The sequence below is a fragment of the Ursus americanus genome, chromosome 24 (assembly GCF_024610735.1).
Source record: "Ursus americanus isolate L20-20 chromosome 24, mUrsAme1.1.p, whole genome shotgun sequence".
In the NCBI taxonomy this organism is placed as follows: domain Eukaryota; kingdom Metazoa; phylum Chordata; class Mammalia; order Carnivora; family Ursidae; genus Ursus; species Ursus americanus.
In genome coordinates this window covers 34,986,968-35,059,056 of record NC_142150.1, presented here as the reverse complement: position 1 = coordinate 35,059,056, position 72,089 = coordinate 34,986,968, and the positions used below count along the sequence as shown (strand labels likewise).

Sequence of the window (72,089 nt, the reverse complement as noted above, 5' to 3'; positions counted from 1 at the left end):
AGGTCTTTAATCCAATTTGCATTCAGTTTTGTATATGGTATGAGGAAAGGGTTCAACCTCATTCCTCTGTGTGTGGATGTCCAAGTGTCTCAGCACCATTTGTTGTAGAGACTGTTCTCTTTTAAATAATCTTGGCATCCTTGTCAAAAATCTATTGGCCATAAATGTATGGGTTTATTTTTGGACTCTCAATTCTACTTCATTGGTCTATATGCCTATTCTTTGGCATTTCCCACACTGTTTTGATTACTGTAGCTTTAAAAAAAAGGATTTTTATTCATTTATTTGAGAGAGAGAGAGAGAAATCACGAGCAGGGGGGGAGGGTAGAGGAAGAAGCAGACTCCCCACCGAGTGGGGAGCCTGATGCAGGACTCCATCCCAGAACCCTAGGATCATGACCTGAGCTGAAGGCAGATGCTTAATCAACTGAGCCACCCAGGTGCCTGATTACTGTAGCTTTGTAGTAAGTTTTTAAATTAACAATCATGAATCCTCCAACTTTACTATTCTTTTTCAAGATTGTTTTAGCTATTCTTGGTCCCCTGAATTTCCATATGAATTTTAGGATCAGCTTCTCCATTTCTTCCCAGAAGTCAGCTTGGATTTTGATAAGGAATGGATTGAATCTGTAGACCAATTTGGAGAGCATCATCATTTTAAAAATATTAAACCTTCCTATTCATGAACATGGAGTCCTAGGATCAAGTCCCACATTGGACTCCTTGCCCAGCGGGGATCCTGCTTCTCCCTCTGCCTGCTGCTCCCCCAGCTTGTGCTTTCCCTATCACTGACAAATAAAATCTTTAAAAAAATAATTAATAGGGGCGCCTGGGTGGCACAGCGGTTAGGCGTCTGCCTTCGGCTCAGGGCGTGATCCCGGGGATATGGAATCGAGCCCCATATCAGGCTCCTCCACTGTGAGCCTGCTTCTTCCTCTCCCACTCCCCCTGCTTGTGTTCCCTCTCCTGCTGGCTGTCTCTATCTCTGTCGAATAAATAAATAAAATCTTAAAAAAATAATTAATAATGCTGCTATAAACATAGGGGTGCATGTATCCTTTTGAATCAGTGTTCTTGTGTTCTTTGGGTAAATACCCAGTAGTGCAATTGCTGGGTCATAGGGTAGCTCTATTTTTAACTTTCTGAGGAACTTCCATCCTGTTTTCCAGAGTGGCCGCCCCAGTTTACATTCCTGCCAACAGTGTAAGAGGGCTTCCCTTTCTACGCATCCTCACCAACATCTGTTGTTTCCTGCGTTGTTAATTTTAGCCATTCTGACAGCTATGAGGTGATATCTCATTGTATTTTTTATTTGTATTTCCCTGATGAGGGATGTTGAGCATCTTTTCATGTGTCTGTTAGCCCTCTGTATGTCTTCTTTGGAAAAATGTCTATTTATATTTTCTGCCCATTTTTAAATTAGATTATTTGTTTTTTGGGTGTTGAATTTGGTAAGTTCTTTATGTATTTTGGATACTAGCCCTTTATCAGATGTCATTTGCAAATATCTTTCCCCATTCCATAGGTTGCCTTTTAGTTTTGTTGATTGCTTCCTTTACTGTGCAGATTTTTATCTTGATGAAGTCCCAATAGTTTATTTTTGCTTTTGTTTCCCTTGCCTCAGGACACATATCTAGAAAAAGTTGCTATGGCCAAAGTCAAAGAGGTTACTGCCTACATTCTCTTCTGGATTTTTATGCTTCATGCCTCATGTTTAGGTCTTTAATCCATTTTGGATTGACTTTTGTGTATGGTGTAAGAAAGTGGTCCAGTTCCATTCTTTTGCATATTGCTGTGCAGTTTTCCCAACACCATTTGTTGAAGAGACTTTTTCCCATTGGTTATTCATTCCTGCTTTGTCAAAGATTAATCGACCATAGCATTGTGGGTTCATTTCTGGATTTTCTATTCTGTTCTATTGATCTATGCATGTATTTTGTGCAAGTACCATACTGTTTCGATTACTATAGCCTTTTAATATAACTTGAAGTCCAGAATAGTGAAGCCTCCAGCTTTGCTTTGCTTTTCAAGATTGCTTTGGCTATTCATGGTCTTTTGTGGTTCCATACAAATTTTAGGATTGTTTGTTCTAGCTCTGTGAAAAATGCTGGTGATATTTTGATAGGGATTCCATTAAATGTGTAGATTGCTTTGGGTAGTATAGACATTTTAACAATATTTGTTCTTCCAATCCATGAGCATGGGATGTCTTCCCGTTTCTTTGTATCATCTTGAATTTCTTTCATCAGTGTTTTCAGGGTACAGGTCTTCCACCTATTCCTAGGTATCAATCTCTCTTATTATTTTGGGTGCAATTATAAATGGGATTGTTTTCTTAATTTCTCTTTCTGCTGCTTTGTTATTGGTATATAGAAATGCAACATATTTCTGTACATTGATTTTTATATCCTACAACTCTACTGAATTCACTTATCAGTTCTAGCAGTTTTTGGTGGCGTCTTCAGGGTTTTCTATATATAATATCATGTCATCTGTACACAGTGAAAATTTTATTCCTTCCTTACCAATTTGAATTCATTTCTTTTTGTTGATTGCTGTGGCAAGGCCTATGATTTTAAAGTTTCCAAAATTTTGCATACCTATTATCTCTATAACTTCTCCACAAGTCTCTTACCACTGCTCTCAGCACATTGTCAGCTACCAAAGGCATCGGCATACAGCTCAATTCATGTTAATGATTTGGTCTGCAGCACAATAGTGGAGAAAAATGGATAAAAATATAGCAAGTGTCTGAGATTTACCTATGCATGCGGCATATTTCCACTTCAAGACCCCAAGCTATCTACCCTATAGTTAGCTCTAGCTCTGCATCCTCCAATACATGCTCATAATCTAAGGTAGTCATAGGGGATAGAAGTGGAAGCATGACCCCACAGAACTCATCACAACTCCTTGCCATTCCATTGACAAGATATAAGTAAGAAGCTTAAAAGAACAACTGAGTGACATTCATTCTAAGAGGCTAAAGGAGAGAGATGGCCAGGTAATAATAACTTCCCATCCCTCCTTAATTCATGAAAGGACTCCTTCTTCTCTAACTTTGGAGTAGGCTCAGGTTGCCAGAATATGGTTGAATGAGGATGAAAGTTGGAGAGAATAAGCCTAGTATTGTCACTACGCTTTTTCTGGTAAGCATCACAAATGCTTTAGATCACTGCCATATGATCCAAGCAGGACCAAAATCCAACATGATATGTAAAGGTATTTGCTTGATCAAATGACAATTTTAGAAACCTATACTACTGAGCTATTTTTACATATATACAAAGATGGTCAAAATGATATTCAGTGAAACATTTCTGCAAGAGCAAAAATTGGAAACAACCAAAGTGTCCATCAATAGGAAAAAGAGTAAATAAATTTAGTGGGGCCATATGATAGAATACTATGCATAAAGATTAATCTGGGCAGATGTCCAAAGTATATTGTTTAAAGTGTCTGAACAATACACATGAACTATCACTGTTTAAGGAAAGAAGGAAAGAAGGATGGAAGAGAGAGAGGGAGGGAAGAAGGAAGGAATGATGGGAGGCAGGGAAGGACGGAGGAAACTGCGAACCTAGAGGTACCTATCTTTAGGTACGCAAACATATAGGAAAGTTTCTGGATGAAACTTTTTTTTTAAAGATTTTATTTATTTGTCAGAGAGAGAGAGAGAGAGAGAGAGCCAAGCAGGGGGAGCTGCAGGCAGAGGGAGAAGCAGGCTCCCCTCTGAGCAAGGAGCCCAATGTGGGACTCGATCCCAGGACCCTGGGATCAAGACCTGAGCCGAAAGCAGACACTTAACTGAGCCACCCTGGCGTCCCTGAATGAAACTCCTAACAGTGGATGCTTCTCTGTGGAAAATGAAAATCGGAGTGGGGGTGGAGAGGCAAAAAGAAAAGCTTTGATATTTTATTAACTTCTATGTTGTTTGCATATCCTACACATTAAAAATAGGAAAGAGGGGCGCCTGGGTGGCTCAGTTGGTTGAGTGACCGACTGTTGGTTTCAGCTCAGGTCATGATCTCATGATCTCATGCGTCATGAAATAGAGCTCTGCATAGGGCTCTCTGCACTCAGGGGGGAGTCTGCTTGAGATTGTCTCTTTCCCTCTCTTTCTGCCCTTCCCCCTGCTCATGTGTGCTCTATCAAATAAATAAAATAAATCTTAAAAAATAATAATAGAAAAGAAAGAGCATGGCATCAGAGGTAACTCAGTTGGAAGTTCAGCTCTGCCACTCACTGTGTGACCTTGGATAAGTCTGTCCTTTCAGTCTTCATTTTATCATCTCTACAGTAAAGACAATGGTATCAACCTCCTTGAATGTCATGTCATTAGGTGAGACAAGGTATGAAAAGGCTTCTGTCACAGCCTCTGGCATGCAGCCGGTACTCAGTAAGTCTTGGTGAAATTTCCCTTCCCTTCTGGGTAGATCATTGTCCATGCACTAGGATCTGAAGAGCACCAGGATAACCTCCTGCTATCACTGACTCTACAACAAATCTACTACTAATAACAATAAAAACTAATATTTACTGGGCTTCCGGCATGTGTCAGTTGCTCTTCCAAGTGTCGTACAGGTACTGTCTCACTTAGACCTCACAACAACCCCACAAGATGGGCAGCATTGTTTTCCCAATATTAATGACAGAACAGAGTTGGGTTTATGATCAAGTTTTTACGACTCCAAAGTTTGCAATATTAACAACTATGCTTCATTATCAAAATCTTAAAAGACCTTGATTTATTAGCAAATTTAGACACATCAGCAATGTAGGAATACCTCTCAACACATATTGGACGTTAGCATTGGAAATTCCTTGGCTAATTGGGTCAGCCCCCAAAGTGGGAGAACCTTACCGTCATTTTCATTTGCATTTATTTTGTTACTAGCACGAGTCAACAGTTTCCCATATACTTATTAGTTCTATAACCTTTTTGATTTATTCATTCAAGCCTTCTGACTATCTATTACATAATTTTTTTTTATCATGAACACATTAACCATGTCATATTTGCTGCATTTTTGCCATTTGTCATGTCTCATTTTATTCTGGTTATTTATATAGAGAACTGTTAGATGTCTGAGTACTTTAACATATCTTTCCCTTTTTTGTTAATTCTATCCTTTAAAAGTTTATAAGTTAAAAAAATTTCAGACAGGCCACAGACCGAAAGAAAATATTTGCAAAACACTTAATCTGAAAAGGGACTGTTATCCAAAATATATGGGGAACTCTTTTAATTTTTTTTAAGATCTTATTTTTAAGTAATCTCTATACCCAACATGGGACTCAAACTCACAACCCTGAGATCAAGAGTCTCATGCTCTAGCGACTGAGCCAGCCAGGCACCCCAAAAATATATGGAGAACTCTTAAAACTCAACGATAAGAAAACAAACAACCCAATTTAAAAATTGGCAAAAGATCTGAAAGATGCCTCATTGAAGAAGACATAAAGCTGCTCAACATCATTAAGGAACTGCAACTTAAAACAAAAACAAAAAACAAGTTCCACTAGGCAGCCATTAACACGGCTAAAATCCAAAACACTGGTAACACCAAGTGCGGTTAAGGATACGCGGCAACACGAACTCTCGAACATTGCTGATGGTAATGCAGAGTGGTCCAGCCACTTTGGAAGGCAGTTTGGTCGTTTCTTACAAAACTAAATCATACTCTTACCGCATGATCCAATGAAAACACCCTTTAGTATTTACCCAAATGACTTGGAAACTTAGGTCCACACAAAATTTGCATGCATGTTTATAGAGGCTTTTTTCTGAACTGCTAAACCTTGAAAGCAATGAAGATGTCCTTCGAGGTGAATGGATAAACAAACTGGTATATCCATACAATGAAATATTATTTGGTAATATTTTTTTAAAAAAGAGCTATCAAGCCGTGAGAAGATGTGAAGAAAATTTAAATGCATATTGCTAAGTGAAAACTGTCAACTTCCAAAGGCTACATAATGTAAGATTCCAATTACGTGACATGCTGGAAAAGGTAAAACTATGGAAACAATAAAAATATCAGTTATTGCCAGGGGTTTAGAAGGAAGGGATGAATAGGGAGAGTAGAGAGAATTTTTAGAGCGGTGAAATCATTCTGTGTAACACTGAAATCTAAAAAGTCTTTTCCTCCTAATTGTTAACTCCATCATCCCAACATCATCCACTGACTTTTCCTCCTTCACTCGTGATGCTTTATCACACTCTTAGGTACAGTAGCACCTATTTCTGTTGGTCCAGTTAACATTTTCAATTACAATTGATCTACTCATCACCCCGTAAGTTTATCTTTATTCTTAGCCTTCTATGTCCCTGGTTTGTACAGTGAACTTCAAAAACAAGTCTATTCCTGGGGCACCTGGGTGGCTCAGTCAGTTGAACGTCTGACTCTTGGGTTTCGGCTCAGGTTATGATCTCAGGGTTGGGCTCTGCCCTCTGCACAGAGTCCGCTTAAGATTCTTTCCCTCGCCCCCTTCCTCCCCTTCTGCTCACCCCTCACACACACACACACACACACACACACACACACACACACACACTCTCTCTCTCTCTCTCTCTCAAATAAAAATCTTAAAAAAAAAAAAACAAGGGGCATCTGGGTGGCACAGTCGTTAAGCGTCTGCCTTCGGCTCAGGGCGTGATCCCAGCGTTATGGGTTCGAGCCCCACATCAGGCTCCTCTGCTAGGAGCCTGCTTCTTCCTCCCCCACTCCCCCTGCTTGTGCTCCCTCTCTCGCTGGCTGTCTCTGTCAAATAAATAAATTAAAAAAAAAAAAGTCTATTCCCTTTCAGATCACAGACTATCAGAGCTGACAGGAACCTAAATATTATAATTCCCAAAAGACTCATTTTATAGATGAGGAATTGGGGCACACAGAGTACACAGACTAAATTGTGGTCATGCAACTGGTTATAGGAAGAAAGAGGACAAGTTCGTAAGTGTTTTTCACCTAGGTCAGAACATAATCTAACTTTAATCTACCAATTTTTCAAAGAGCTTAGCCTTAGGAAATTTGAAGATGCATTCATTTATTAACTGGGGTGTAGTGGGCACAAGGGGGGGTCCTGATGTGCAAACGCTCCTCAGGGGCTCTAGGATAAGACAGGACCCTGGAGTTTTACTTGCATGAGACTCTTCCCCGGCTTATTCTCTGGGGAACGCATTCCAAGTTCTTGAATGGAGGAAACAGTAAGAAATTGAAAGAGTAAAGCCCCTTGGTCAGTAGAGCTGAGGATCCAGAGTTGGCCAACAAGGACTTCTCCAATTTCAATACAGGACCAGCGTGGGCACAAGACAATAGTAGTCTCAGGAGAGGGGCCAGAGGGGAAAGAACAGCAGCCACAGCAGAAAGAACACCGACAGAGGCAAGTCTCTAGAGAGTGTAGAATAACAATGGCAAACTAGGTTGGGGGTCATAGTCCAAAACTCGTCAGGATGTTTACTCAAGCTCCAAGCCTGAGAGACAGTGGTGTAGGACTGAAAAGTTATACTTCTAGTACTAACAAACTAGACCCCTCCTCCTCGGAAGACAAGGGGGTTGCTTCCAACTATCCTGGCCTCTCAACCCTAATTACCCACCCCTCACTGTAATATCTTGCTTGTGTGGAAGCCCTTTGACGTGTTTCCGTGGTGTAGTGCAACTTCCAAGTGTGGTAAGCCACTCCCATCGAGCTAACCTTTCTGGAAAATAGTTCAGCACCTTTAACTCAGAAATTCCTCTCCTAAGGAAATAATCCAGATGACAAAGATTTAGGCACAAAGATATTTATTATGGCATATTTATAATACTATACATAAGTATTACACCTAAGTACCCAACAACTGAGCAAAAGTTAAATAAATAATGGTATATCCATCTGATTAAATATCATGCAGCCATGAAAAAATATTATGGTCTTGAAGAATTAGCTGGGAAATGTTATAAAACAATGTTAGAGAAGCAGCTGTTTATATTATAGAAGCTCTATTAAGTTTTTTAAAAAATAGAAAAACACTTGATGGAAGGGTGACAAAATGTTAATGGTGGTTGCCTCAGAGTGGCAGGGCCTAAGATTACAATGCACTTACCCTCCGCCTTTTGTAAAAAAAACTTTTTGCACTTTCTAAATTGTTTTCAATGGTTGCATTTAAAGGGTTTTTTTAATAGCCAGCCAGTGAAAGGAATCAATTAAAAGGAAGCTACCCAATGACTTACCCTACTTTCGTCATCAGTTTCGAACTGGTAGGATATAGCTGGGCCGGCCAGCACTAGGTTTAACTCCGCAAATCTGTTTCCTGTATCCCTCCACCCCCCTCCCCAGGCCCTCTCACTCTGAACCACTGGCTACCCACAGGAATAACATGCCCGACATGCGGCAAACACGCAAAAGCACAGGACCTCTTGCTTTGGGTGGAAATGTGCATCTCCAGACAGGGGAGCTTGCACTCTGGATTGGGGAAGGTAAGCACAGAAAGAATTGATGGGAGATGGATACAAGGAAAGAAGGAAGTGTGGCTCTCTGGGACAGGTCACTGGGACAGGTCTCCAAATCAAGAGCTACGCCTGAAAATGAAAGAGACCCAGACTCAGTGTCAGGCTCCAGAGTTTCTCCTAGAAGGGGCTTCCCTGCAGCCCTGGAGGAGAGCATAGCTGACCCTTGAACACAGGTTTGAACTACATGGGTCCACTTAGACATGGTTTTTTTTTTTAATAAATACTGTAAATATATTTTCTCTTATTATGTGCTTAACATTTTTCTTTTCTCCGGCTTACTTTATTGTAAGAATACATATGCCATATAAAATATGTGTTAATTAACTGTGTATATTAGCAATACAGTTTCAACAGTAGGCTATTCGTAGTTAAGTTTTGGGGAGTCAGAAGTTATACCCAGCATTGTTCAAGGGTCAACTGTAGTTTTCTTTGAAGGAGGGCCCAGACTGCAGAGTTTGAATCCCTGTAGCCACTGTTAAGTGGTTGGCAGAGAAGATGAAATAGACATTTCTCAAACTGTAGCATACTTAAGAATCACCAGGGATATTGTTTGAATTGCTGGTTCCCAGGCTCTGCCTCCAGAAATTCTGAGTTAATATGTCTGGGGTAGATCCAACACTGTGTGTTTATCAAGCAGTCCTTACCACCACCACCAAAAGGCTTCCTGATCCACTGAGCACAGCTTTAAAAGTGTAGACTCTGAAATTGTAGGCAAAATGCTGTGTGCATACTTTTCTAGAGAAGGTCCGTAACTATCAGATTCTCAAGGCGTTCCATAATTGAAGAAGGCTAAGGACCATCCTGATGAGCACAAAAATAACTAAGGAGGCTTCATTCAAGCATCGAATCAGAGGGGCAGGGGCCAAGTTTAAAAACAAAAAACAGCCCACAAAGCCAAACCATCAGAAACAGTGAAAGCCAATGGCTGGAGGCCCCTGAGGGATGTAACTTAGCCACTTCCCCCTATAAGTCTGGAACACTGATAGCTTATTTTTATTAGCCATAGCATAGGCAACTTGGTGCGTGTGTGGGTGTGTGGCTTAAAGCCACAGGGATCAGGAAGATATTAGCCCCAGGGGAGAGCGATAGGAGGGAAGGTCAGTGGATAGTCCTAGGAAGAGAGATCCCTGGGTTGCAGAGATAAGGGAAGAAAAGTGAGTTCACTATTGGGTCTTACAGTCTGGAGTTAAAACTGCTATACTAAGCTAGAGTATGGTCAGGTAAATGTGGTGGAGGCACATCTGAAGCAGCTGTAGTTGAGACAGGGCCATCGATGACAGAAGCGGTCACCATGAGCCCAAACAACTGACATCATTCCCTTCCTCCCTACACTGTCAGTCACAGCACACAGGAGGACCAGGCTAGAGACTCTCATCAGTGAGGCTGGAACTGCAGCCAGGAGGATGCGAGCTCTCCCGGTGCTCGGCCAAAAATGGGCTAGGAGAGGGAGCTGGGGTGCAGCCCTTACTCACGTAGGTGCTCAGAGAGACTGACTTTGCTGTCGGAAGAGTGAGCGTTATTTCCTCACCCTCTTTGTTGTCCTTCTGAGGACTGCACATACGATCATAGAATATCTTTTACCTCCTGGACCAAATCTTCATTAGCCAAATTCCTCGCAAAGCAAATTTCTTATTTGTGATATCACAATAGTCTCATAGCTAATTTCGGTACCTCCAATCTTCTGCGCTACAGCTCAAGGGATAACCTTTAAAATATTCAATTGTTCCCCTGGTGGTTAGAGAAAGATTTTAACACCGCAGAATCTTGTTTTGAAATATTATCCAGAAGCCCGATTTAATAAAGCAGTTAGAAGCAAAGCTGTTCAAATGTGTGGGTGAACTGGGTATCTTCCGCTCAGCCCCTCTCCCGTCCCTGCGGCTGCTTGGGCGGCATCACCACAGAACCCTAGGTCTCCACGGTGATTTGAAACCTGTCTGCCTGCGTAAGGACAGGAAAACAACGTCATAACCCAAGCACCACTGCTGCAGCCGCCACCCCCTTGCTAGTCCTATTTCTTGCTGCTATCTACATGACCCCAAGCCTCTGCTACCTGGAACAATTAGCTCCCACACTGGTTATCACCATCAAAAAACAAAAAACAAAAACAAAAACATCATCTTATTATGGGGAGTGACAAAGAAACATAAAAATCAAATAGAATATTAAAATAAACCTCCATATACCCATAGCCCAGCTTTAGTGGTTATCAGCTCTCAGACAATTTTATTTCATTTATACCTCCCTCTCTACTCTTGCCTCATACTACTTAGAAACAAATTCCTCATAACATTTCGGCTGTTAAAATTTCATCACATTGATCGAAGTGACAAGAAATTAATTATAACCCACAATACTACTGTCACATCTAAAAAAATTATCACCATCCCTTAGTAATATCAAGTATCCAGTGTTCAAATTTCTAATTATCTCATAAAATATCATCTTTATATCAGAATCCAAGTAAGACTCACGTATTGAGATGAATCGATGACTTTCTTTTCATCTGTAGGTATCCTTTCATCTTTTTTCCTTATTAAATCATCTTATAAATTGGGTCACTTGTTTTATAATTCCCCCATCATTTCCTCCATCCTCTGTATTTCTTATAATAATTGGATCCAGAGATTTGATCAGATTCCGGATTTTTTTTTCAGAACCACTCTGCAGACGGTATCTGAGTGGCTCTCTGTGACATTAACAGCTGTTGATGCTCAATGCCTAAGATCTAGTTATTAAGGATTACGAAGTGATGATATTCTGCTTTGATCACTCTGCCATTTATTAGATGAAATGTTTCTATAAAGAGAAACTTCCCCTCAACTAGGATACCCGGTGAACCATATTCCTTTTACACTTCTGTACTTTTGCACATTATTCCACCTGACCTGCATGACTTCACATCTTCTCCAACTGGTGGAATCCTAGATATCCTTGGAAACCAACCCAAATTACCACCTCAGTGAAGCCTTGCCCTCCTTCCCAGCAGTTCACCCCTCTTACAATGCTAAAAAGATAATAATGCTTATCTCATTAACTCAAATTTAATCTCTCCATCCCTAGGATCAGAACTCCTCAAACACAGGAATGGCTTTTGGTTATAAAATAGTTACTGAACAAATATTTGCAGGATGAATGAAATACTGATGGAGTCAGGATTTGTTTAGAAAAGTAACATTTAAGTGAGATCATACAGAATGCAATTTAAAAAGCAACTGACTGGTGATGAGGTAACCATCACTGGAATGAGAATTACCAGAATCCAAGACACTCTACAAAAACTAAAGATAAAACCAGAGCTGAGTTACCAAGTGTCTGTAGTCAAACATTACTAACCAGACCAAGAGAGAAGAGCTCAAAGCCTGTCTTCTCAAAAGTACAGAGAAGACATAGTAAGAATCGAGTGGGCCCAGGGTCCTAGGAATTCCATCAGTAGCGAGTCAGAAGCAGGTTGCAGCCTTCATATGGCTGGCCAGCACTCAAAGCCAACTACATCCCACCTTCTGTCTCTCCACTCAAATCATGCCTGGAGATGGCAGGCAGAGCAACTCCTATCAAAGTAAAATATCAAAACCCTCCATGTGTTCTGAGGGATGGAGAGGGTATGATGCTTAGCATCTCTGCCCATGGGCACAGAGCAGTAGGAAGCTTATCTCCAAATCCTCTGGGGAGCTGGGGTGAGGAGGTTGACAGGTTGACCCACTGAGAGAGGGTCAGGCTGAGGGGAAGACTGCTCACCCTAACAGGATCATGGGCACCCAACCTCCTGAGGAATCGGGCTGTTGGGTTCCATGTTAGCCCAGAAGCGGGAATGTGCCAGGGTCTAAATAACCTTATGGCAGAAGCAAGCTGGCCAATCATGAGGAAACCAAGGGAGACTTAGATGTAGTAGAAAGATGTCCATGACGAAACACAAATTACAGAACAATGTTTAGCATGCATACATTAAATCCATTAGAAGTATATAAGCACATACAGAAAGACATCTGGAAGAATATGCAAGATTGCCAGTAGTTATCCCTGAGGAGTGACATAAAAGGGAATGAGAGTTTTAGCTCAATAATCTGCTATATTAAATTTTTTGGGGGGGGAAGCTATATAAGCTTTTATCATTTCAACCAAGATTTTAAAAAATCGATGTGGCAGGATGAAGTTAAGGTATACGCTGCTGAACGTCCATGCCCCCTTGCAGAGGTGGAGATGGCTGGTGGTGATGGGCTCTGCCAGCAGGGGGCACCTACTCATTATCTCTTCTATCACAGGTGGCTTCCATGTACTCCTATATTCAGCACCTACGCTCTGTGCTTGGTGTTTTACTTCTACTCATAGGTGGAGAACTGGTCCGCAAGGACAAGTCTCCAACCTGCACAGGTCCCATCTGACCTCTGAAAGCACGGAGTGATGTGGCAGAAAGTCCGCTGTAATCAGTGAGCCACAGGGTAAGGGCCCTGGATGGAAAGAGTAAAAATGGATGGATGTGCGTTCCCAGGTCAGTCCTGCCAGTCCTTGAGGATCCCTATCTGGAGTGAGCTGGGAATCTGCTCTGCAAGGAAGACTTTGCTACAAGGGCACCCTCCCATGAAGCGGCTTCCTTCTATTAGTCACAGGATAGAAGACGCTCTGCTCTATGGGCTGTGCTCACCACTCTTAATGCCAAAATTCTGAGCAGGGAGACATAGAACTAGAGATTCATGATTCTTCACAGGCTACGAGGTAGTGCAGGTCTAGAGCAGCAGCAACCAGAGACAGAGTGGAAGAGAAATGAAGAGGAAAGCAAAGAAAGAGAGGGACCAAGGGACCAGCAAGAGAGGAGCAGAGAGATAAGACAGGGACATGGATGAAAGTAGAAAAAATCTGAGCTATTGACCATTTTGTCCAACTGATACAGTGGTCCTTCAGGATACTGAACCTTAGTTTTACACCAGAGGGAGGAAGAGTTTAAAGACTGAATCCATGTCCTCTAGGGTTCCAAAACCCCAGACCCCAAACCTCAGACCAAGATCCACACACATACTAAAGGAAGATCAGAAGAAAAACATATCATCCAAAGATGAAACAGATCAAAGCAAACCCTACTGTTTGCTCCAAGTTACTTCTCTTGGCACTGGGCAGCCATGCAGGATTTGTGTGTGTGTGTGAGAGAGATTTGTTTATTTGAGAGAGGGAGAGAGAAAGAGAGCGCACGCGCAAGTGCACATGCAAGGGGGAGGGGCAGAGGGAGAGTCCTCAAACAGACTTCCCGCTGAGCGCAGCCACCCACCCCCCCACCCCATGAGGCTCTATCTCACAACCCTGAGACGAAATCAAGGGTCAGATACTCAACAGACTGGGCCACCCAGGCACCCCTGCAGCCTTCTTTTAAAAGAGAAAACGTGCTCCTAAGCCAAGCAGGTCTCTAGTTTCAAGCCCCTAGTGACATCGAACATTCTAAGAAACAGACTCTCCAGTCCTTTTAGTCTTTTTTTTCCCCCAGGATCTCCATTCCCTTCCTAGATATTGATGTCACACCAGAGTTGGAATCTAAACCCTCTGCTCGTCTCACATAAACACTCCTTGCCCCATCACTTAGATGCTCCCACAGCTTAAAGTCCGACCTACAGGTTAATCTATACTTTGATAACAATTCTGTATTGCATTATTTGAAAGTTGCTAAGAGGGTGGATCTTACAAGACCGCATCACAAGAAAAAAAACTTTGCAACTATGCATGGTGATGGATATTAACTAGACCTATTGTGATGATCACTTCACAATGTATACAAATATTGAATCATGATATTGTATACCTGAAACTAATGTTTTATGTGTCAATTATACCTCCAATAAAAAAAATAGACAAAAAACAAAAAACTGTGGAATTTAGAATCCAACACATCCGGTCAAAGTCTGACTTTTGCCAGAGTGTAACCAAAGGCAAGTTACTTAACTGCTGTAAGATTTCATTTCTTCATCTGTAAGATGGGGATAATCAGAGTTGTAGTAAATATTAAAGAATAATGCACATGAAGCCTTTATCACAAAGGTTGGTCCCAAATATTTGCTATTACTATATATGTGCATGTCATTCCCCTTCTTATAGGGTTGATATGAAGATTAAATGTTAATATACTCAAAGAATTCAATGTCTCAGAAATAGTAAGCACTAAATATTAGTTATTATTACTATCATTACCAAACAGACCTAAAATTGATAAACTTTTGTCTCTACATTATGGTCTAATCTAAGCCACCATCTCTCACCTAGAATCTTGCAGCTCCTTCTAACTGGTCATCATGTCCTTTACCTTCCATGCTATTCTCTACAGCTAGTGACCTGGTCACTTCACTGCTGAAAACTCGTTGCTCTCAGGGTCGTTCACCTCAAGTGTCTTGAGGACAAGGGTGTGTGGTCACTGCAACATCTCTATCACCAGCCTAAGACCTAGCATATAGCAAATATGGGTAGCTTTTCTTTTCTGATTAAGGTTATTCATTTTAATTTCAGAAAATCTTTGCCTTGAAAAGTAACAGTAAAATATATACCAAGATACCTAGATAAAAGCACTGACTTCCCATCTAGTTACTACACTCATTTTTCTCTGTTGAATTCCTACACTGCTTGAATTTTCTTTTAATTCCGGTCCGTTAACATACAGTGTCATATTAGTTTCAGGTGTACAACATAATGATTTCATACTTCCATCAACACCCAGTGTTCATCATGAGTCTGCTCCTTAATCCGCATCACCCAATCACCCCTCCCCACACACATGTAGCTTTTTACTCATTCTTTCCCTTGAATCCCTTCGTATCTCTCATGGGTTCTGTATGTAAAGTACGTCTCAAGGCTTCAGACATACACAACAACTGCAATATCTCTCGTTCAGAGAAGTCTATGTGTCACAAGCACTACCAGCTTTAAGGGACATGTCCACCTGGGCCTGTGGCACAGTAGTCTCCAAGCGCTTACTGTGAATTCTATAAGGTTCATTCCTAAAGGTCCTCACATCTAGAATGGGGCTGGGACAAAAGAGTCCTAAGTACCCAGTGAGCGACTACCACTAGCTTTTCCTCAACCAGAGGCTGGACATGTGCACCACTTGCTGGTTATTTGGGTTGCCCTTGAAATCATCCCTGAAGTAGCTGGGATACAATAACTGAGCAGAGCACTCACGTAGCTGAACACAGATCACATATTCATATCAGAAGACTGGTACCTGGTGACTGATAGAATAACAATACAGTAAAAGTCTATGTGCCCTCACTGTTTTAAGTGCAATTACATCATCTCATTTAATCTTCATAATGACCCTATTGGTAGTATTATTATTCTCATGTTACACATGATGAGAGACACCAAAAGCTTAAGAAATTTGCCCAAGGTCTCCCAGTTAAGTAGCAGAATAAGGACTTGAACTCAGGCAGTCTGGTTCCAGAGCCTGCATTTAGTGCTGAGTTCTTTTATATAGATTATCAGTCTGAATCATCTCAAAAACCTATCAGCTAGATTTCAGAGGTATTAACCCCAAAAAAGAGAAAATAGATAATGTATTAAAGCAACAGGCACTTGGATAAGACATTAGCACATCTTGGTCTCATCTAAAATCTACGCATTCCATTGCAGATGCACATGCTTTCAGTGGATCATAAAAGAGAAAGAAATGTATATTACACATATATGTCACAGAGATGTATCAACAACCCGAAATTTGAACCAACGTCCCTGAGTCCTACGCCCCTCTTAGAGCCCAGGAATGATCTAAGACCCAGAGATGAGCTAGAAGACGCCAGTGTAGGGCGCCTGGGTGGCTCAGTCAGTTAAGCATCTGCCTTCGGCTCAGGTCATTATCTCAGGGCCCTGGGATCAAGTCATGTATGGGCTCCCTGCTCAGTGGGGAGTCTGCTTCTCCCTCTGACCCTTTCACCCACTGGTACTCTCTCAAATAAATAAAATCTTCAAAAAAAAAAAGGGGGGGGGAGGGATTTGGAAGAGCCCAGTGCTCCCCCTTGACCTCTTCTAACCTAGAGCCAGTAGTGCCCCCCAAAAGGTACATCTCCCTCATGTCAGAGAGACAGCCTCCAGCCTTAGCCCAGCCCTACTCAGTCAAGCCCTATTAGGATAGGGTGAGGCCACTCAGGCAAATACGACTTTGTACTCAAGGGATCAGCAACTAAGTCAACAAAATATGAAAATACTGTCTTGATCTTCTGTCTTTAGGTCAGGCTGACCAAGTCACATACCAGCCAGCAAACAATCTTCATTTAAATTTTAACTTCACTTTAACGGAAACTGCTTGAATCTGTTCTCTTCACTGCTCTTTCCCTGCACACAGCTACTTCGTAGGCCACACAAAATGCCCCAGGGCTGTGAAAGAGAGGTAGGCTCTTTACCTCCTAAGAATGGTTTGGAACTTATATGCTGTCTATTCTTCAGCTATTTAGCTAATATGCATAGCTCCACACAAGTCTTTCCCCGTGAATGTAAGAACATGAAAGTTAGTGCTGGCATCACCCCAACTGACATGCTATTGTCCAGTATTTTATTCCAGGCCATATCCCCCTCTCAGAAATTACATACTGCTCTAAGTTAATGCTTTTTTTTTTTACCAACATTTACCAGTCTTTGTTTATAGTGTCCTTCCTTGAATCTGGTTTGCCATTTGAGATAATTTTCCTTCCACCTCAAGAACACCCTGTAGATTTTACCTTTTCTAAGAGGCAAAACTTGCCTTTATCAGAAAATGTTCTTAGACCCCTTTCTTTAAAAAGTTCCACAAAGTGTCAATTTCCATGATAACAGTTCTTTTGTTCTCAACAGAGTGAATGGTAAGAATTCCAGGTTTCTGGCTTCCATTGTTGATGTTGAGAAGTTACCCATCCGGGCTGTTTTCTACAGGTAGTTGGTGTTTTCGCTCTAGCTGCTCAAGATTTTAAGTTGTCTGCATTTCACCTTGTCTCTAGAAATGAGTTGCCTTTTTATCTTGCTTGAAATTCGTTGGGATTCCTAAATCTGAGGTCTGGTGCCTTTCACCAAATTTGAAAATTTATCAGCCATCCTATCTTTGGACATTGCCTCTTCCTACCTCAACATCGTTGCTATTGTCCATTCTTCCTTCTTCTCTTTCCTCTTGTGTGGAATTCATCTGGAGAATTTGTTGAGATCTTCCATTTCACTAGCAGCCCTTCAACTTCTCCAACCTATTTCATCTAAGTTTTTAGTTCAACTTTGTCTTTTTCCTCATTGAAAATGGCTTTTTTCAAATCTGGATTGCTGTCCTCTTATTTTCAAGCCTGTTTTAGTTTGTAATCAAAACGTTATTTCATTACCATCTGTGTGACAATGCCGACATCTGAAGTATTTCAGGATCAGCTTGTGTCTTTCTATCCGTCCCTTTCTCTCATGGGGCCTTATTTCTTTGTGCATCATTATTTTGGAGTAGGACTGCTCATTTGCCTTAGGAGTATCTGTTGGGAACTGAAGCATTACAGGGATTGCAATTGCTTCTGGAAATCACCTGGAGGCATGACCAACTAAGTACCACTTTAAATTGCCCACCTACAATTTTTTTGGACCACACAGGCAGTGCACAAGAATTTGTACTGACAACCCACAGAAGGCCATCTTGTGGCTATGAATTCTCAGGAAAGACACTGTACTTCTTTTCCTTCCATCTAGCACCATGGTTGAGACAAGTAAGTCCCCTGCTGCTGCCTTCTGCACAGTTCATTTCTTATTTACCTTGACACTGAGGGTATTCCAGCTTTACCTGGAGTCACTTGTAAAACTGGTTTCCAGTTTCCCATACCCTATAGAGTCATTAAAATAGATGCTTAAAGTCTGCTGAGTTTGGCAAACACTCGGGGTAAAAGCTAGCTTTTAGCAATTGCTTACTTCTTAGGATTCCAGTTTTCACTTCATTTTGAAGATCCGTAGATTCCTTATTTTTATGCTTGCTCATCAATGTGTTCATAAGTATTATTTATAAATACTTTTACCCAGCATCTTGTTTCTGCTGAAATGACATTTCAGATTATCTAACCCACCAAAATGCCAACAGAAGCCCGAACCAGTCCCAGCTATACACACTACAGTCCGCCCACCCTTGATTCTGGCAAGAGTAGGTTTAAAACCACCCAGAGAAAGTTCACGAAAGATCAAAGCTAACCTTGCCTTCTTGCCTTAAAGGTGGAGGAAAAAAAGCTTGAAGAGCAGAGTAAGTGCCTCGCACAACTTCACCACAGATAACCCGTATTTTCTTTTTCTCAGGCACAACCACCTTAGGGCATTCAGACTGTGCTCATTAACAGAGTACCTGCGGAAAGACAGCAAGATAGTATCCCCTTCTGCATCCTCACTGAAGAACCTGTCCTTTTCAATGATAGAGATGTATACGGAGAGAAATGTAGCACTTTTTCCTCAGCTAAAAATAAAGCACCATGCTTACAATTATGTTTACGGCTCTTACAATGTATACTAACAAGTGTAAAGCTCTTGACTCAGTCCACCTGTGGATAGCTGGTTCTGGTCACTTCAGACCACATGAAGAGAAAAACTAAGTCAGGATATGATAATGCAGACAAACCAAAATGATTATTTTCATGCTTTCCCTACCTCACTTCCTCCAGCTTTCTCTCCATGTCTGCCTGTAACTTCCAGATGGATCAGCTGAAGAACTAATACTTTGAGTGACACTGTCAGACAACAGGAAAGTCAGAAGTCAGAAGTTATGTGTAAAAGAAATTGCCTCCTACAATGTCTTGTCTTACTTTCTTTGTGCTTTCTTGCAGTAGCCTGTCTTTCAGGAGTGATTTAAGTTTCCAGACACACCTCCTTGGCTTTGGCCAATGGGGCCACAGACTCCCCAGTTCAGGTACACTTTGTAGCCACAAGTGACACGCTTGTCAAAGTCAGCAACTCCAAAGCTTTGATTCTTTCTGCACTAACAGGCCCCGTATCAAGGACTAGCTTCACCTCTCAGCAGCCTAAACATTATCTGTAGGGCACAATTTGTAAAGATAGTAACTCTTTCTACCTACACACCAGCCTATCACTATTATCCCAAATTCGACTGTAAGAAATTCATTACTCTGAGATCAAGTTTTCCCTATGAATTCTCCCTTACTGTGATTATCATCTCACCCACCATGGAACTAGTAACAGCACCACCGGAGTTGGAGCCAGCCTTCCCGGGTTCTAGTTTGAGGCTAGAACCTTAAGCACGTCATTAACTAGATCAGGGTCTTAAGTTGCAATTAACTGACCACAGGCATCAGAATAACCCAGGTGACTTATCAATATCTCAGATTCCTGAGTCGCTTTTATTCTATCAGTTTTTGGAAATGGAACATAGGGATCTGCATGTTTCAAGCTTCCCAGGTAATTCTTGTACACTTGTTCAGATCCAGAAGATGAGGTCTAGTTGGTCTATTAAGTCTATCCATAAAAATATCAACATGAATCTCTATTATCCTGTACTCCAGATAAAAAGACCAAATTGAGAAATAATGATCTAGAAAGGCTGGTTGGTCCTTAGTTCTTCCTGGGGGAGATATTTCCACTTTGTAACAAAATACTTGAAGTTCATCAAGAATGAACAAGTGGCCAAGTGAGGTCATAGCTTGGAGCTGTCAGAAAGTATGTCACAGCAGGACCCGTTACAGTGAGCTATTTCACAAACATGTTCACAACCCCTCCCCCCAAAAAAAGCCTCACTGAGAGTGAAGAGTGTGGAGCATCATCTATACCCACTTCCAGAAAACAAGCCAGGCTCTAAAGGATCAAGAAGTACATCAGCAAATCTTGATAAAATCCACTGGATTCCTCAAGTTGATGTTAGTAGGAGATACCAAAAGGCTTCAAAAGCATTAAATCAGTGTCAAGACACTTAAGAGGTAGAGGGGATTTACAGATCATTCTTTATAACACCTTATTTTAGGTAGAGACAGGAGAAATGTTTTTAAAAGACCACAAATTAGGGTGCCTGGCTGGCTCAGTAGGTGGAGAAAGCGACTCTTGATCTTGGGGTCATGAGTTTAAGCCCCATGTTGGGCGTAGAGCTTAAAAAAATAAATAGAAGACCACAGATCTTAATCACATAGGATTCTCATGGATTGTAGAGAGAAAGTATCCATCTGTTTCATTCTCTAACTCTAATATCCACAATGTGTAGCACACAGAAAATGCTCGGTAAATATTTCATGAGATGAAACAAATGGAGCAGCCCAGGGAGGAGGGAGAAGAGCAAGATTTGTTTATAGCTCAGTATCAGTGGATAATAAACACAACAGAAATAAAGGCTATTCACCTGCAGCCCGGGTTTTCCAGACACAGAAAACCATCTCAAGTGAAGCTACCAAACCTCTTTGGAAAGCAAACTCTGATAGCTTTTTGGCTCTGTGATTCACCCTTCTAGTCTAAAACTACAACTGTTACATACAAGCTTTAAAAAGGACCAGCTATGGGATGCCTAGGTGGCATAGCTAAGTGTCTGCCTTCGGCTCGGGTCGTGATCCCAGGACTCTGGGATCAAGTCCCATATCGGGGTCCTTATTCAGCGGGAAGGCTGCTTCTCCCTCTGCCTACCGTTCCCCCTGCTTGTGCTCTGACAAATAAAATCTTTGAAGAAAAAAGAAAAGGGACCAGTCACAGTACTTAGATTTCCTGGTCTCACTAGCCCAAAGAAAGTTTTCATACCCAAGACCTAGTTCAACAAAATTGAGACATGACCATCATCAGAAGCTAGATTTTTAATCTAAAGATTGGGCATACAGCAAGCATTTTACATAAATTCTCAATTTTTTTAATTATATAACAGGAAATAGGGGCCCCAGAAAAATAAGTCTCTTTCCATAGATCTTAATCCTTGGCCTCTGCAGTTAAGACAATCCCTAGCAACCCAACAAGTGTTCGCTACCCATCCACCTATTATTTGGTAGGACACAAGAACAGCTACAGGCCTGTCCCTTGTCTTCTTACTAAAGGATTACCTGAAAAGCAACATTGTGGCCCAGTATTCAGTACTTATATGAGCCTTTTAGTTATACATTTTCTTATTTATTAGGAAGGCAGTTGGAGTTGGTAGCTTCTAACCTTCTAGTCATAAATGTTAAATGTTCAAGAGGGCCATGTATTGCAATGGGCTTTGTTCAACATTCATCTTATCAAATGTTGCAAAAGAATTCCAGTGACTAAGAAAGTAATTAATTCCTTGTACTTCAGTTTCCTATCTCTAAGTTAGCAGTAAGTTTCCCGTGCTCTACTTAGCCACATTTAATTTTTAAGAATCTTAAGAGGAAAAACGTTTCACACGTAATTAAAAAGAACATTGCTTGGTAAGAGTTGGCATTGAGCCCACAATAAATCCATCCTGGTATGTAACCCCTTCTGGCTGCTCTGGAGAGAAGAAGGACATGGATACACATAAGGAAGTAACCAAGATGAAAAGGAGGGAAGAGATACAGCTTAAAGTGAAGAAATGACACAGACCCCCCACATACACACTTTAAAAACTTTATTTATATAAAAAACTCATTTGTTTTTAAAAGCATTAACAAGAGAGAAAGAAAAACAGGAAAGGTATGGAGCAGAAGACATGCCCCTTAGTAGTGTTCGGTGGGGAGGTGGGATTTTTGGTTCTCTGGAATTGAATGTTTAGTGTTTTTATAAACAAAAAAGAAAAAAAATAGTTAGAGGTCCCCAAAAGCCCATGGCTGTTCTATTACCCACACCCCACCGAGAAAAAGAGCACCAGGAAAAGAGCAGAAGAGGACAAGAGAAACCAAGAGTGGAGCCAGGTCCAGATGGGGGCAATTTCCCCTGTGCAGTATGTTCTTAGGGTCAAAGAGAGGAAAAGGCTCCTTTTTGCCAGAAAAGGAGTGGGAAGAAATGGGAGGGGGGAAAGGGTAAATAAGGGATTCTAATGCATAGGGGAAGGGAGGGTGGTGGTGGGTTGTGCACTTTTCTCCTACCCCATAGCCTCAATATATAAGGGGAGGGGGAGAGAGAAGGATAAAGACTTCCAGTTGCATTCAACAGAGCTTTTAGATTAAGGGGAGGAGTAAAGGGCAAAAAAGGAGAAGAGTTTAAAAAAAAAAAAAAAACCAGCATAGCAGCTGATTCCTCTAGCCCAACCCACTAATAAACACTAACTGAAAGGAGGAGGTATTGGGGTGGGGAGCGGGGAAGGCAGGGAGGGAGGGCACTGAAGTGACTTCCCTCCAGCCATTTCAGAGATGACAGTAAATCTGGGCAACTAAGGAGTAAGAGTCACACCACTCACTCCTCCCACATTTTGAGATTCATCAGAACAGGATTTTTGCAAAATCCCAACCATATACTATTGAGCAAAAGCTGAATGGCTGAAATCAGAGGCTCTACTAATTCCCAATGGAGAATCTGAGGTTCTCTAGGTCACCTCTCCTTTCTGCTATTTAGGGCCAATAGTGGGTAAGAAAGCAACAAAATATAATTGCAAAATCATGAAAATGAGACCGCAGAGGCAAAGAAAGGCACATGGAAGGGAAGGAGGAGATGCACCCCAGGCCAAAGGCACAAAGAAGAGGCAAATCCAGGGGCGATCCCCACCTTTTAAGGGTAAAGGGGGCAGGAGTATGTACATCAAGTCCTTTTGTCAGCCAACCAATCCAGGGAAGAGGCAGGGGAGGGCAGGGCTATCAGGGTAGGAAAGGGAGACACATAAGGGGGGGGGGGGGGGGAAGCCAGCTTCAAAGCTTCCTGCCAGTTTCAGACTAACTGATTCATGTACATTCCTACTAGCTTCTCCTAGAGGTTCTTCTCCTCCCCAGAAGACATCTTTCTGCTCCTTCTCACCCAAAAAATCTTCCTTGATACAGTCTCCTCTTTCTACAGCCTCTTGCAAATGGCCAGACCAAGTCAGCAGATATTATCACAGGATGGGAGAAGAAGATTAAGGACAGCCTCAGTGAGGGGCAACGGCAGAGCCCAGGGTTGGCAGAAGGCTTGGAGAAGAGATGGAGTCTGTAGGTCCGTGATGGTCCCTGCCCTGGAGATGAGGAGAGCAAGGTTTCTTAATCTCAGTTCTAGGAGACCTTCACTTACTCAAGGGCCCTTACCAGGTGGAATGTGCCAATGTTGCCAGCCTTCTTTGATTCAAAAATAGTCATCAGGGATAAGGGAAGAGCTCACACGTCCCATTCTCCAAAAAAATAAAAGTCCCTTCCCCACCAGCAAAAAAAAAATCTTGATAAGAATCATCAGTTTATCAGAATGCTGGACACTGCATATACAGCATGTAACTTCCAATTCTTCCCATGGCTTCCAGTGAGGACTCCCACTCGTTCCCTCCCTCCATACAAGGCCATGAGTTCCAGGGAGAACTGGTAAAAAGAACTAATCTGCAGCAGTTTCTTGAGATATGCATGTAACTGACAGGCTTCTTGGGAGCAACTGGAGGGGATCTGGAGGGGGGAGGAAGGACAATTAAGCTTCACTGGAAGAAGTTAGGAGTTGGTGGAAAGAAGGCGGCCACTTATAAGGGCTGTAAGGGCAGGAGGCAGCCTGGCAGTTGGCACAATAGTCCAGCGAAGAAAGGGAAAAATCATCAGTCCATTTCACCACCAAAAAATAAAAGTACATATATTATAAGCTCAGATGTAGCGGAGATAGTGGTGCTAAATCTTCTGCTGTAGGGAAAAAAGAGAAAGAGATGTTAATAGGGTTGGGAATGAGGAGAACCAAACAACAGGTGAGCAAATCTGGAGGGAGGAAAGTAGCACATAATGGAGAATCAGATCACCAGAGGCATGTCCCAGACTCTTAAGACGCAACAATCAGAGAAGCAGCACCCCCCAAGCTCCAAATGGCTGAGACTAGGGTCTCTGGCCTGATCAGATCAGCATGATTGGCAAACTGCTGGCACACAGGGGCCTCCTTCCTCAAGACGATCTTGGGGGTGGCTGGAGGACATACCATGGAGGGGTTAGACACTTGGTCCCCCTCATCATCCAAAACCAACACATCCAACTCTTCCTCCAGAGATTCCTGCCCCTCGTCCTGCTGTGAACACATGCAATTTGTTAGTATGAGGTTAGGAAATAGAAACCTCGTGAGTTTGTGCCAGATCTAAGGGAAAATCCCAAAACTGGTCAACTCAAACAAAACAAGAGAATAGTAAGAAAAGGGCAAGATGTTCAAGAAAAGACAGGCACAGGAAGAGAGTAACGTATGAGAATAGATAAATTAGCATTAGTCACATCAGTAACACATTTATTGTCTTCCTTCCCCTAACCTGACCATTGTAGAATTATGACCCAAGAAATCCCAAAGAGAGTCAAAACTCCTATTTTACCTGAAAATCCCTACCGGGAAAGGATACTTACTGTCTTTCACTAGGTACTCTTTTTCCTATTTCACAAAACGTGGAGGTTTCAAAACAGAACTAGTCTTAGAAGGACAATAGTATATAAAAGAGAAATTACCATCAGGGGTGTTCCCTTCAATGGCTCCATTTCACCTAGATCCCCAGATCGATCCAGTGTTCTGTTGTGGTCCCCTCTCTCGTTCAGTGTGGAATAGTTGTTATCTAGTGAAAAAAGTACAACAGGATATTCCCTCTGGTGTACAATATGTATTAAGCAAAGAAGTGTGAATGAGGCACCCCTGTTGGGAAGTAAACTTTGTCAAATGTTCCAGAAAGGCATTAAGGTCTGGTCCTTGACTTAAGGTCCCAGACTTAAAAAGAACTTGTAGGACATAGATAATAAAGCTAAACAAAAGTGAGCTGCCTATAAATGGTATTGGAATTAAGAGGAGAGAGAGTGAGGTGCGCGGCCAACAGTCAGGAAGGACCTAACAAAGGAGACAGGACTTAGTTAAGCCTTTGGGGATGAAGAAAATTTAGCAAAGCAAAAGGGAAGGGCATTCCAGTAGGAGGTATTACCTGAGCAAAATCAAAAAAGTATAAAGAGACAAAATAGCAAATTAGACCAGGGGGCTGAAACAGAATACATGGAAGGAAGATGGAGAGGGAGCCGGGGGCCAGCCGGTGAAAGGCTTTAACAGTTTAAGGACCCACACTTGATTCTGTACTAAGTGGGGGTGGGGTGGGGGTGGAGAATTTTTTTTTTTTAAACCTTTTAGTATGTGGGAATGTGGAATAAAGTAGATGGATCTAGTTTCACTAAATCTCCTCATATCCTTATAAATGGAAATGTCCAGCCAATGAATGCTCTCCCAGGATGGTAAATGGTGAAGGTGCTAGAAAAAAACTGCAAGGCCAGACAGTTCTCATCCCAGTGAAATATTACTCCATGTCCTCAGGCAGGAATTAATCACCTACCTAATGATTTTGTGTTTGATCCCATACTGCTCATCTGAATTTCTTCCCGATCAGGTTTCTTATCTATACAGAGTCAGAAAGTTATCCAGGTCAAAAACCAACTCTTCAAATTCTATACTCATAAAAATTGCTCTCTGGTTGGTCCTCCCTCCCTCTCATCAAATTTTTACTGAGCACTCACTATGTGCCAGACAACTGACAAAGCCCTCATGGGACATAAAGAGATCCCTTTCCAAAGGACTCCTAACATAAGAAACCATTCACTCTAAGCCAGCAATTGTCACATTAATGGTCTCCAGACCCCTTTACAGTCTTAAAAATTATGAAGATCCAAAAAGCATTCATTGGTGTAGGCCATATGTATTACTATTTTGCTGAACTGAGAAAAATCCAGCCTCCCACAGATAAAACAATGGAAAAAGGAGAATTTTAACAATCTTTTCAGATAATTGTGGATATTCTTCGATAGTATACTAACACTCAACAAGTACAGTTCCTCTAAAGTTAGCAACACTATGGAACCTGAATCCAAACGAATGATCTCTTCATACTTCACTAAATTAAAATGCACTGGTCTGTCTTGCACTTTGAACGGGTCAATTACCCATGCATGATTCTGAAACATCATGCATTGGTCACTTGGAAAACACTGGTTCATAGCGTAATACAGATCTTCTAAATGTTAACACATTTCATTATCCTACATCAAAAAAAAAAAAAAATCACATTCATTACCATCACCACTGATTTCAATAAAGTCTTAAGTATTGGGGTGTTACCAGGTTCATAATGGCAGGTACAAGTTTGCCAAAGTTATCATTTTCACTTGAAAATTCAGGCAACAAGTATGGTCACACTTAATTTTCCTCAAAGTAACAAGCTCACTGCATTCATTTCTGAGAAAATATCTAGCAAATATCCAAGTCTGAAGAGCTGTAGTTGGTCTTTCTTTTTTTCAAGGAAAAATGGCATTCCATAAAAAGAGTGGCTAGTCCACTTAGAAACTCCAGCTATAGCGCCAGTGCTTTCCCTCAGGTCAACCATCATGCTTTGTATGCAGCATAGGATCTTTCAAGAAGATGTATGCTCAAGGTTAGAAACAGCAAAATTAATTTTTACAGCTCCATCAAGTACATTCTTGGGTGAAACTGGCTCTTCTTTTAAGTTGTGAGTCCACGCAACAAAGACTGTGATGACTGCTTTGGTCTGGTGTCACTGCCAGGGCTGCCGTAGCAAGTACCACCAGTGTGTACCAGCAGTGCGTACCAGCAGGGCTTTCGCACAATCGGCACAAACGTCAACAGACACGGGGATCCTCACACCACATTTCAAGAGCCCTGAGGCAAAAGCCAAGTGTCATCAAGATAATAAGGGTTACAATATACACTTCCATGAAAAAGAAAACATTTCATAAAACAAAATATGTAATTCATCTTTTGGGAGAAAATGTATTTGCTCACATGGCAAGTGTGTAAAAGATAAAACCACAAAGAGCAGCGGTTATCTCTGGGTAATAGAAGTAAGTGGTTTTGTTGTTGTTTCTTTTCTGGTTGTCTGTATTTTCTAATTTTTAACAGTCCATATGTTACTTGGTATTATGTGGGAATTTAAAAAGCAAAAAATAATCATTAGGTGATATATACATATATCAAATCACTGTGTTGTACACCTTACATTTGTACAATGACAGATGTCCATTCTCTCTCAAAGAGAGAATATGGTGAGACAAGGGTTCACTGTCCTGTCACTCTAAGTACAAGCAAGGATAGAGGATCCCATCCAGGCTCCTGCCTCGTACAATTCCCAGGTGAAGTATTATTACCCTCTATTAAAAGACCAGCTTATTCACTATTAAATATATATTCTACTCCTTAGGTAGTCTGTCCACTAAAGAACAGCAGTGGTGGAATAAAAGCAGAGGGGTATGCCCCCTGGATACTGCACCTGTTTTCTGGTTCCGGTCAATGAGAGGGAGAGTGCTGTCATCATATGAATGACTGCTTTGGCTTCGAGAAGCATTGTTTAGATTCACCTGGAGGCAAACATAAAATGCAAAAATGTCACAGAATACTGAATTCACCCACATCTTATTCCCCAGTGGGCAGAGACCTTTAGGGCCCTTTCTCAAATACAACTCTGACCGAAAGATGACTCATACAGGTTAAACATACTCTGTAGTGAAGTAAACTAGAATGTTACAGCTTCTATTTATGTTCCTGATGGTGTTCAGGAGACAACAGAGGTACCAAACACTCATACTATCAGAAGGTGACACAGTCTCTGGCAAATTCCTTCAAAGGGCATGGCAGATTTGGGGAGAAGTCAAAAAGGCCACCATCCTTCGTCACGACAGCACTGACAGCATGCTGTGATGCAGAGGAAGACCACAGCTGTTTGGGCAGCAAATGAAGCAGAGGCACCACTCTTTTGGGGAGGAGGTTAAAGTAAGCCAAATGATTTCCTAACAGAGACTTGGGATAAAGTAGGACTTAATGTGACAGTGAAGCAGAAGAAGCCGAAGACAGAGTGGTACCTGAGACCCAGGACAAAAAGGTACACGCCTCAGGCCCCAGAGCTACTCTACCTGGAAGTCTGATTTCTTCCATCCTTCTTTTTCCAGTGGCTTCCGTAGTTCCTTATAGCCCCAGATTGTCTGTAATACAAGTGCTGCTGCTCGGACTTCTTTTTCTGAACGGTTCCTTTTGAGGAAAGTAATACCAGATGGAATTTGGACGTAAAGACCTGGGAAGAAGCTGAGAACCTGTATTCTCTAATACAATGTAACAACAGAAATGCCAAAATGGGCAAGATCAAGTATTCACCAAGTTCTATATTCTGTCCCCGACAGTGACACAAAAAAAAGTTTGATGGAAAATCAGGTTATCAATTGACAGCTCAACATTAAGACAAAAAACAGAGCAACATCTCTTCACACTTCACATGTAAATAAGGGAAAATAACTTTATAGAAAAAAGCAAAAGGGGAGCGCTCCATCCTGGCAGGTTCCCTCTCATACTCAAACTCTTCCAGCTGTCATTTTAAGCATTAAACTCTCACCCTGATTTGTTGATCAACACCAGCTTCTCAATGCCCTGTGTCTCCCGAAGCTTTTTGGCAGCCTCCAAGTTCTCAGCAATAACCTCGTTGATGGTGTTCAAGAGAGAGACCACGGTGTCCTCAGAGAAATTCTGGGAAGAGCTCTGCTGCCCTCCGGGCAGATTCTTCACCAAGTTGGGAATAGCATGTTTACCTATAGCGTTAAGACGAAAGGAATGTGTGCAGGGAAAACAAGCCAAGTCCAGCTATGAGGAACTAAGACTATACTTAACTACCCTGATCACAGAAAACGCAGGTACTGTCCACAGGAATCAACTTCATTCTGCTACAGGATTATCACGCCAGAAGAGCATGGACCTGGAATAGCCATGAATTTATGGTCCTTCTATTCCTTTATTCTCTCCTTTAGTCACATTGAAACAACATGGATACTTTGTATCAAATATGCTAGTCTTTTCAGATAGTCTAATGAAAATAGTATACATATTTAAATTGTAATAGTTCAATAAAATAGTCATAATGAATTTAAAAACTGAGCTATGCCAAAGCCCACCTATATTAACTCTGGGGAAATTACATAACTTCCCTGACCCTTGGTTTCCTTATTCTATAAAAAACTGGACTTCTGTAAAACGGTCATGATCAATGAGAACATGCGGAAGTGTTAACAATGCCTACTAACAAAGGACATGCTTAATAAATAAAGCTGTTTCTGTTCTGCTTTTGAAGAGATATCACTTCTTGTCTTTCTAAGAACGATTAAACTGGAACCCTCGGGGTTGCAAACTACAGAGGGCTAGCTGGGATCCCTCCTCTGTCCTTTCAGTAATAAACTAAATAGCACCAGCCAGATGGAGGCTCTGTTCTACATGCTGAACTAATGGTTCACATCCAACCCCTTACCAATGAGTTCTTTGTTGCGAGCGTCCACGGCCAGATTCCTCAGTGCTCCAGACGCAGCCTTCACTACCCGCTCATGTTCACTGGTCAGGAGGTCGGCGATGGCAGAAAGAGCCTTCTCTTGACGCAGGGCAGAGCGAATGTATCGACCATACTAGAAGTAACACACGGAAAGAGATGGAACAGATTACAAATGGCGGCAAACTCGTTAGCTGAGCTCTCCCACCTCTAAATCCATTTTCTAAAAGGTACTCACCGTCCAGCGCCCAGCACACAAGTTCTGGATAGCTCCAGCTGAGGCTTCTAGGATGGCAGGAGTCTTGCTCTCCTTGAGGAGTGAGATGTATATCCGAACCACCTCTGGTTGAAATAAAAGCTCATAGCCTGCACAAGAAAGGGCAGAAAAACAGAGGCCAGTCAGTACTTACATGCCAGGCTCTGGCTAGTTGAAGTCCAGCCTCAGTATTCTGGTTTGATGGATTTATGCTTCTATACCATCAGGCTCCCTACACTCTCCCACCCACCCAACAGCCAACTCAGAGGCTTAAGTCCATACCTTCTTAAGAATAATTCATCCATGATAAGAGGAGAAGAAGAGACATCAACCCATCATATGCAACTCCTCTCTCTCCTTCCTCCTTTCCTCTTTTCTTTCACAGTTTACTTTGGCCTTAGCACTCGGGGGATTCATTTGTCCACTGACAACACTAAGGGTAACAGATTCCTCACCTAAAATGAATTGTTTCTAACTTAACTGAGTCATTCTGCCCACCTTTACTACGACTAAGTGAAAGTCCTATCCTAGATTTAACAACATGTAAGGTTTTTATATCCATGAAGAGCTATGAATTTTAAACCCACTGTACTGATAAATGCGAACCCCCAAACTGTGAGAAAGAGGCTTCTTATAACAGGTAATGATTGAGTCCTAAGAACTGTAGCGGTTACTTAGCGCACCTGTGTTTCTGGCCTACACTGCCTTCAGGACCTTACCCATCCTCCAATAATCTGAAAATTGCCAAAGCAAGCCGTCCTTCATAAGTTACTGCTACAATACCAGTTTCCCAATGCTTCGCCATCACTCTGCATCCACAGCTGGAGGACAGAACAGTGATCACACTGCACAGTCGAATGTAAGCTACCCGACTCATCTGTAGACTATGTGTATGAGATTCCTGGAGACTAAAAAGAAAAAGATAACTTACCTCGAGCTGGACTAGTTCTTTTGGGGAAATCCACTGTATCGTTCGCTGGATCCTCTGTGGGTTTTTTCCCTTTGGAAATTAAAAAAAGGAGAGAGGAGTAAAAAGTTTGAGAAAGGAAAAAGTCCACTTGGTGCACTTTTTATTCTTCAGTCAAAATCTTTTTGGATCAGAGATGCATCAAGAGGGGGAAAAAAAAAACACCAAAAAGAAAAAACAAAAAACCAAGATCCCCTCCCCCGTCCCAGCAGGTGGCTGCACAGAAATAAGGACAGAAAACAGGCAGCAGACAGGTAAGATGAGGATAAGCACCATTGTTGCTGTTGTCCTGAGTTCTGGTAACTGGGACTGCTGCCCAGGAGTAGCATGCCATGAGCCATTGGCTCCAAAGAGCTGAACTTGTTTCAGTGGTCTTCCTCAACTGAATTTTCCTACATGCATCCACAGGGAAGGGTTAGGAAATACCAGGGAAGCTAAAACCAAAGCATGCAAATTAGAAGTAGGGAAGCGCCTTAAAAGATTCCACTCACCTCTGGAGAACCACTCATCTTCCAGTGCGTCACCCAAGGTGGAAAGCAGAAAGAAAGGAAGGAAGAAAAACGCAGGAAAGCGATGTCAACAGGATCATGGGCAAATAAGTAGGAAAGCAGAAAGGAAAAGAAAAACACAGGAAACACAAAGGAGGAACGGGGGAGAAGGCCCCAGATTAGTTGAGTTCTCGTCCTTCGCTGCCCCCATACTGATACTAGTACCACCACCACCACCATTATCACCGCCTTGAATGAAACACACGACACAGGGAAGCAGCTGCAGAGCAAGGAGACATCCTTGACTAGGCAGACTCACATACTGCTCAGCAAGTATTTTGTACCTAAAGCTAAAAGCGTTCCTTCCTCTTCCCATCCTACATTAAAGAGCAAGGAACAAAGAACGAAGACTCACCTTTGCCCTTCTTGGCCCCAAAGCAACTGGCAGCATGTGGCCCAGTATTGTTGGCAACATTGGGAGGTGCCTCTTGGTAACGCTCTGCCTGTGGGATCTCCCGGTGAACTTGATAGGACAAATTCCGAAGAAGGCAAACACAGTTCTCCACAAGCTTGGAAACACAAGATAAAGGGGTCGGTGAACGAGGAGAATGCCTAGTATGATTTCCCAGCAAGTACAGGTTTCCATGATTCAAGTATTGAAATACTGATCCCCAAAAGCACAGCCCCATCCGTCATCACTCACAAAGCCTCTTAAGTGCACCAAGCTTCTCGAAATCCTTGCAGCCTCAGGCTAATGGAAGGTTTTCGCCACCATTTGGTGTGTGACACAAAACCGAGGATCACCCTGACTTTTTCCTACTTAGGAAAATATATAACCTTGGAAATACAGCTAAACGGCTTTAAAATAGATGATATAGGTGAAGGAAATTCTGAAGAAAACTGTTTTCTTCTAAAGTGAACATCTACTTTAGGGAACGGGGGCTGGTAGATACCTAATGTCACTTCAAAGCCTTAGATGGTGAGGTCTGCACTACAGGTACCTTCACGGTTGCTGTGAATGGAGTTCACTCAGCCATTAACTTACCTTGCTGTCCGAATCCTTCTGCCCAATCTCAGCCTGAACAATGAAAATGAGGGCATCCACTAAACCATCACATTCCCGAAGTTTTCGGCGAGCTTCACTCCTCTCTGAGCTGACATTCCTGAGGGGGAAGGGAGAGGCTTCAAGATGACTCATACTTAGAAATCCTCCCCTTAGTATCTTCAACATCTACAGCCACCTCCATACCTTTTCTTTTTACTGTAACAGTTAGTGAGTACTTATTATAAGCAAGGCACTGCAGTTGAGAGAAAGCTGAGTAAGACAATTCCTGCTTTCAGGGCATTTATAACAAGGCCGGGGGGAGGGGGGAGGGGAATGACACACGACTACGGAGGGTCCAAGAACAATACTTTAAGATCAAATAGATTATTTCTTTCTTTTGTTTTTTTTAAAGATTTTATTTATTTATGTGACAGAGAGACAGCCAGAGAGAGAGGGAACACAGCAGGCGAGTGAGAGAGGAGGAAGCAGGCTCCCAGCAGAGGAGCCCGATGTGGGACTCGATCCCGGAACGCCGGGATCACGCCCTGAGCCGAAGGCAGACGCTTTAACGACTGCACTACCCAGGCGCCCCCAAATAGATTATTTCTTGCACGGAAGTACAAATAGAAGAATGGGACAGAGCACACAGGGGTATATTCCAAAAAGAGAAAGAATATACTGCAGCATTTATAGGCTATAAGAAGAAATCAGGAAAACTTTCATGTAATAAACGCACTTTTGAGTTTAGCCTCAAAAGATAAATAAGGAGGGGTGCCTCGCTGGCTCATTCGGTAGAGCATGCAATTCTTGATCTCTTTGAGCTCCATGTTGGGTGTAGAGATTACTTAACATCTTTTTAAAAAAGAAAAAAAGATAAAGAGACAAGGGCACTGAAGAAAGAACACATCTCTTCCTTACACCACCACCCTTCTAGTACTTCGTACTCCTTTTTTTTTTTTTTTAAAGATTTTATTTATTTATTTGACAGAGATAGAGACAGCCAGCGAGAGAGGGAACACAAGCAGGGGGAGTGGGAGAGGAAGAAGCAGGCTCATAGCGGAGGAGCCTGATGTGGGGCTCGATCCAGAACGCCGGGATCACGCCCTGAGCCGAAGGCAGACGCTTAACCGCTGTGCCACCCAGGCGCCCCGAGTACTTTGTACTCCTTATGTTGCATTTGTTGCAGCTTTACTTGAAATACAGGTCATTGAGGACAGAGGCACAGACACACTTAAGCTCTGGACTAGACAACTGCCTTCCATGTGGTAGATTTTGAACAAATGTTCACAAAATTAAATGAACAAAGTCAAAGAGGCACAGAAGTAAGGATGTGCAGGCGAACAAGTAAACCGACATAGACGTATGGGCACACGAGCGAGTAGTGACAAAGGTAGGACAGGCTGGAGTCACAGTATGCAATATGGATAGGAATGGAAGCTGAATGACAGGCTAAAGAATTAAAAAAGAATTTCTTTTTTAAATTTAAGTTAGTCCTCAAAAATTCAGTCTTCATTCTCTCGAAGCCCTATGTTACCTAAGACAGCCAGCTGTGTTGGTGAGCACCGACTCCCACTCAATATGGCGTGGCTTGCAATCTTCATTAGGTTCCCGCTCCCAACCAGAATGTGGGATGATCACTTCATCTGTCAATGCATGTAGTGCATGGTCCACAATCTCCATTTTGATTGAGTCATGGGATGAGAGATTCCACAGGGTTCCTGGCAGAGACAACTCATCAGATAGCTCTCCAACACCCAAGACAGGATGTTTGAAGAATGCCAAGGAGAATCCCTTATTCTATCATTTCTCAGTCTTCCCCAATGAGCAAATACCTTGTAATGATATTCAAGCTTTTGTTTGTGACCCATGATAAGAAATATACATTATGGCTCAACATATACATACATACATGTACATCACGAAATACAGTTTCATAAAGAAAGCTTTACTATATATAAACAAGGCTCTCTGGGTTATCTACATCAGAGTTCCTCAACCTCAGTACCATTGACCTCTTGGGCCAGGTATTTCTTTATTGTGGGAAGCTGACCTGTCCGTTGTTAGACGTTGAACAGTATCTATGGCCTTTACTCCTTAGATGCCAGTAGCACTTCTGCCCTCCCAAGCCAAGTTACGACAACCAAAACTGTCTCCAGACATTGCAAATGTCCTCTGGCAGGCAAGGTCAGTCCTAACTGAGAACTAATAATCTATCCCACTTCTTGTTCTTTCTTCCTTTTGAAATACTGACTGGGATCCACAAAACCGTGCTCAATACACACTAATGGATCACAAACCACAATATGAAAAACAACTCTTCTAAAAGCAAGGATCACAAGCTCAAATGTCTACACATGCCAGGCAGGTGAGTCAGGACAAGCAGATATTTAAAAGAAATTACAAGAGAGTGGAAAAGTAGCAAGACACTCAGCTTCAGTGCTGGGGAGACAACTTGCTATATGGCAGTAGTTGGCTAAAGACAACGGAGTATGTTCAGGATTATTGCAAATGGGAGAACACCTGTTACCAGTCAGCTCGGACCAACTACTGTCAGGTAGCACAACAGATCCATTGTTGCCAGTTCTCACACATTTTTAATAGAAGCCAAGCACCTGGAATTTTAGGTGAAATCTTCTGAATTTTAAATATCAGCAACCAATTCTTTAAAATTTTGAAAACCTTGTGTGATCCAAACAAATCAGTGAGATGGATCTGCCCCAAAGACCACTAGTCCACAACCTTGAGTCAAATATAAAGGGGCTGAAAGTCCTTCTAGCTCTCAACATCTCTACGGGTCATAGTAGCCCCAACCCAATAGTTGCCCCTGTGCCGGTAACTCACCGGTGATGACTTCAGTGAGGTCCATATCCCGAGCCTTTCGGAGCAATCGCACAAGGGCAGGAACACCATCACAGTTTTTTATGGCAATCTTGTTATCCTGGTCACGCCCAAAAGAGATATTCTTGAGAGCTCCACAGGCTCCAAGGTGCACTTCCTTTTTGGGGTGGTCTAACAATCCCACCAGTACTGGGATCCCCTTGAGCTTCCGAACGTCGGTCTTCACCTTGTCATTGCGATAGCACAAGTGCTGCAGGTATGCAGCTGCATTAGACTTGACGGCATCCAAGCGGAACCCTAACATGGCTATCACCTCCGGCAGCTCTGGCTGTCTCCAGTTGGGGGGTGGTGCCCCCCCCTTACGCAGGCTATCCAAGCTTGCTAAACTTCCCCGTTCATGCTGGGCCAGAGGAGCCCAATAGTACTGGTCCGACGGCACCTCCTCACCAATCATGTCTTCATAGCTCCTACAGTGTTGGAAGAACCAAGAGGGAAAGAATACATCAAATTGTCGAGTCTGGTTTCTTGGTGAGCTCCCGTGACCCCTCACCTCCAAGGCAGGAGGCAGGAGTAACTTCAGCTCTAGTACTCTAGGTCTTACCTCTCCTTTGCATAAATGATATACTGATCAATTTTTCTTAAGGCGATAAGGGAACAATTTTAAAGGCATCTGCAGTTAGATTAAAACTACCATTTTCCTGTCAAGTTTACTAGCTCAGAGGAGAGTTAACAAGCATTCAGAGATGTTAATCACAAAAACAGAACCAAATCCTGACTGCTTAGCACTTAAATGATACCTGACAGCTAAGCTCTCTGGATAGAGACTGAAATAAACCCTTAGACGACAGAGTTAAACCAAAGAAGTCAGCAAACAATGTCTGAGAACAACTCTTACAAGCCTTCAGCTAAACAGGAAATGAGGCACTTACACACAGGAAACAGCTGCTGGGATTAAACCCTTAAACACACTTCTTATTTAAGCCTCTCCTTATCTTATTTTGGAAATTATAAAAGAGGAGATGATAAGAGTAAAAACAGTATAGGCCTTCAAGCTACATCATAGGGGGACCTGGCTTTGGTAGAAGTTTGAACATTAATTTTCACAGTTCAACCCAACGTCATCTCTGCTACTCAACAAATGTGTTCCAGATATGATTGCTAGCCTCCAAATTTCTAAAGACAATACCTTGGATTCTGTCAAAACAGAGGCTACTGAACACCACGGCATTTGGGATACCCAATGACTAAGAAAAAGAAGAGACGAACCAACGGAAGGTTTAGAGAAAGTCTCACCGGAGAGAATTCTTCCTAATTTCAGTACTACCAGCAACCACTAGAGGGTGAATCAGTCACACCATTATTTATTCATAACCACCAGGAAGGAAGAGACCCATTATCTGAGAGCTCATCTCACTCTGGCTCCCATAGGAGAGAGGAGAATCTATTGTGTGGAACTCTCCAAATAAGCCTGTTGTTTGTTCCACAAAACCCCTCCCACTGTCACCAAACCCTCAAAGTTAGCTGGAGCAGAGGCCCTGCCTCATAGCTGTCAACATCAACCACTCAACAGCAACTCTGATGGACAAAGCATTTAGAAAAATCTCTATTTTTTAATATCATTGAAACAAAATGAACAGGTAATAAAGCTAAGTTTTTGTTTTCTTTTTTTTTAAGATTTTATTTATTTAGTTGACAGAGAGCACAAGTAAGCAGACAGGCTCCCCACTGAGCAGGGGGCCCGATGTGGGGCTAAAACCCAGGACCCTGGGATCATGACCTGAGCAGAAGGCAGATGCTCAACCAACTGAGCCACCCAGGTGCCACTAAAGCTAAGTTTTAAAAGGAGGCTACTGAACAGTAATGTTAAGGAAGATTCCATTTCAGTAGGGGAAAAATAAAGTCAGAGTATGTCGAGTATGTCTACCTGCAAAGGAAAAAAGAACCCAAAGCAAGTGTACCAAAACGTTAACCATAGTTCTTTCCAGATGGCTGGTGTGCCTTTCTGCGTTTTTCCAGTTTTGTAGTGAGCATGTTTTACTTTCATTATTATTTTAGTATAAGCAATTACAAAAACAATCGCCACAACCAAGAAGATTTCAGTCTCTCAGTAGTATTTCCCACTTTTACCAGCAGTGGATCATGACATTCTTTCCTTTGTTTTACAAATAACAAAGCTGTGCCCAGAAAGATTAAATGACTTGCTTGAGGCTACATAGCTAGTGGCAAAAGGCACAACTAGAACTAGAAGTCTTCTGGTTCAGTGCTTTTTCCACTAATCATTCTGCCTTACTGTTTCCGTTTGACCTTGTATTACTCTCCTAGGCCTGGAACAGGAAGCAGCTAATGTTCTTGCTAGTCAAGCAGGTTTCCAAGTCCAGTGCCACCCTGGAACAGACCCAAAAACCAGGCCCAAAATGCTCTTTTTTTCTATCAATTGACACAGCAGAGAATGACCTGGCCACCCACACCCACCTAGGTCCAATCACTCTAATGAGGAAGTCAGGAAAGCAGACTTGTTAACAAGCAGACAGGCCAACGCCCTGGGCAGACTCCTTTGGTGATAGCTGTTATCTACCACTGCTTCAAGTCGCACCAGCTGAAGTCTGGTGCCCACCCTGCTGCCCCCTGCCCCAATAAAAGGTGAGTCACATGGGAGTTGAGACTAGCTGTCCAAATGATACAATACCTAAAACGTGAATGACTCAGGCTTAGATAATGGGGCCTCTACCCTAGGCCCAGCCCAGTTCACTATTAACTAAAGCTACCTAATATGAGGAAAACGAGCACCAAGGCATTTGCTTTAGAAGGTTAGGACCCCATTCAGAAATTCAACAGCTGCTAGGATATCCTTACTACCAAGACATCTGTAGATCTTCTCCTTTATTTCTTATCATTTTTCCTTGCCTGGAAAACACCATGTCTCTGAGTTATTCTAAAGCAGGGTTGGCAGCCCGCGGGCCAAACCAGTTTTTATACAGTCCCAGAGCTAAAAAGGGGTTTTTATATTTTTAAAAGGTTGTAAAAGGAGAACAACAACGTTCAACAAAAATGATATATGGCCTGCAAAGCGTATTAAAATAGTTCGATCTGGTCCTTTACAGAAAAGGTTTGCCAACCCCCATTCCAAAGCATTCTTTCAAGGCAAACCTTCTACCAGCCCAAACATCAATCACTCCCTTTTTCACATCACCAAAGAATCCCCCCAGATGAGTAGCAAAGTCAGAATAGGCAGCTGCTTAGTGACCTTTCAGAATGTCACTAATATACCACCCTCAAAGGATGCCACCCCCATTTCACTTTATAATCAAACATAGGAACCAAAACACAAAGTGTCAGGGCTTTGATGAGATCAAGGTTTATTTTTAACTTGAGACTAAAATCACCACAGGAAGGGTTCTCACATACACCCTTAACTGTCTATTCTGGCCCTGAAAGCCTAAAACCCTCAATTCTGTCTTACTACCAAACCAGATGCTGAAGAAATTCACAGGAGCAAGGGAGTATCCCACAGCCCTAAAGCATCAAGCTCCTTTGTGCTGCTGCCTATCACTAAAAGGGAGCCAGATCATGGGCAGAAATAGCAGAAACTCTTGGCATGGAAGCAAAGGCCACTCTTCAGGATGTACACCAGTAACCACAAGTCATTATCTATAGATAATCTAGAATATAGGCCTTTGTCATGAAAAAGACAAAAAAGCAAGTCAATATTTGGTAAAGTCACAAAAGGGAAGACACAAGTGTCTCTGATTCAAAAAAACACGTAGAAGGAAAAGGAAGAGCTACCCCTTTTCACTGTCTTGGTTTAAGACCCTTACCTTCCCCTTTTCTTCCCTACCTGAGTCGTCGGCGAGGGTCAGAGGGTGTCCCAGTCCGACGGGCAGTGCCATAATCGGACATCATGCCGTAATCCAGATCATCATAGCCCATGCTACGCTGGTCATCCTCTAGCCCGTAAGGCTCTGGGTGAAATCGATGCAGATCCACACTGCTCCCACCTACCCGAACCTGGGGCTGGGGCCCATACACATCCTGTCTACTAGGCGCCCGATAACCTTCCATGCTGGGCCTGTACCGCTCCTCAATGCGGGTCACGCGGGACAGACTGCCATAGTTGTCACTGCTACTTGGATAACCATCTTCATAGTGGCGGCTATATCCATCAGGAGGGTAGTGGAAGTTCCTGGGAAGGGTAGCAGTGCCTGCTTGGCCCACATAGGGACCAGGTCCCCCATTGCCATTCTTGCGGAAGTCACGCCCCAGAGTCTGGATATAGTTGTTAGAAACTGATGAGGCATCCACAGGCAGCCCATCTGGTCCCACAGGGACTGGCTGTACTGTCCGTGTTGTCACAGTCTTCACTACTTTCTTGACCTTCACGTAAGAAAGAGAAAAGAGTGAACCATATAAGCCTAAATTTTAGACCTCTCTAAGAAATGAAACAAACCCCTACTGCCAGCTCACTTTATATAGAAATGCCTTCCATTTTACCATCTACCCTTCTCTCCACCTTATAGGAAGTGCCCAGGCAGGAAATCTATGCCTATTAGGGAAGCTACTATAGACCTTGTAGACTTCTCCCTTCCCCATTCCATTCAATTTTCCCACCTCTCTTCTATCTTCCCTGTCCAGCCAGAGATCACTTTCTTTATGCCTTCACTACGGATCAATACTTTTCATCCACCCTAAGTGCTTAATCTCTCCCCCTCACCAATAAAGACCAGAGGAGGACCTCCTCTATTATCCCAGACCTTACACAAGACTTAGCTTACTGTGGTCTCTGTGCGCCGAGTAGTTCCATCATCAGAGGTCTCCACAGAGACAACAGACATGGCTCCCTCAGGGTCCTCCTCCGTGTAGGTCCCCACAATCTGCCCTGGCTCCTGCATCCTGGGAATGGTGCTATACACAAGGTGACTGTGATCCTGTACGGAAAAGCGGAAAAGGAAGGAATGACTATTAAGCCATATATATCAACAGTCCAACCCAATGAGAAGCAGTCACCCTAGAGACAGACTCCTCATGCATCTTCCATGGGCCCCAGGAGTTTTAGTGGGGTAGCTGTCCCCACCTTTTGAACTTGTACAAAAGAGCAGAAGATTTAAGTCCCCAGGTCTAGTCATTTAACAAATATGAACTGAGTTAACTATAGCCACTTCCACACCCAAGTGACAGAGACAGCAGATTTAACTTCCCAGTTCTGGTCGTCGACGTGAATATGAACTGTGTTAACTGTGGCTACATTTACATCTGAGTGATCCTTCAAAAAAGTTCACCAGTAAAGAACTTTTAAGATGAACCAGAAAATCACCCAAAAAAACCATCTTCTGACTAGCTCCGTTACTCTTTAGAAACTGCCTAAGGCTCAAGACCAGCCAGATTTCAGGTAGAAATAGAAGCATGCCCATTCCAGAAAAGGGATGCCATAACTGAGGGATCAAATACAGGATCAATGGCCATTAAAACTCATTCCAAAATACAACTACGTGTATACATTTAAGCTCCACTATTTTATTTTCCTAAATGAATGAAGCTAATTAATGGGTGGGTCCTTACAATGTACCAGGCACTTTGCAAGGCACCAATATGCTCTTATAGGCTAGGGAAGTAGGAAGAGAAAAATGAAGAAACCCAGACCTTGAGCCAAAGACATTACCTGGGGTCCGTTGAGTTTCAGATCTGAAAATTTCTGTCGCTCAAGGTCAGCATCGCCCACAAACCGGCCGTTCTGAAACATAGCCCACAAGAAGACAATTCATTTTGTCGCCTTCCTTTGCTCTATCAAATACAAATGATCTTTTTTTCCAAACAGGAAAAGGGCTTTCAAAAAGATATTTGTGGCCTGGAGTCCTTCTGTCAAGTACTTATAAAAGAACCACATCACTCCTTAGTTCTAGCACTTTCCTCAAAAGTGGCACTGGGCCTGGAACTGGCAGACTGGGTCTCTGGAACATAAGAAGGTAAGCTCCATGAGGGCAGACTTCTTTTTGTATTTTTATTTTTTGGTCAGTTTTGTTCAATGATATATTTCCAGCACCTTGAATAATGCTTGGCACATAACAGGCACTCAAAAACTATTTACTGAGTAAATAGCAGAGACTCAGGTAAGTCCTTAAAAATATAAGGAGAGTTAGAAAACCTAGGTTGGGGAGTTTCCAAAGCCTTCCTTATTGCTCCGTGCATCTTCGTGTTCTGCCACCACTGGAAACCCCCACATCCGCCAGCTTTTGAAAGAGAGATGTGAGAGACAGGAGTCTCCATTTCCAAGCAGGAAGAAAATGAGTACCCCAATTTTTCCCCTCAAGGAAAAACAGTTGTCTCAACATCATCATCACCAATTTTTAGAGCCATAGAACATAAGCTGCTCTGTTTTGAGCAGCAGGAAATAATCTAACAACATTATACTATGTAAAAATATACTTGACTGCTTCTCTTCCAATAGCAGCAAACAGTGAGATGCAGCCACCTTGGGAGACTTCCCCCACCCTACTCCCATTACATAGGGAGTGTAATGCTGCAGGGAGAGGAAGTTAAACATTACTTTCAGGAAGAAGGAAGGGTGTGGCTTCACTGCTGAACAGAAGTTAAAAATAAAAAAAAAGAGAGAAAAACCGAGTACTAAATCCTGGAATTCCCCACCACCTCCAAGCCTCACCAGTCCCACTCTCCCCTTTCAATATATATACCTCTCATTCCTAACCCTCTATTCTGGTTCCTATAAAAATCCTAGGAATGTTGCAAACATACTGCCTCGAAGTCCCCTAAATGGACTTTTGTCCTCTCACACAATATGCTCCTCAGCATGAGGGATCTTCTCTGTCTTAAAAAAATAAATAAGTAATCAATAGAAAGGACTATTGAAGCATAAGCACTGTCATTAGTTCCCACCGGAGATCTCTTAAGATGGAGTCTACCAGGCAAGGTCTACTCTACACACACACACACACACACACACACACACACACACAAAACCAACCTCAGACAGATTACATCACAGTGAAGTCAGACCAGAGAAACCATAGGAAACACAAGATACTTCTCGTTTCTAACACCAACTCCCCCAAGTCACTCACAGAATCAGCCAGCCCAGAGACCACTGGCTCCTGTGGTTATCTGGGTTAAATATCAGCACGATGCTCCTTCTCAAGCTCTAACCAACAGAATTACCAATGACCCCCTCCCTCCAAGACATGATTTGCAAAGCTAACAAAACAAGCATACAAGGACAATATGGAGCAGGAATACACAATTTATGGACACTGCCACACCTTCTGAGCAGACTGTTCCCTGAAGGAGACTGAACTGAAGCTGAAGAGTACAAGATGCCCAACCTTGCCAACCACTAAGCAGGCATTTATCTTCCTGAATGTTTGATACCAAGTTGGGGGGAAAACATCAGAGAAAACAGAAGGACCTTAAGTACAGCTCCAAACTACATAATCCACCACGACTAGAATTACATCCCAAACCAGAAACCCTACTTCGACAAAACAGGAAGTCGGATGGCTGCTTCTCGCCATACATCCATTCAACTCAGCAGAGCAGCAATATCCCTATTTCTTACATCAGTACTGGAAAGGTTCACCATGATACATGGGCACTGGGCAGCCCATCACCATGAGGCAAGTACTTTCCCAAGTAGTATTATAGCCTCTCTATGACCATGCCAAACTCCTACCTGCAGGTCTGATGGAGAGAGGGGTTACCTGATGCCGGCGGGTGAGGGTGCCGTTGGCCATGAGTGGGTTGGCATCTTGTGGTGAGACCCGGACGCGTTCCAGTTGCGCCGAGACGTGGCGCCGTTCCTCCTCCAGCGCCCGGGTCAGCTTCTCAAACTGGGCCTCTTGTTCCTTCACAGAGGCCAAGATGCTGGCGGTCGACTCCACCTCTGAGTCGTCCATGAAGGTAAGGGGCGGAGCCGCCGCAGGGCAGGGTAAAAAGGAAGGTGTGGATCACAGAGGGAGGAGCAAGGAGGGAGAAGTCCCCCCTCACTTCACACTACCGAGAGAAGGTAAGGGAGAGGAGAGAAAAGGTCACAGGTCAGAGAAGACAGATGAATCATTAATCCCAGAGCCAAAGATGCCCTCTTGTGGTTTTACTGCAACACAGAAAGCCAGCCACCACCAAGCCTGGGAGCCCATCACCAGTGTCCACTCAAGCAGGATCCTTTGCCCACTACCCTTTAACACCTCACCAGAAATAACCATTGAATGGAAAGGTGCAACTAAATCCAAGTCTACGCTGTTGGCAGGAGAGGGAGAATATGGCTAAGGGCTGTAGTCATGACAGAAGATTAATATTAGATTATTTTTCCCTGGAAAAATTTGCTGGCATTAACTCAATGAAAGTTGTAACTCCACAGTACACACCAGCACTCACTGTCCTGCAGGGGCAAGCCATTTCTAGAATTAAGGGAGCAGTACGGACCTACAGATCTTACTTACATCCCCAAATCTGAACACTGAAATTGCCTCAGTGGTGGCAAAATTTACTAAGTGAATATGCAAAGTGAAAATGCTCATCGGAAATAGAAATAGTAAAATACTTCCTACCATCAAACGCAGGTAACAAAATGAAGGCCCTCATATTTAATACATTTATGAAGGAGTCTTTCTTTCAAGACCTTCTATAATACTGAAGGCAATCCGTGGGCCTTGGCTAAAGGAGACATGAGAGCAGTAAAACCACAAAAAATTCTTATGTAAAAAGGCTCCGCTTGCAGCAACCTTCACCTCTTTGGGGAAAGAGTAAAATGAACATTAGGCTCAAACTCTGAAATTGCCCCTCGAAGTAGTTCACATTCTAACCTCCAGACAGTCAATGGCTGGGAACTTCCTACATCCCTGTTATCCTGCAGAAAGCTCTAAATAAACCAACTATATTTTTACATCTTTACTTATTCCAACTCGGGGTAAATATCCAAGTATCTAGAGGATTTGTGTGCTATTTATACAATGTATGATTGTTGTATAAAAATGAAGAATTCCCCATACCCTACTGCATTACCTGCAAGTTGGCCAGTAAGTGGGGGGCACAGTAGTCACATCACTGGACTCCATAGGGTGTCTCGCTTACAAACTGGCTATAGGAGACTTTATGGCCAGTCCAACATACACCATGTCTAGAAGTTTTAAAATAAACTCTCTTCCCCTATTTCCCACCCTCTTCTCAACCCCCTAAAGAAAAAAGACACTTTAAAAATTTATTCTTAAGAAACATATTTCCATACACACCTGTTAAGAGAAGGTCGTAACTGATTGGTTTTAACACAGAGAACAGCCCAGTCTAGATTCAAAATATCATGGGAGAAGCATCCCAGCCACCACAGCAAGGAGGAAGCAGGAAGGAGAGAGCTGCAGAAATATTTGGAGGAAAAATGAGATTGAGAGGAAAATAAAATATACACAAAACATTAAAAAAAATAAGAGGAACAGGGCAGGTATTGGGAGAAAGACAATCTGGGAATGGAAGGGAGTCGTGTAAAATATGACTTGGAATTGCTTAATGTGACAAATGCCCTTTGGACTTTACTCTGTCTTCAGATACCTGGACCTTGGATGTAGTTTTTATTAAAACCTGTATTCTACTGTCATGGAATACTTCTGTACAGAACCAGGTGTAGGTTATACTATAGATAAAAGTTCACTTACCCCCTATTCCCAGCAATCAAACTGGGGGGAAAAATTTCTGTTGTTGAAATTCCCTTCCCCCTCCTTCCCACCTCTAAGGCAGAAACCTCAAAGCCCAGTCCTAGCATGTCCGCAAAGACACTGAGAAACCAACGCAATAGTCGTAGTGAGGAAGACATGTGGGGACTAGCCTAGGCTGAGCCTTTTGCTTCAGTTCCCTTTCCCACGCTCCCCACGGCCCTACCAAACACAAATGCTTGGGCCTGTTTGCTTTAGAGTATATGCAGCATTCTGCAAGCAAGAACACCCAGAGGAACAGATAGACAGGTGTCCAATAAAATCCCTAATTAATTCTCCGCCACTAAGACTCCTTCCAGTGGATCCAGCACCGAAATCCAAGAATGTGGCAGCCCTTCTTTAAATTCCTCCGACCCTGGCTCCGGGCTCCCACAGTCACTTATCAACTCCTGTTCTTCCTTCCGGTCTGTTGCTGAGTTTTCGTATTCCCACCGTACACCCCAACAGGCCACTCAAACATCTTAATAAGCAACCTCATTAAAAAAAAAAAAAAAATGCTGCTCCCTCCTCATCTCTATTGCTTCATTTTAAGCACTGTCCTTATCCGCTATGAACGTTGACCTATGATCCTTCCACACCAATAGGACTCTTTAAGCTCAAGAGAGATTCTTCCAGTTCTAGATTTCAACAGCGCCTGAACTGCAGTTACCACTCTGGCAGCCTCCGCCCTGTAATCTTCTTTGCTAATAAAAGCCCAAACTACCACTATTATGGGGCATACAGTGACAACACTCCCTGCTGCAGAGAAACTGTTTGTCATCCTGCCGTAAACAGCTACTTTCTACCCCTACAACTTTAATTCAATAAAGGGAGTTAAGGAAGGTTAGTAGTTAAACTACCCAGGGCTCTAGATACGCAGGATCTTTTCCCACCCTTCATGGCTTTAAAGGCTGACCACCAGGCTCTATTTTGGAGAAGAGGGCAGCACAGTTAAGTAGAAAGAGAGGATCAGATTCCTAGGCCTAATAGGATCAGGAGATTTTCTGCCTGAAAGAGGGCAGAAGCAGAGGCTGTGTAGGATAGGATGCAGAAGACTAGTCCCAGTCCTAGCTCTGTCACTAGCCAACAATGGCAGAAAGTCACTGCCATGTTCTCATCTGAGCAGTGCCAGCATCACCAGCCCAGTTTAACTGAGAGTTACTAAGAGGATCAGGTGAGATAATGTATGTCATACAAATGTGAGGTATTAAGTTGTTTCAAGAGTTAGTTTCTATCTCCCAATTATATTACTTAATGGCAATGCCTCAGCCCAAAACTATTTTGTGAACTAGTAGGTGAGACTAACCGGATCAAAAGTATAACTGGGTTCTAAGGAGTGGATGAGCTGGCTCCCCTACTCCAACTCTATTTACCAGGAAGTCCCACCCAGACCAGTGTTTCTGGGACACAGAGTGCAGCATTACACATCTGCTATAATAAGTTCTTGACCCCTTATTTGAGGCCTTAGCAGTTTATGACCACAGAGAAAGGGAAGGTGAAAAGAACTAGCAATTACTGAGAGTTTTACATTTATTATCATAGTAATACAACCCTAAGGAAGGAAGTTTTACTGCAAATGAGAAAATAGGCTCTGGGTGAAGAAATTACCCAAGGTTTCGGTTAATAGCAAATTCTGAACTTAAAGTCAGATCTATTCCATTCCAAAGAATGTGTTCTCTTTCTACTACATGCTGTCAAGTCCAGAAAGTACCAGCCCAGTATAAGATGGACAGTCCAGCCCTTCTCCTCCACAGTCCTTGCACTTTCTGCCCAAACATCACAGGAAAAAAGCGGGGGGGGGGGGGGGACTTCCATTTTTCCTTACGTTAAAGGGTTATTTGTAATGTCTACATATAAGACATAAGTGGGAGAATGGAAACAAATGGGAGGAAAAGACGGAAGTGGGGGAAGAGAATGAAGCCGCTGGCGAGCTACAGTACACTGCCTCTTCACAACTCAGACTTTAGGAGTCTTCATCCATGCCATACGCATAAAAATTATGCTTTAAACCAGAATCTGCAAACCATTAATGGACTTTGGCAATTAAAGTCACAGGAGTCCAGGCCAACACCTTTCTTAAAAGATTTTCAAATGAATTACACTGACTCTCACTACAAAAAGACCATCACAGAATTCTCAAAGTGAGGAGAGAAAGGCCACGCATAAAGTGAGCCCTGACATTCCCCTAAGACTAGACTTTCCCCTAAGACTATAACTGGTTTTACTTGTAACAAGCCATAGGTCCTATAGACCTATGAGTCTACAGCCAGGCTCCAACATTCAGGCGATGACAATGGTAAGAATTCAGTCTCTTCTGTAAGAAACCCAAACCAAAAGTTAAATTGAGTCAAATACCCAGAAGGACCAGAAAGACGATGCCAACCAGGTGGCTGGGTAGAAAACATCACCAATAACACAGTCCCTGGAATGGCCTATTTTACTGTAACCTGGCCATAGGAATGTAATTTGGAAATAGGATTCTTACAAGTTATACAGGCTTTAGAATCAGACTAGGTTCAAATCCCAGGTCCACTGCTTCTTAGCTATAGAACTTTGGTCAAAATACCACTTAATCTCTAAACCTCAGGTTCCTTTTCTGTAAAATGGGGGAAATAAAATACACCTAACGGTAGTTGTGAGAAGTACATGAGACAATACATATAAAGTGCTTAGAAAAATATCTTGACACACAGCAAGCTATTAATATGGTTACTGATACAAACACTACCACAAATAGCTAACACAAGGGACTAGAGCTTGGTGGTGTTAATGGGACTTTTGAATAAACCACACATGTCTCCACATGCTCCCCTCCCTGCTTTACAAGTAGCCCAATAAACTACAGGAATTCTTGACACTCTCAAAGGGAAAAACAAAATAAAATTCCAGACTAGGGGTCAAAAGACCTGGGGTTCAAGTCCTGGCTCTGCCCAAAAATAGCTGTGAGAACTAGCTTGCAGGGGAAGTTATAACCCCTATAAGCTTCACTTTTATTACGTGTTAGGGTTTAGCTTTAATGGCTAATATATGTAAAACTATAGGCTGGGTGATTGAACGTCTCTCCTACATCCATGCTATTCTGATAAGTGTATCCAAAGACATGACCAGAATTAGGCAAGCTAGCCCTTGTGGAAAGAGGAAAAAGTATTTGTCCTCAGATGGAGAACTCTAAAACCCCACAAAATAGTCTTTGGGTTTCTTAAAGAAATTTTATCTTCTGCAGCCAATCCCAAAGCCAGCTCTCCTCCTTCCTTTTTATTATTAAATCAAAACCAATGTCACAAAGTGATGCCTTCCCTCCAAAAGCAAGGATAAGCAAAACTCCTCTTCTGCATCATCCTAGGGATTTCACATGGCTACTTTAAAAAGCACACTGAGGGGCGCCTGGGTGGCACAGCGGTTAAGCGTCTGCTTTCGGCTCAGGGCGTGATCCCGGCGTTATGGGATCGAGCCCCACGTCAGGCTCCTCCGCTATGAGCCTGCTTTTCCTCTCCCACTCCCCCTGCTTGTGTTCCCTCTCTCACTGGCTGTCTCTATCTCTGTCAAATAAATAAATAAAATCTTAAAAAATAAAAAAAAAATAAAAATAAATAAAAATAAAAAGCACACTGAGCCTCGCACTGAAGAATACCAATCAATAAAATACAGCACCTGTAACACCACAGAGCTGTACCACGTAACGCTCAAGCCAACAAAGGTAGGTCTTCTAGATCCCTAAAAGGCATCTGTTTGCCTAAAATGGCATGTGCTCCAAAATTCAAAGCAATTATTCCTGTTCAACCATACACACAACTAACAGAAAATTGCCATTTTATTTTTAAATCAAAGGAATGTATTTTGTCAATAGTTTTCTCTGGCTTCTTATCACCAAGAGTGCTTGTACCAGAGTCCAAGGTCTAAGCGCCCCACCTACCACCTGAGGTTCCACCATCCCAAGCTCAGTGAGAACAATTCCAGTATTCCCTCCGTTTGTTAGGAAGACCTAACTCCCACACTAAGCCCCAGTCCCTGGACGTGATCCGTACTGAGACCTAAGTACTCTGCTCACTTCGGGATCTCAACCGACCACTTCTCAGAGTTACAACTGATATTCCTGAAATGGCCTTCTCTTCGGTGTTAGCAGTTTCTGAGCGTCCCTGTGGATTTGCCTGATGCAAGGCCCAGCTTCTCCACTTAAGAGCACCCAAAAGGCAGACTGGGGACTTTCATTTTCACAGCGAAAGACTAGATCTCAATGTGTCCACCATGAACCTCTCTGATGAATTAAGGGAGTCTTTGACAAATCACTGTCCTCTTAGGAAAGAGTGATACTTCTGATTGGAGTTTCAGAGAAAAGAAGGAAAATAAATATATGAACGTTTTCCTTTTTTAAAAAAAAACTACTTGTTAAAAGGAGGTTAAGCTGGCAATCTCCAGAGATCAACAAGACACCTTAAACTCACTTCAGTCTTCTTATCCTGACCCAAAGTTATAATCAGAATTTAGTTTTTTACTGTGACTTTAAAAGAAAAAAACAAAACAAAGCAAAACTCCATCATCTTGACCCTAAATTCAGAAACCAGATGGAACATTCTCCTTGTTCTCTTTTCCCCTACCGAGTATTCTGGGAACCCCCCAAACCATAAACATACTAAATGGCTGAATGCTGGACTGGCTTTGAAGCAAAGGAAGGGTGTGGCTCTCAGCTAGTGAGGGGCCCAGGACTGAAAGGGTATGGAAAGAAACAAAACCTGCTTCTCTCTGGGGCACGTATGACACACACACAGGACTGGTCTAACAAGTCCTTCTGATCTCTCAGGCCAGGCCGCCTCCTTCTCCACCCCCATTACCCACGTGCCTCTCCAAGGCCCTCCACTGGGACAGACAGCGCTGAATTTTCTCTCAATCCTGAAAGTCTGAGATACATGAGTTACTTACCTGGATCCCTGACGCAACCCTGCCAAAGGAGCCTCACCTAGCCTTATAAGGAGAAAGCAGAGCTTTAGGGAGAGGCCGATAAGGAAACAAAGATAAGAGGGAGGGGCAAAAAGAAGGAGGTGTCAGACTGGAGGAAGGGGAGAGGCCAAATGCCTTTCTCCTTCCTACAGGAGAAGGGAGAAAAAGAGGGAGGTCAAGTACACAATGGGAAATGAGAAAAAGTCTAATCAAACTGGGAAGGTATTGTGTAACTCCTGTGTCATAAAGAGAAATCCTAAAATTAACTAGGATACCTTATACCCGTCCTTACCCTAGGCTAGAAAAAAAAATTTCATGGAAAAAAAGCTTAACCTTAGGGTTTTCTAGAGGTCACCCAACTGTTTGAGCTCACATTCCTTTTTTAAAGAGGCAGCTTCTCACCAAACCCCCTTACTTTCTATCTATGGCATTTTCAACATTTCCTTGCTCATCCTTTGTTTTCATTTTTTAAGATTGATTATTTATTTATTTATTTGTCAGAGAGAGAGAGAAAGAGAACACAAGCAGGGGAAGGGGCAGAAGGAGAGCGAGAAGCAGACTCCCTGCTGAGCAAGAAGCCCAATGCGGGACTTGATCCCGCGACCTGGGATCATGACCTGAGCCAAAGGCAGACGCTTAACTGACTGAGCCACCCAGGCGTCCCTCTTGCCCATCCTTTGACGGTGACTTGGGAAAGCTGAAAGCAAGTAACTGAGTCACATTTACAGTCCTGCTTCCTCAAAGCACTGGAAAGAGCAGTAAGACACCCCGCCATCAGGTTTAGAATATACACCCCTTTTGAGACAAACAACAAAGAGTCTATGAGGAAATCAGAGAAGTGTGAAGGTCCTGTGTCAGCTATAGGACAGAGTGCTGAAGGAAACGTTTTTCCCTATCTAAAAGAAAGAAGAAAATCTGACTTTATAGGGGAAGAAAAGTTGTAAGTTATTGATTAGTGATCTCCCCAAGTTATCACACATAATCCTCTCAGCAACCTCTGGGATGACACTGGCCCCTTTTTATAAATGAGTAAACTGTATGTCAGAAGACCTCAGTATCCTGCCCAAAGTCACAGAGCCAGTGAGTGGTGGAAACGCATCTGTTCTGCTCCAAGTTCATGTTCCTTCTTCCTGATAGAGTACAGGGGGTATGAACTTTCTACTCATCTTGTGGTTAAAAGTCATTCTAATTCCAATAGAGAAGCTGACCAAGAGTAAACTTTTGAGGGGGGCGGATGGTGTGGAAGCAGATAAACTTTTGGGTCTTACCTACACTTTATTTTTTTAAAAAAATTTTAAAAGATTTATTATTTGAGAGAGAGAGAAAATGTGCACGTGAGCTTGGGGAGGGGCAGAGGGAAAGGCAGAGAATCTGAAGCAGACACTGTGTGCTGAGGTGTGCTGAGCTCGGAGCCTGACACGGCTCGATCTGACTGACCCTGAGATAATGACCTGAGCTGAAATCAAAAGTGGAGTGCTTAACTGACTGAGCCACCCAGGCATCCCTGGCTCTTATCTTCATTTTAATGAGCAAGAACTTACCCGATTCTGAGGAAGAATAGCTTGCGATCTACCTCAGATTTCCCATTTTATAAAGGAATAAGAATTCAGGGAAAGGTGCTAGGGGCAAAAGTAATACAACTTTTTACATAATCACCTATCCTTCCACTGGAGGGCCTGCTCTAGAAATCTGGCTACATGCCACATTCTCAAACCATCCCTACCTCAAGAAAGAAAACCTGATCACAAATATCCCTACTCTCATTTTTAAAGTGGCATCTCACTAAACCAAAAGCAGAAATCAGAGTTGGGTAGGAAACAGAAGGAACTAGAAGCGGGGAAGATTGTGCTGGCCAGCATCAGAACAGAGGGGAGGGATTGTTCTAGCGGTATGTTAGCAATCTGCCTCTGGGGCAGCTGTCCTCCTGGGCAATCAAAGGCCGGTTTGTGTGTGTGCTCAGGGACTAGCCAGCTTGGCAAGAAGTTGAGGACTCAGCCACCCAATCCACAAAGTTAGAAGAGATGCCTGTTTCACAGCTGGAATGGACGGCAGGGAAAACACAAAACAAGGGGGGAAAGGAAGGAGGAGGGGCACAGAGAGTGCTACAGGTGCTATTTCAGTGGGGGTGGGGGGTAGGAGAATCCCAGGAAACTACCAACCATTCCCTAGTTATGTGCAAACAATGAACTGCCAATACCTCCCAATACTGAATCAAAGAATGGGTAGATTTCTCTAGCTCTGTGTGTAGTAGGGTGCCAGCTGGAAGGGTGAAAAGTAAAATGCTGGGCCCCAGCATCGCCTGTTTCTCTCTGTCCCTTTCAGACCCAACAAAGTGTCTGCAATACAGAGTGAATAAACATTATATAAACAAACATCTATCTCTTTCTAGAATTCCTTTCTTAATTAAATCCTAGAGATCTATAAATAACAGTAACACACATAAAACTCAGTGAAATTCCCCAGTGCTAGGAGATGGAGGCCATTTATATAACTCAAGTGCTGAGACGCAAAAGGCCAGTCAGAATTCACACTCCCTAAACCCTCGGAGTAGCTAGATGCTCGGAGACCCATTAGACACACAAAGGCTGCTCTCTTCTCAGTAGAGCCCTGGAGCAGAGCTGCTCTCCAGGGACAAAGAGATTTCACAGGAGAACCACAAAGACATGGCCCCTCTCCGTTCCCCCACTCCCAGCTTTCTCACTTCCTGTCACAGTAGCACCAGACCACAGTCTCCCAGAAACAAACAAATACAAAGTGCTGGATTCTGGGCTGCAGGCCAACCGCATTCCAGGGCATCCTGTCTACCAATCACCAGCCAGAGCTCCCACTTTGCCCTGCTCAGTTCCTTATCATGTTCGGGAAAACAACCCTCCTCCCTGCCCCAAGCCAACACTACATAGGACAAAGCTAAGGCCTTTGAGAATCTCAGAAAGACACTGTGTGTGGATCTAAGGGTTTCAAGGGGGTGAGGGGATTTTTAAGATTCCTACTTGGCAAGTTTCTTCAATTTGGAAGCACGGCTTTGGGGATTTTAAAGCTGCTGCTGCTGCTGTGATATTCAGTTCCAATACATGTGATACATCCCAAAGAAAACTTCACGATGGCAGTCTGATTGCCACTCTGGATTCAGTCAACGGAACATTCCCACCTGGAGAATGACTTTAAAACACATCCTCTGTCACCCATTTCCACTGTTTCCAGTCTTTCAAACCCTTTTCCCCACAAGCATAAAGTTGATTCTTAGAGGCCCCACAGAGAACAAACAAAGGGAGCAGGCTCCACCCTACAAAGAGGCAGGATAAGCACCAGCAGGTGCTGGGAGCAAAGTTCTCTACCTCCTTAGGGAAGGAGGGGAGGACTAGAATTGCACAGTAGTCCTGGCAGCAAAGAGGTCAAGACAGCAACCTCAGCCTTTCCTGCTCACTACTCCCCCTGGAGTGGGTCAGGGACTATAGATTTGGAACCTCTTCTGGGGGCGGGGGGAGGGGAGGGAAGCCTTCCTTTCTAATAAGGGTCCTCAGCTACTTCCAAGAATGGGAAAAATGATGCATTCTTCTGTTATCTTGTACAAGCCCACTGGACGTTGGCCCTAAACCCCAGAAGCAAAGATTCAGATAGAAGTCAAGCTAATCTATTAACCAGAGATTCTTGAAATCCAAAGGAACACCCTTTGCCCACAGGGCTCAATTCCCTCCGCGTGAAGCACAGCTCAGGCTCAGCACAGTTCTCCAACCAGGGTACTAGTAATACGCTATCATTTCTCATTGCTTCTTCTCCTTTTCTTTCCCCTAAAAACTCCTTCCCCCTTCTTGGATCTGCTAGAAGTAGTCTGGGCTGAACCGTCATCTAGATAGTATATGATGCAAAAGAAGCCTAAGTCTGAAACAGCACAACTTAGAAGGAATTAACTCATATCTGGATCTGGCATAACCAGGTAGAAGGAGGTGGGGCAGGAATATACACAACAGTCAGCCATTCTAGGGCTGGGTAGAAAAATGGGTATTTAGCAACACTAGGCTTTAGAACAGAACTTCAACAGCAGAGCCTAGCCACTGCAAACTATCACTGAAGCACACACACAAAAGTTTAAGATCCCTTACCTAGCACTGAATCAGACTAACTCCCTTTTTCTCTCAAAAGTAACTGAGGGGCGCCTGGGTGGCTCAGTCGGATAAGGGTCTGTCTGACTCTTGATTTCAGCTCAGGTCATGATCTCAGGGTCAAGATGCGTGTCAGGCTCTGTGCACAGCATGAGTCTGCTTGAGGTCCTCTTCCTCTGCCACTCCCCGTGCACACACCCACGCGCGCTAAGTAAAATAAATATTTTTTTTTTTAAAGAATAACTGAAAAAGTAGTTCCAATTGTTAGTATTTTTTTTTTCTTAAAGATTTTATTTATTTGAGAGAGAGAGAGGATGAGTGGGAGGGGCAGAAAGAGAGAGAATCTCAGGCAGACTCTGCCCGGACTGCAGAGCCTGACTCGGGGCTTGATCTCAAGACTCTGAGATCATGACCTGAGTGGAAACCAAGAGTGGAACGCTTAACCAACTGAGCCACCTAGGCGCCCCCAATTGTTACTATTCTTTTCCCATTCTCCCTCATCATAGCCCAGGTCAAATAAATCAGTCAATTAAGCAGTATCATGTGAGACAGCTATACAAAAGGAGACCAAAAAATCTAGTAGGAGTGTTTTCAGAGATACTTAAAAAAAAAAAAAAAAGAGGGCTGTGAAAGACTCGCCCCAGAGGACTGGCCACACCCATATCAATGCTGCCACTCCAAAAGGATGCTTGGCAGGTTCTCTGCCTCAAATTGAGCAGGTGAGACAGAAAAGCTGTGCTGACTCAGAAATACAGTCACCCCAGGGTGTGAGGGAAGGAAGGAGAACAGTATAGCCAACCGATTACAATTTAGCATGACTTCACCAAAGATCCTGGTTCTAATTGTATCTCTGGCCGTTTGCAGACATATTTAGAAAACCCAACCAAAGGAGTAATGAATGGGTAAGGAGAAAGTCAACGGAGGGGCCCAAGACTTATGCTGAATACTCAGTGGTTGGAAGGGCATGAATTTGTTTTGCTATCTAACTTCCCACATACCCCTCTTTCCAAATCAGGCCCAAAGCTGAAAGAATTGAGGGGGGTGGGGAGGCAGAGAAAAGAATGTGACTGAAGAAGGTTTAGCTACATTCCAACTAGCCAGCATCCCACATGGTATTAAGAGTGTCTGAGAGTCCAATCCCACTACATGGGAGTTGCTGGGGCTCTGCTAACATACATCCAATTCCTCCAATCCTCCATCCCCCCACCCTCAAACACTCTGAAAAGCAGCGTAATTGAGATAGCTTGATGAAGGCACCAGCTGTTTCCACCACGCTCCCTCCCCCCAACCCCAGAGACCACAGTTCAAACTCACATCAAACACTTAATACAATTGACTGGCCAGTAGGAAGGAGAAGCCTGGACTAAAATAGCAGGAAGAGTGCCAACTGGCCCCACTCAGAAAGAATGTTTTCTTGGCTCAATTTAAAAATAAGAAACCTTTGTCACCCACTCCTTTCTGCCCAATTATGTTCTCTTTTCCGCAACCTACCCCTCAGTGTCAAATGGATTTGAGTTTCTTCCCTACAGCTCCTTGATCTATTTTCAAATGTCAGGGAATACAGGGGAGGTATAAGGTTAAATGTAAAGTAATGTCTGGGAGACTGGGAGGCTCCCTGGACTGCAACAGCCAAACCGAGCACAGGGCTCTCACACAAGAGACCACACAGCACCCGTCTCCATGTTTCAAATGAGGAAAGAAGGGAATAAACATGATATTTTCACACTTGAACAATGATGGTAACCTGATTTCCCAAGGCACAGGTAGCCAGTGAAAAGTATTAACATGATCAGCCCCTCCCCCACTCACATTAGAAGTTGACCAGAGCTAGCCAAGGAGGAAGGGAAGGAAGCCAGCACTTCCTTTTCAGACAGGAAGTAACATTGGCCCTTCCTGTCCGAGTTTTAAACAAACTGTCCAGCTGAGTTTCAATGAGAACATCCTCTCCTGAATGTGTTCCACAATTTCAAAATGGAGAGGGGAAGTGGAGATATGGTCTAAAAGTTTCCCTCCCTCACAACAGGCCAGTCCTCCATACCATGCTAACTAAGTACTGGCATAACCCCCAGGTCAGGCAGTGACATCTGTAATTACTAAACAATACAGCATACAGAGGTAGAAAACTTCAAATCAGTCACCTTCTCACCATGTCCACTACCATGAACTATTCTTTTCTACTTCTCATATTAATTTAAATAACCACCCAACTGAGAAATCACATAGATATGTAGCTTAATTCAAATGTTCAGGTTTTATGGTTCTCAAACCTAAGTGATCTGAATCACCTGGGAAGCTTTTTAAGAAAATACAATCTCTCGGGGCGCCTGGGTGGCGCAGTCGTTGGGCGTCTGCCTTCGGCTCAGGGCGTGATCCCGGCGTTCTGGGATTGAGCCCCACATCAGGCTCCTCCGCTATGAGCCTGCTTCTTCCTCTCCCACTCCCCCTGCTTGTGTTCCCTCTCTCGCTGGCTGTCTCTCTCTGTGTCAAATAAATAAATAAAATCTTTAAAAAAAAAAAAAAAGAAAAGAAAATACAATCTCTGGAGCACCTGGCTAGCTCCGTCAGAGAAGCATGTGACTGTTGATCTCAGGGTCATGAGTTCGAGCTTCATGTTTGGTGCAGAGATTACTTAAATAAATAAACTTCAAAAGAATAAAAAAATTAAAAATACAATCTCCCAAATCTACTTCCTCATCCCCCATACCTCAATTTCTAGAGGGAATGCCTGGGAATTCATGCTTTTAAAAAGCTCTCAAAATGATAGTCAGCTGTTGGGAACCACCGTACTAGCCTATCCCGGGCAATCCTCTGACCACCACACTCCTCTAGCAAGAAGGGCACTTGTTATTAAATACTGTATTGGGCCTATTATTGTCCACCAGACAGCTCAGATCATTATTCCAGGTGAGATTAGAGGCTGTTGGAAAGCATGGGTTTAAATACAAGGATGGCTGGAATGACACAGTCCTAAATCCTATACTCTAGACTCAGAACCTAGAAAAGAATTATCTCATTTTTTTGGAATCCTGAGCTGTACACTGGAGAACATCCCTATTTACACTGCAGACTGGACAGCCCTGATTATTTTTAAAACAACTTAGTTCAACTGTCCTCCAAGAAACAAAGAGTTGTGCCAACATTTTCAAAGACTGGTTCTATATCCCATCCCAAAAGAAGTCCAAAGTTCCAAATCTAGAATTCACAACCCTAGATAATTCTAGTCCAGTTGAAAATACTGACTCAAGGGTTACCTCTGACACTCATTCAAGCAAAAGTCACTTTAACTTCTGGTTTGAGTAAGAGCAAGCGAGTAGCAAAATGTTTTTAGAAGAACCATAAAGAGAGTATTTCCACAGGAAACATGCATCACTAAAGATTTAGGAAAGAAGAATGCCATTCAAAAACATACTTCCAAGACAACTACAAACACAGGGCACCTGGGTGGCTCAGCTGGTTGAGCATCCAACTCTTGGTTTCAGCTAAGGTCATGATTTCAGGGTTGTGGGATCGAGCCCTGCATGGGGCTCTGCACTCAGTGGGGAGTCTGCTTGAGATTCTCTCTCCCTCTGCCCCTCCCCGTTCATGTGTTTGCACGCTCTCTCTTTCTCTAAAATAAATATTTTTTAAAAAGACAACTGCAAGCATCTATGAATGCTGAAGTAATACACATCACGCAGTTATTTAAAGCAACTTCAAAATTAGGGGATTCTGTGATTGCCTAGTGTATTTCCTATGCAAGATGACACAGTTACTTGACCAAAGCAGAAGAGGATGGTAAGGAAATAAATGTTTCCTGATTGAGGTCATCTTCCAAGGATGATATTAAGTAACAGGATGACAACTAGATAGGTATAATTAAAGAAAAGGACAGAGGGTAACCAGGTCAAGTTGCAGGGCTAAACTCCAAACAGTGAGAGAAAGGAGGACAGAGAGATTCTTTCACTAAAGGACAAGACTAGCTAAACCAGATTATCTTGAGAGGGAAAGTAAGAATGGGTGATTCAAAACACAAGTACTCTGAAAATCAAATATCCTTTTACTTTCCCATATGTGGCTGCCATAGAACATCAATCACTAAATAGTTGGTGCTTATTCCTCCATCCCACCAAAGTCAACCAGGCCAAGTGGTTCAGTATATGCTTTAATAACCCTTAATGCTTAAACACACATATGGAAAGGGAAAACAGTGCAAAACAGAAATAGGACTATGGTGACCTATAATGTGGTCCCTGAAGCCATTAAATACCAAAGATTACAACTTTGGGGAAGCAGGAGCTTTTTGGTCAAATGAACAAAAAGAAAAGCAACAGATAAGTGGGGCATATGTAGTCATAAACCAAAGCAACAAATGTACTCAAAAGGAAACTACACCAGATCTGTCAGTTCTCCTGTTCATAGAAAATTGACAATGTAGGTAAGAAAGTAGAGAAATATATTTCTCTAGGGAAGAAATGTTTTATCTCACTTCCCAAACACATATAAGCTTATTGTAAATAGTTGCCCTGCTATTGTATTCTCCAAGACAAGGGTCATCAACCTATGCAAAATCTGCTACTCTGCAAATTACCTGTTGACTATACTCACACGGAACTTCTGCAATGGGACAAAGATGGACGCTGGGTCAGGTATGGCCTCAACTCTATTTACAGAGAACACACAAAAATTCGTTACCATCCGTTGTCTCTGGGGTCTTAAGTGAGGAGGAAACACTTTTTTGCATTGTACAGTGAATGAGAAGGTCCTAAATTATCCCCTCTTCCCCCCAACACGTATCTATTGAAACTCTCTGAGTAGGTCTACTTCTCCCCCATATCTCTTGCTCACTGGTAACAAGCAGCCTCAGGACTTGCACTTTCTACTCTTATCTACATGACTTCACCCTAATATCTTTTAAGGTCTCTCTCAAACATACCTTATTAGGTGAGGCCTTCCCCAACCACTCCTTATATTTCAAAACTTCACTCCTACCCTTGCACTTCTTATTCACCACTCTACATATTCTGCTTTATTTTTTTCTCAGTTGTATCACCACACTCTGGCATACTATACATTTACTTATTATCTATCTCTTCCAACTGGACTATAAACTCTGTGAGGTCTATTTGGTGTACTGTTATATTCTAGTGCATAGCATACCACAGGCTCTCAAATTTTTTATTTTTTTTTTAAGATTTAATTTATTTGTCAGAGAGAGAGAGAGGACAAGCAGGGGGAGCATCAGGCAGAGGGAGAAGCAGGCTCCCCCTAATTTTTTTTAAATGAATGAAGATGTTTCACTTTTCCACTGAAAACAGAAAGTTAAATTTTAGAAAAATAAATCAACTTTGTTCATTTTTCTTTCTATACTTTTGAGCACGAAGGTTTATTCACTACATCTTGTTAGGAGATTTAAAAGATAACTCTTGTATTGTTTGTTTGTTTTTTTTTAAAGATTTTATTTATTTATTAGACAGAGATAGAGACAGCCAACAAGAGAGGGAACACAAGCAGGGGGAGTGGGAGAGGAAGAAGCAGGCTCCTAGCGGAGGAGCCTGACGTGGGGCTCGATCCCAGAACGCCAGGATCACGCCCTGAGCCGAAGGCAGACGCTCAACCGCTGTGCCACCCAGGCGCCCCAACTCTTGTATTGTTACAACTAAATATTTGGAGTAAAGAAATCCTGCCCCTCTCCTGCCAAAAAAAAAAGTTTCTTGCAATGAAGTTCTATACCAAAAGTGACATATACACGTGCAAAACAATTCAAAACAATTCAGTCTTTAATTCTTTTTAAGATGTTTTATTTTTAAGTAATCTCCACACCCATCATGGGGCTCAAACATACAACCCTGAGATCAAGAGTCGTGTGCTCCACCAACTGAGCCAGGCAGGTGCCCCAACAATTCACTCTTTCAATTAATATGCTGGGCTATATATTGTCTTCTGAATCTTAAGAATGGTTGAGAAACAGATATTTCCACATGTATATAAGAGCCCATGTAAGGTAGTAAAAGGATGGGACAAAGAATGCTGTCATGTTTTCTTAAAATAGCCTAAGAAGGCAATTTTTAAAAATAAAAATAGGAAAGAGTAAAAAGATTCTTGCTTACTGTTGGGAGCCCTCTTTCTGAGATCTGTGATAATACTTAATTTTAGAAATGCACTTAATAACATCTTTGATTTCCATTTAATGTAACTTTCTATACTTTTTTTTTTTTCTAATTGTGATCTTAGGCCCATCAGCTGGGGTCTCTTGTAGCCTGACCTGCACATTTGGCTGACCTTCAGCAGGGTACACATTCAAACAACCAATTCTGCCCTGGTTGACAAAGTACTCACTGGAGAGGAGAACAGCAGAGAGGTTACAGAACTTTCCCCATTCCAACACAGAAAGAGCAGAAACAAATCAGATTGGCACTAATTTCTCCTTTAAAACAGGCTACCCTATTTTAAAAGTGTGCTGAATATACACCAGCTACTTTGTTTCAATGAGATTCACTCCACTTGCAAAGAAATGGAAACTGTAGGTGCTTTGGTAAAAGTATTGAAAAGTTGACCCAGTTTCTATAACAATGTCTTATGTCCTCAACCATCAGAATATATTTTGGTTTCTTAAAATACAAGCTCCCTAAAACAAAAATCTTTTCACGCCACAAAGCAATCTCTCAATGTGCTACTGCATTCCAACAGAAAACAACACAGGAAGCACACACATAAAACTGGTAATTTACTCTTGGAAAACTACATTTTTTTTAGCTCCACTGTCAAGTGACCCAAAATGGGTAAGTCATTAGTAAATGTGGATGAGATTTGAAAATCAAAAAGATAAAAACTAATCTGAATTACTAGAAGAGATCTTCTTGAATCACAATTTATCTTAATCTAGATCTAACTGAAATAAACCAGAAGCAGTATCCTAATACTTGTACCTTTAGCATATAAGTACAATTTATTCTATGGTAAGAATCAGAAACTTCTTCCACAGGGGCGCCTGGGTGGCTCAGTCATTAAGCGTCTGCCTTCGGCTCCGGGGGTTAGCCCAAAGTCCTGGGATCGAGCCCCACATCAGGCTCCTCCATTGGGAGCCTGCTTCTTCCTCTCCCACTCCGCCTGCTTGTGTTCCTTCTCTCGCTGGCTGTCTCTCTCTCTGTCAAATAAAAAGAAAAGAAAAGAAAAGAAAAGAAAAGAGAAGAGAAGAGAAGAGAAGAGAAGAGAAGAGAAGAGAAGAGAAGAGAAGAGAAGAGAAAAGAGAAAAGAAAAGAAAAGAAAAGAAAAGAAAAGAAAAGAAAAGAAAAGAGAAGGAAGGAAGGAAGGAAGGAAGAAACTTCTTCCATATTAAGTGTTAGCAAGGCAAAGCAATGCCCATGAAGACAACCAATCTCAGGAGAAAAGATAGGGGACACCAGAGATCAGGAAAGAAAACAAAAGGGAGAAAATGTAGAAGAATCAGCAAACGGAAATGTGGATTAAAAAAATGGAGGGGCGCCTGGGTGGCTCAGTTGTTAAGCGTCTGCCTTCGGCTCAGGGCGTGATCCCGGCATTCTGGGATGAGCCCCACATCAGGCTCCTCCGCTGGGAGCCTGCTTCTTCCTCTCCCACTCCCCCTGCTTGTGTTCCCTCTCTCGCTGGCTGTCTCTACCTCTGTCGAATAAAAAAATAAAATCTTTTAAAAAAAATGTAAAGAGTTGGGTGGGGAAGCTATGGAGTGCCAGCAGAAATTAGTTTAAATACCATTCAGAACACCGGTTTCATGGGTTAGTTAGTAGGACGAGAAGGAAAACCTTCAGCTAGAAGAAACCTAGAAGTTTCCAGGCAAGGCTGCATGTAACACATATATATTTCCCACAGGCCACAGTTTGCCTTTTCTACATACAAGAGCAGACCTCTTTCTTAGAAGCACACTTCTCATGGGAAGCATTGATGAACTCAAAATTTCTACACACCCCAGTTTTACAAATCCAGAAATAAGGGTTAAAAATAGAGAATGATGTTCCCTGAACATAAAAGAGGGAAGTTTATTTCAAGAAAAGGGATAGTAAAAGCCTGCCTTCATTTCTATGTAGTTTCCTGTACAACCATTCATAGCTGAATATTATCCTACAAAATCCTGGTTGGACAATACTTCAAGATAAAGAATCTAGTCCAAAGTAAAAAATAATAAACCCAAACAAAGCTTTTCCAGTCCAGTCTCTGCAAAATTAAAGTTTACCCTTGGATGCTGGAGTTTTGTCTCTTGTAGATAGAAAAGATGGGAGAGGGGGCACCTGGGTGGCTCAGTCAGTAAGCATCTGCCTTTGGGTCAGGTCATGATCTCAGGGTCCTGGGATCAAGCCCCACCTACGGCTCTTTCCTCAGTGGGAAGCCTGCTTCTCCCTCTGCCTCTACTTCTCCTCCCGCCACCTATGTGGGCACCCTCTCCCTCTCTCTTTCAAATAAGTAAAAGAAAAAGAAAAGATGGGAGAAACCTGTAGGGCTCTTTTCCCTAAAGTCTCCAAGTCTGAAGAAATTACTGTAAGCTCTGCAATTTGTTTCTCTTCTCCCAGTAATGCCTCACTTTACTTTATTAAAAGTTTTCCATCGCTGTATTTTGGACAACCCTGCCCAAATAACTCCCCAGACTTGCCTATTATTAGACACTTATCTTTCCAAAAGTTAGTTTGGGGAGCCTGGCTGGCTCAGTTTGTAGAGCATGCAAGATCTCAGGGCTGTAAGCTCAAGCCCCACGCTGGATATACAGATTACTTACAAACAAAATCTTAGAGGCGCCTGGGTGGTGCAGTCAGTGAAGCGTCAGACTCTTGGTTTCGTCTCAGGTCGTGATCTCGGTCCTGAGATTGCCCCCCCCCCCCAATGTGGAGTCTGCTTAAGACACCCTCTTCCACTGCCCCTCCCTGCTGCGTGCGCACTCTCTTTCTCTCTCAAGTAAATAAATGAATCCTTAAAAATAAATAAATAAAATCTTTAACACAAACATCTATACCACAGAATATTAGGATTTAAGAGACCTGAAAGGGTATTTAGTCCAACAGACAAAAGATATCTGAATTCATTTAAAGCATCCATTCTAATAGCAAAAACTTACAAGGCATTACTTTGAGCACCATTTTTACATATATTAAATCACTTAAGCATCACGACAATTCTATGAGATCAATAATACTGTCCTCATTTTACCAATGGAGATCAAGGCATAGAGTGGTTCAACAATTTGCCCAAGGCTACACGCTAGTAGGCAGCAGTGCAAGAGTCGATTCCGGGCAGACTAGCTCAGGGATCCATGCTCTTAACCACTACGCTACACTGCCTTGCCTCTCCAGATCCGTGGAACTCTTAGACTGGAAATTCCGTTTGGTCAGCATATTGATCAAAAAATACAGAATAATAAAGCATTTGAGGCAAAAGGTTAACTGTGGGTGTCTAGGTGACTAAAGGATACACAGGCGGTCTTATGCTATTCTCGGAACTTTCCTTTACATTCGAAATTTTTTTCAAAATTAAAAGTTTGAAGTTGCTTTTATCATCATATAATGGGGTATCTTTTGTAAAAGTGATGACCAAATTACCTGTTGGCCAGCAAAAAAGGCTTTAAGAAAACAATCCTTATAATGTCCCCACTAAATGCCTGATCTAAATTGCCCACACCACTCCAGTCAGACTGAAGGACTCACTGGAGAGGAAATGGCCCTAAAAATGCGGAACACTGTCCCTGAACCACAACAGTAAATGCGGGCTCCATTCTCAATGCTTAATATTTAATAACCAATGACATGTAATCCCAAATACAGAGGGAGGGGGGCACATTTACTCCCAAAAATTCATTATACACAACCAAATACACATCTATCCATACACTTATTTCCCCCTTGCTAGTTCTAACCAGAATATCAGTTCTTCCCTCCTTACTCTGTCCTTGCCAGGATGTATCAATGCTCTCTATTGGAAACCTTGCAAGCAGCTACATTTAGGCAGCACGATCCCTATTTCAGCTTTACGATCATGGCACTTGAATCCTTGTGCAATGGAAGAGAACATGAAATCACATACTGATAACCTACGCATCATTCTTTTAGGCAAGTTTCTTGTTACTATCATTCTAAATTACCCATGAAAATTAATTTGGGTTAATTCATAAAATTCCCAATTTTGAACAAAATCTCCTGCAGTTTCATGGCAGAAGCACTGATAAAAAAAAAAATACAATGATATTCGAACATACTTTCTTTAGAACACTGATGTTCAAAACTATCATCCCAAGCTTTTTATGTTTTTATTAACTAGTATAAAAACCACTCACTTCCAACATGTCTGAAAGCAATACTTCCATGCTGCTGCCCTAGTAAGTTCCAGGTAAGCAGTGTCTCCCCCCTAGACAATGGCTTTATTTAAGGTTTCAGTGGTTGAAGTTAACAGCTGCCCGGATTATGAAATATTAGGACCCTTACTTTTTATACTATTTTGGACAGCTTGCCCAGAAAAGAAACAGAATTTTGTTTTTAATGAAATTTTAAATCTTCAATTATCTCCAGAAATCTTACTTAAAAATGAGAGGTAAGAAATGTGTAAAAGGTCAGAACTACAAACTACGGCAGAAGTTTCTACATCACACTGTGATTTCATTAATCTAGGTTGTATTGCTTCCTATCTCAACTTCCTTTCAGCCTTCCCCACAAAAGTCCCTCAGTGATTCCCATCAACTGCCTTATTTAACCAAGGCTTACTGACACCTCGGTATGTACCAGACACTGAGATAGGTGCTAAGAGGACACAGAGTAACTCAGCATCTACACTCAAGCAGCTCACAGTTAGAGGGAAAGACAAAAATAAGTAAGACAATTTTAACGCAGTGTGATAAACATTATTCGAGCTACTGTTACGAGCCTCTCCCTGCAAGTTGGGAAGATCATTCCAAACCACATGCCTAAAAATTGTCTGGAAGAAGAAATTTCACTGATAATCAAAGTTGGAGGCATTTCCAGTAAGTTTAAGAAATCAGAACAGCAATGATGAGCATATGGGAAGATCCCTGTTTTAAAGACTAAGATAATACCTATTCTAACATATTCAGCTCCCTATGGGATTTATGGAAAATGGACTTTTTACATATTATTATCCCAACATGCAGGGGGTTGGAAATCTAAGTGGGGACTGGCCCTCTGCAAAATTAAACACTTCTGCCTCTAGCAAGGGCTCACTTTGGTTCTGGTTCTTGTTTCTGTTCTCTCTGGAGAACAGTAGTACATTAGTGGCTAAGTCCATGGACTTTGTAGTTAGTCAGACAAGGATTTAATCCTGGCCTTGGCCACTTACAGCCAGTGAGATTTTCAGCAAACCTCAGCTTCTCTGAGGCTCACATTCCTTAAAAAACAGTTGTGGGAAATTAAGTAAATAGTTTATGCAAAATGCTTAGCAGGCAGTAAAAACAACAAGGGGGTGGGGAGAGAGGGCTGTAAGTAACAGGGGACCATCAGGTACTAAAATAGAAAGCAATAAATTATACAGAGCTAATCATTTTGTTATTCCAATTGCATGGTGATCTATGCTTAATTTATTTGCATCCATCCTGTCTCACCCGTCCCTAGAGAACAACTACCTCATAAACCTAAGGGTGAACTGCAATTACTCGGAGCTTTTTTTTTTTTTTAAACATCTCCAATAGTCCCAATTTTATACTCAGAGAACATATCCTTGCCCCTGTGACACTCCATAATTGGGAACCCTAAGAAAGGCACTAGCACTCTAACCACCCAAAAGAGACACCCACCTGGAATACACAGACCGTACCTTAGTCATATAACAAAGAAACCAACAGTATATAGGAGTCAAACAAAAAAAAGAAAAATCTGCACAACTCGTACTTACTTGTCATTTTTTACCCAAAAACCAAAATGAGGAACAAAACAAAAAAATAAAAGATTTAGTTATTTGCACCCCTTACATTCCCTGAAAGAACTAGTAGAGGCGAGGTAAAAGACAAATCTTCCATCTTATCAACCCAAAAGCTCTATAGTACACACCAGTCAAAACAAAGCCTCAGTCGTGGAAATAGTCCTGGACGCTAGTTACTAGGATGCTCACTGCAGCCACACAAAGCCCAGTATTTAAAGCTGGAACCAAATCACCACCACTCAGTCATCCAGAACCTATTTTCAAACTGCCTTTGTACTCCTCCTTCAGATTCCCTCATCCCTCCCCCTAAAGGTTGAGTGGGAAACCGACACTCTGGCAGCAACATGACCAACCCTCTGAAGATCCACCAAGAAATCTCCCCTAGGCTGGAGTCAAGGCAGAGAAATGTTTGAAAGAAAATTTAGAAAATATTAAACGAGAACTACAGCCCAACAGACTGTACACATTGTCTTTTTCCTCTCTTTTTAACTGCACTTGCTGTAATTATGAGATCCAGACACCAAGATTTTACTGCAGCCCTCGCATAGATTGTATTAAAAGAGGGAACAAAGTTGTTTCCTCTGAAGCCACAACCTCACAAGGATGAAATCATCTTTCAAGAAATACTCTCATTCTGGAAAAGAAATTCAAGGAAGTGTTGTGGTATAAAAAAAAATGGGAGGAGGGCACAAAACCAGAGAGGATTATTAAAGATACATACCAGTTTAAAGCTAAAGAGCAGCTTATCTATTAAGGCCCATCCTGTTACAATCAGGGCAGTATCTATTCCCGCTGTAATTTTCAGACCGATTCGCATTTTCAAAGACAGAAAGAAGGGAACACTCAGTTTTCAGCTACTGATGAGTTGGCTATATAATTATCTACAAACAGTATTTTTGCAAGAATGTATTTGCAAAAACAAAATCAAAACAAATCTTAAGATTAAATATATGAAAGCAGTCATGGGCCTCCAGCTCTTACAGATTCCTGATTTCACGGCAAATTAACCAAACAAAAAAACTCACCTCCAAAAAACAACTTTCAGTTGGCTTAAAAATAAGAATTCCTGTTGTGCTTTCTTAAATGCATTCTAAACACTAAAGTTTGCACTGAGTGCTTTCTCTTAGCCTCATCTTATTTAATCCATGGCCCTTTCAGAGGGCACAAAGCTGAAAATATTTCCAGGTGTGTTGCCACTTTATTCAGGTGAACTGAAAACGCATGATGAGAATTTCCTTATCCCTTGAAGCACATAAATCAAACGTTATGTACTTGCAAACTAAGTCCACGACACCTCCACAAATCTCTGCCGTCAAACGTAGTCTCAGGAAGAAAGGAATGGCAGTCTGTTTAACATGGATCTATTTGTTTTCTTTTATAAAGCAAAGCAGGGAGGCTACGTCTAGCAGGAGAATGAGGCTCCCACCCACCGCACCTGGAAAAGTAAAAGAGGGATCCACCCAGGAAGAGCAGGGCTGAAACTGATCTGGGCCGTTCAAACTCTCTGGGGTGAAAAACCACCACCATTTAAAGCTGCAAAGCTCCCCTACAACTTCTCACTTCCACAAATCTAATGATAACGGGGAGAAAAAAGTTTTGAAACATATGAAGAACCATCTGTATAACTAGCTTCCGACCCGGACAAATTCCTTTCCCAACCCACACCAACATGCCAAAAAACCGAACTTTTGGTTTGGGCTCTGAAAACAGAAGTTTGTTAGCTTAAAACCAGAAAAAATATAAAATTAGAGAACACACCAAAATATAAATTTACATGTAAATGTGAATTTGCTCTCACCCCTCTGAATCTATTCATCTCTATATTAGAGAGACCTAGAAGTTTGTTTCTGGGTCTTAAATATTTTACTTTTTAATATAATAAAATACCCAAATTCCCCCAAAGTAATTAGAAAGAAAAATAGTAATTGCTTAAAAGTCACCCGTCAGCAGAGCAGATTCTCTCGTTTTTAACTTCCTTCTGGTTACCGTAAGACAAAAATTCGACTAGGCTTCTCCTCCTTTACCCGTCTGTACACACATTTTTTATAAAGGCACACACCTCAAATGTGGACTTCTAAAAACCAGTCCTTTAAGAAAGAAACCCAAGGCTTCGTCAATGTGCTGAGAAAGACAAATCCAGCAAGGTACTTGATTTTTCGCCACCTCTTCCTCCTTTCAGGATCTTTCCTGCTCTTCTTTCTCTCTCTCTCTCTCCCTCTCTCTCAGTCTCTCTCTCTCTTTTTTTTTTCTCTCAGATCCAACACCTAAAATGGAAGTTGCACCCAGCCAAAGGCTAGGGAGCCTGGGTGGTGACAAACTGATCTGGCAGCCCTACCCCCTCGCTTTCCTAAGTGATGTCAGCCCCTGAGAACTTCCAATAGGAACCAGGCATAAATCAGGGAGCTGATTTTATCCAATAGGAAACTTTATTATAGGAAATTAAAAAAATAAAAAAGGAGAGAGAGGAGGAGAGAAAGAGACAGGGGGAAGTTTTATATATATATTTATATTTAAAGTGGAGACTACACAATCTCTGAGGAATTGCTGCAGAGCTCCGGGGGGAGGGGGGGTACGCGAAGGAACAAGGGCTTTCTAGGATGGCACGCCTAAGCATCAGTTCTCTTGGATGGTGGGGTTCTTGCTCTCTTTCCCTTTTCCTTTCTGGGTAGGAAAATAGGAGAAGAAAAGCTGATTTTATTTGCTGGTATTTGATTTGTTGCTTTCAACCCCAAGGCATTTTCCCAAAAGAAGACAGGAAGGGAAGGAGAGAAAAATCCTAGAAATAGGACTATTATGTATTGATTGGGATGGTAGGGAATATCTGAGGTAAACTCTCAATTTCATTGTTTTCGTTTAACTGCATTAGAGCTAATGAGAAAAAATTAATGCCTGGACTTGTTAACAGTTTTTGGTGTCTCTACTCTCAACTAGAAGGAGGCTGAATCCACTGGGCTGTTGAGGAAAATCACTGTCTTCCCATTTGTCCCCAAAGCAAAATAATGTGGGTTTGAGGGGGAGAATAAATGGAATTCAACAAGTAAGCAATATATTTAGAGGAGATAACAGCATGTGTAAGAAAAAAAGAAGTCTCCTGTTAAGAAAATTCAATTTCTTTATGCACTTCAAGCTCAAGATGATCTAATTCATACATTCTCTTTTTACATTTAACCCAAGTAAAGGATTATATGAGTATTCTTTTCCTGAGTTAAGAATTTTCCTTAATATGTTCTTAACACTGTTATGCCATGAAGGACAGAGATTGGATTTTTTTTATAACAGGCTTGACAAAGGCTAGTATTTTATGGTCATTCGGTGGTTACTAAACAAAGATGATAATGATGAATTTAAAATTTCCCTTTTCTTTCTTAGTGACAAATCTAAATTCTATCCTGTAGACTGCTGCCAAATGAATCTTCATAAGATTTCACAACCTAGAATAATGGTTAAGAGCATAGGTCTGCACTCAGACTGTCTGGCTGCAAACCTTCCTCCTCTGCAAGAACACTTAAGTAAATGTATTACTATGTGACCTTGGACAAATCATATAACCTCTCTGAGCCTCTGTTTCCTCAACTGTAAAATGGGGATAATAACTATATCTCTCTCACAGGACTACTGTGAGAATTAAAATACACATAAAGTTCTTAAAACAACGTACAGCATTTGGTTATAAACTCACTAGAATGAGTTACCAGTATCAACCCTGCCCCCAAATCTTCGGTGGCTCAACAATGCCCCATAATAGCAAATAATAATGGAGCATATATCAAGTGAAGAGCACGTTGCACTCATTATCTCTAACTTCTAAAACAACACCATGGAGATAGTACTACCACCATTTTACAAATGAGGAAATTAAGATTCAACAAGGTGAAGAAACTTGCCTGAGATTAGCTGGCTATGAAGTGAACCCCTCATCCATCTGACTCCAAAGCCCATGCTCTTTCCATCGCTTTACACTGTGGTCAGGATAAAGGCCAAGTTCCTCATCTGCTTTCAAAGTGCTACACTTATTCATTCAATACACTAAATTCACACTTATTTACCATAATCTGACCTTTCCTTATCTATCTAAACTGGAATTCCACTTCTCTTCAGTATGTGCCCTTCTAATGAAGCTGATCCAGTCATTATCTACCCTCTCACATTCTGTCTGTAGTTTCACAGACCCTCATATTTGATCTCACGTGACCAAAAAAAGGATTTCTCTCAAGTAGGCATCACAGCACTTGTTTGATGGGCTTTAAACAAACCAGACTGGGAAATGAATACATTTAACAGAGAAATGAACAACCTTTAATTCTCATTATCTAAGAATCTTCTCCTACTATCTTATCAGATGTTTCTTTTTTAAATATTTTATTTATTTGAGAGAGAGAGCACACACAAGCAAGAGCGATCGAGCTAAGGGGCAGAAGGAGAGGAAGAGGGAGAAGCAGACTCCCCATTGAGCAGGGAGCCCGATGCGGGGCTCGATTCCAGGACCCCGAGGTCATGACCTGAGCTGAAGGCAGACGCTTAACCCACTCAGCCACCCAGGCACCCCTCTTATCACAGCTTCTACCTCTACTTTCCATCTAGTATTCCTGATCCTCCATAGCAAGTTCAAAAGCCAAAGATGATTGCCAAAGGAAAACAGCCAGCACAAGAAATGTTGGGGGGGGTGGAGAAACATTTGTTGATTCATTGATTCCTAGATCAGAGCCATATTCTAGAATATTCTATGATCTTCTAGAGATAGATTTTTCTTGTTTCCTTCCCATCACCACTAAAAACTTGCAAGTATTTTGCCTTCCTTTTGCTTTCCTGTCTCCCTCACCAGAAGATAAGTTCTATGAAGACATGAATGGTGTCTTTCTAGTTCATGGTGTATCCCCAGAGCTCAGCCTAATATCTCACATTTAGCAACAGATGGAAGAGTAAATGAAGTCTCTCGGCTTACCAGTTACGTAATCCTGGGTAAATAATTTTATATTAATGAATTTATAGATAACATTTGAAATAAAGTTATGTACAAATCAAAAAAGATAACTCAGGGGGCACCTGGCTGGCTTAGTTGGTAAAGCATGCAACTGTTAATCTCGGGGTCGTGAGTTCAAGCCCCACATTGGGTGAAGAGCCTACTTAAAAAAAAAAAAAAAGATAACTTGGTGGTGAAAAAGTTGCTGAAAGTTCAATCTATCTGAAACAGCTGTCTCCAAATAAAGCATCACAAGGATTAATACTCAGTGGGAAAAATTGTTTACACTCACGTGACTGAAAGTAAAAAGATGAGTTCCGCTTGGGTTATTCTGAGCACCTACTATGAGCCAGGCACTCTTCTAGATAATGAGTAGACAAGTTCCCCGCTCTCAGAAAGCTTACATTCTAGTGGAGGGAGAGAGAAGATTAATAAATAAGATGTCAGATGGAACACTAAGCAGAGATTTAAAACAGACTGATGAGAATGACTTTTGGCTTGTGCTACATTGGATGTCAAGGACAAACTCCCCAGAGAGTTTGGCATTTAAGTTGAAATCTGGGAAGAAGCAGCCAACCATGAGAACATATGAGCAATGGTAACTACTAATGCCAAAGCCCCCATGTGTGAGGCTGAAACCTGCTGGACCCAGCAGAATGTTGAAATGAAGAGGGAGTGATAGAAATACGAAGTATTCTACAGGTTAGAGAAAGTTTTGATTAATTTATTCTCAGGTAGAGGGAAGCCTGTGAGCATTTTCAACAGCAGAACGACATGCTCTAACTCAGACTTTGAAAAGATCTGCCTGCTTATGTGACAAATGGAGTAAAGAGGGTCAAGGGTGAAAGCAAGGAAATTAGTTTGAAGGTCAAGCTGCAGTAATACGGAGTTGATTACATGGTAGCAGTAAAAATGGAGAGAAGTCCATGGATTGAGAATATGTTTAGAGATCCGTGGTTGTTTTTTATTTCAGGGTTTTTTTCCTTTTCGTTTGTTTTCATTTTATTTTGTTTTTAACGCATGGAATATTACATTCAGTGCTTGGTTTTACAACACTCAAAGTTGAACACACACACACACCCTGCCACAGCCATTACCTTAACACACAAAGAAAAAAAACAACATTCCATAAAATGGTAAAAGATTAGGGAAGACCTGCAAAATAATTTTGTATTCAAAAAAGAAATATTAGGGG

The 72,089-nt window shown here is 42.2% G+C and overlaps 1 protein-coding gene across 11 annotated transcripts; it reads right to left on the bottom strand.

Moving 5' to 3' along the window:
- Nucleotides 1-21,199: 21,199 nt before the first annotated feature.
- On the bottom strand, nt 21,200-68,258 carry CTNND1 (catenin delta 1). Of its 11 annotated transcripts, none has more exons than XM_087854881.1 (21): nt 67,994-68,258; nt 44,585-44,704; nt 43,058-43,349; nt 41,008-41,079; nt 40,124-40,276; nt 39,190-39,725; nt 35,358-35,821; nt 34,051-34,234; nt 32,517-32,634; nt 31,887-32,040; nt 31,475-31,492; nt 30,948-31,016; nt 29,999-30,126; nt 29,746-29,896; nt 28,843-29,035; nt 28,370-28,484; nt 27,730-27,817; nt 25,786-25,848; nt 24,926-25,029; nt 24,417-24,503; nt 21,200-24,130 (listed from the first exon to the last, which is right to left on the bottom strand). In XM_087854881.1, the coding sequence occupies exons 3-21, from the start codon at nt 43,250-43,252 to the stop codon at nt 24,119-24,121; spliced, it is 2,904 nt and encodes a 967-aa protein (XP_087711007.1). In that variant the 5' UTR covers nt 43,253-43,349; nt 44,585-44,704; nt 67,994-68,258; the 3' UTR covers nt 21,200-24,118. The 11 variants fall into 11 exon arrangements, with proteins under 11 accessions (XP_087711007.1, XP_087711009.1, XP_087711011.1 ...); XM_087854883.1 differs by having other exon boundaries at nt 24,417-24,500; XM_087854885.1 differs by lacking the exon at nt 24,417-24,503.
- Nucleotides 68,259-72,089: the final 3,831 nt, after the last annotated feature.

What these genes read in the sequence shown, in the direction of transcription:
- CTNND1 (XM_087854881.1), bottom strand. Translation starts at nt 43,252, where the DNA reads ATGGACGACTCAGAGGTGGAGTCGACCGCCAGCATCTTGGCCTCTGTG. An exon ending in CCCTCACCCGCCGGCATCAG is followed by an intron (nt 41,080 to 43,057) that starts GTAACCCCTCTC and finishes GCTATGTTTCAG; the next exon opens with AACGGCCGGTTTGTGGGCGA. An exon ending in AACACAGCTGGCTGTCTTAG is followed by an intron (nt 32,635 to 34,050) that starts GTAACATAGGGC and finishes CTTCCCCCTCAG; the next exon opens with GAATGTCAGCTCAGAGAGGA.